Source organism: Aotus nancymaae, unplaced genomic scaffold (genome assembly GCF_030222135.1).
Source record: "Aotus nancymaae isolate 86718 unplaced genomic scaffold, 86718_ANA_hifiasm-v0.15.2.pri h1tg000057l, whole genome shotgun sequence".
Taxonomy (NCBI): Eukaryota; Metazoa; Chordata; class Mammalia; order Primates; family Aotidae; genus Aotus; species Aotus nancymaae.
Window position 1 is genome coordinate 39,905,148 of NW_026988471.1, and position 72,089 is coordinate 39,977,236.

General features: G+C 35.4%; 1 pseudogene; it reads left to right on the forward strand.

Moving 5' to 3' along the window:
- The first annotated feature begins 39,529 nt into the window (after positions 1–39,529).
- LOC110568260 (heterogeneous nuclear ribonucleoprotein A1-like) lies at positions 39,530–41,565 on the forward strand (annotated as a pseudogene).
- The last annotated feature ends 30,524 nt before the right edge of the window (positions 41,566–72,089 follow it).

Sequence of the window (72,089 nt, forward strand, 5' to 3'; positions counted from 1 at the left end):
AGGCTGAGGCAGGAGAATCACTTGAACCTGGGAGGCTGAGGTTGCAATGAGCCAAGATCACACCATTGCACTACAGCCTGGGTAACAACATTGAAACTCTGTCTCAAAAATACTACTACTACTACTACTACTACTAATACGAAAATTATCCATGCATGGTGGCAGGAGCCTGTAATCCCAGCTATTGAGGGTGCTGAGGCAGGAGAATCACTGGAACCTGGGAGGTGGAGGTTGCAGTGAGCCGAGATTATGGTACACACTGCATTCCAGCCTGGGCAACAGAATGAGACTAAAAAAGAAAAAAAAGCGATCTTAGAGGAATACCAGGCTATTTTGTGGTGTCTGATGAAAATACCTAAGAAGTGGTATTTATCTAACCCATGTTGAATCCCAAATTTAGGAAGCTTAAAAACTCTTATCCCCCTTATTAATGGATGACAGTTTAAAAAAATTATGGTTTATGTGTATGCCTTGAGCATCAGGAACAAAAGAGGTAGACCTAGAATAAAAATCAGGAAAAATATCCACCAATTGCCCCCTCATATTATTATCTCAGTATATATGATAGTCTGAGGACTAGGAAGTGGGAGATAGCCAGAGGTTCATTAATGGACACAAAATTACAGATAGGAGGAATAAGTGCTACTGTTCTATAGCACTGTAGGGTGACTATAAGGAACAACAATTTATTGTATAAAATAACCAAAGGAGCAGATTTTTAATACTCTCAACACAAGAAATAATAAGTGTTTGTAATAATGGGTATGATAATTATCCTGATTTGATCATTGCACATTCATACATGTATCAAAATATGACACTGTATCCCATAAATATGTAGTTATTTTGCGACCGTTTAAAAAAATAAACCAAGTAAGAAAAAGGAAGTTAGATTTCTTTTGCCTTTTTAAAAAATATAGGTTGATGTTGGAATGTGGAAAATATTTTTAAAAAGAAAGTATGATTAGAATTGAGCAAGACAGTTCAACATTAGAGAAGTCTTAAAACGGTAGTACTACCTGAGAGGTAATATAAAGCATGGCTATATTAGAGCTGTTTTTTTGTGAGAGGCTACCAACAGGCAAGAGCTTGGCTCCCAAAGGTCACTGAACTGTCTCTAATTAACCAAAGCAACCTTTAAGTATTCTATTCTGGAGCATGCTTTTTAAAAAACACCTATATGTTCTGCTTAAGCCATCAAGATTTTGGCTGAGTTTATTTTGTGACCATTTTGCCAGAATTTCCTCCCACACACCATGCTTCTTCTCAGAGGGAAATAGTATTTTCTTGATATTTATGGTTCCTCTTTGGCGTAAGCCTCCCTATCCTGAATACAGATAAAATATTTGAAATGAAAGTAAGTGTAGCTAATTCTCTCTTATTAGGAAAGGACTTAACTCTCTTCCTCATTATCTCTTCTCTGAAAATACTCACTGTGGTAAATGCATCCCATTTTATAAATTGTTACATAAGATCAAAGAGGCCTCACACCCAGAAGCTATTCTATGGCAATTGATTTCTTTAAAGTTAGCTACAATTTTCACCACTACTTTTAGAGGTGCTATAAAATATAACATTTAAATTCAGCAAACATTTAAGTGGATACTTTTTTTTTCCAGGTACTGCAGAACTGCAAGGCTTACAAAACAAACAAAAAAAGCATGTGTGTGTGAGAGAGAGAGAGAGAGGCAGAGAAAGATGGAGATCCCACACAAGAGATCCTAGCCTTAAGAACTCACTGTCTAGTAATGTATTCAAACTACCCACTGGAACTCTGGAATCAGATTCGGTGTCCTTAAACCCATTCCTTTGACAAATACTTATTAAGGGCTTAAGAATGTTCTACACGTATGCTCACTGAGGCACTGTTTACAATAGCAAAGACCTGGAACCAATCCAAATGCCCATCGATGATATAGTGGACAAGGAAAATGTGGCACATATACACCATGGAATACTATGCAGCAATAAAAATCAGTGAGTTTGTGTCCTCTGTAGGGACAGGGATGAATCTGGAAACCATCATTCTCAGCAAACTGACACAAGAACAGAAAATCAAACAGCACATGTTCTCACTCATAGGTGGGTGTTGAACAATGAGAACACATGGACACAGGGAGGGGAGCATCACACACTGGGGTCTGTCGAAGGGGAACAGGGGAGGGACAGCAGCGGGTAGGGAGGTTGGGGAGGGATAACATGGAGAGAAATGCCAGATATAGGTGAACGGGGGGAAGGAGGCAGCAAACCACATTGCCATGTATGTACATATGCAACAATCCTGCATGTTCTGCTTAGGTACCCCAGGACCTAAAGTGTGATTTTATATATATATATATATATATATATATATATATATATGAATGTTCTACAACCTGGAGGTACAGCCCTGGACAAAATAACTGAATTTCCTCTGTCTCAGGAGCTTAAGTTCTGGCACACAAGACAGATGATAAAGATAATAAATTAATAAATAATATTAGAGAGAAAAAGTATGAAAAAGGAAAAGGAGACAGACTTTGAGGTAGAGCGGGGTTTGAAATCTCATGAAGTGTGGCCAGAATAGAACTTCTTGAGGAGGTAGCACATAACTCATGTTCTGAAAGAGCTGGGGAGGCTCACAGGTAGAAATAACTACAGAAAAAAAAAGAAGAGGAAGTGAAAAGACGCTATTGTGTTTAAAAGACAGCGAGCGAAGAAGCCGATCTGGTTGGAATGAAATGGGAAGGCAGACGTAGTAGCAGATGAAGTCAGAAAGGAAACAGGAGCTCCGCACCATTAGAATATGATTTCCAAATTGTTACTTTGATGTCCTCTCTTGGAAAGATGTACCATATCATAAATGGCATTTCTTAGCATTTTCTTTTCTTTTCCTTGTGTCCTCAAATAAGTGGACTGAGACATGTACCTTGGCTTATGACCAGAAAAAAAATGATGTTTAGAGAAAAATTTTCTGATTGAATAGATCAGTCATTGTCATCGACTTGGCAAATATTCTTTTCAACTTGGTGGAAATGTTATTTACAAATTACTTGTTATGATTCTCCCACTCAAAGGAATTTTTAAACCAGTGGGGCGAATTGGCTAGTTCTCTTGCTTTCTCTGAATGTGGAAAAAAGTATGATAAAATTCAGTGGGGGAGTGTGATGGTTAATTTTAGGTGTCAACTTGACTAGATTAAGGGAGACTCAAATAGCTGGTAGAGCATTATTTCTGGGTATGTCTGTGAGGCTGTTTCAGAAGAGGTTGGCATTTGAATCAGTGGACTGAGTAAGGAAGATCCGCCCTCACCCAATGTGGGTGGGCATGAGCCAATTGGCTGAGGGCTGGGATAGAACAAAAAGGCAGAGGAAAAGGCAAATTAGCTTTCTTTCTCCTAGAGCTAAGACACCCTTCTTCTAATATTTGACATTAGAACCTCAGGTTCTCTGGCCTTTGGATGCCAGGACTTTCACCAAAAGCCACTCAGGGTTTTAGATCTTTGACTCTTTGACCTTGGACTGTTATGCCATTGGCTTCCCTGGTCCTGAAGCTTTGGGATTTGAACTGAGCCACTCTGCCAGATTCTCTGGTTCTCCAGCTTGCAGACAGCCCACCATGGGACTTCTCAGCCTCCATAATTACATGAGCCAATTCCTCTAATGAAGGCCACCTCATAACTTTATATCTCTATATTATCTCCTACAGGTTCTGTCTCCTTGGAAAATTCTGACTAATACAGTGGGGGCATTCTTAAAAACTCTTTAGAGGTCACATTAAAGTGAATTTGTACTGATTCTCTCCCTCTGCTCCCTGCCCCGTGTATCCCACTTAACATGATGTCTAGTTCGTAGAGAGCCATTGTTAAATATTTGTGGGCTAATGGCTAATAGGACCACATTAAATTAGGTGCCTATTAATGATTCTTATCATTATTAAAGGAAGTAATGACCAGGAAATTGTTTACTCTGGTGAAAAAGTAGAGCTAGGTCACTATTATTTATATTATTAAAAAAAAAACACATGGTAAAAGTGTTTCTAGCCCATAAACTTTTCCCTATTTACCTCAATGTAACTATAAACCTGTACCTCCACCTAGGTGATGATGGAGATGTTAAAATAGATATCCACATGTCAGACTGACTGTTCGATCATTGGTTTCTTCCTCCTGTTTCATAGGTAACAGTGCCATAAAGCAGGACCACTGGATCATGCTCAGTGCAGAGAAGACACTCTCACCTCACTTGGCTTCTACAACTCTACACCATCGTCAGTCTTTGCATTTCTTTGCCTTCTTTCAGTGTCAGCATGGAGCAGAGGAAAAGTTTGGTGATGCTGTTCTTTCTAAGTGCTGCGGAGAACAGCAGTGAACACCAACTGCAGCAATGAAATATCTGCCTCATGGACTTATTAACTAGTGGGACAAAAATAGAACCCAGACAAAAATAAATAATCTTATATATGACATCACAAAGTGTAGGAGAAGAATAGAAACAAGGCCAAAAATTAGCAGTAAGAATTAGAATCCCCAAATGTAATTTATTATACAAATTAATTAAAGATCTGAAGATAGCTTTTGCCAATCTGCATGTTGAATGATAATATATTCCTCATGGGAAGTATGCAAATTAAGCTCCCTCCACACCATCAAATCAAAGACGTCACTAGCACCTGTGAACATGGCAAAATAGAATGAGTTAAAGATGCAATTACGTTTGCTAATCAGCTGACGTTGAGATGGAGCAATTATCTTGGATTATACAGGTAGACCCAATATAATCACATGGGTCCTTAAGAGCAAGAACAATTCCAGCTGTATCCAGAGAGACTGACACTGGAGAAAGGATCAGAAATATGGTTACTAGTTGGTGAAGAAACAGACCCACCATCCAAAAAAAGGCATGTGGCCTCTAGAAGCTAGAAAAAGTAAGGAAACTGATTTTTCTTATGTAGCCTCTACAGGGACCAGTCTTGCTGACATCATCCCAGTGAGACCTGTGTCAGACTTCCTACCTTATAAAATTGTAAAATAATAGGTTTGTGGCATCGGGATGGAGGATGGTTGTTTTGGACTTTTTTTTTTTTTTTTTGAGATGGAGTCTGGCTCTGTTGCCCAGGCTAGAGTACGCTGGCATGATTTTGGCTCACTGCAACCTCTGCCTTCCAGGTTTAAGCAATCCTCATGCCTCAGCTTCCCAATTAACTGGGATTACAAGCATACAGCACCATACCTGGCTAAGTTTTGTATTTTCAGTAGAGACAGGGTTCACCATGGTGGCCAGGCTGGTCTCAAACTCCTGACGTCAAGTGATCTGCCAAGCTTGGCCTCCCATAGTGCTGGGATTATAGTTTTAAGCCACCATGCCCGGCCAAGTTTGCATTATTTTTAATCCACAAATTACTGCAAAGTTTGTGGTGATTTGTTATATCAACAATATAGAAAACAAATATACCATTATTTATGACCTTCCAAAATTACTTACAGCAAGTTTCATGAACATTGATGTCGATGATGATACAATATTTAAATTTTTGGCTGGATAGAAAGAAGCTCAGAAGCAAAACAATTTGGCAGCAAAAACCATATCCCTTTGCAAAAGGAAAAAATGAGATGAAACCTATTACTTTGAAAAAGGTAGAAATATGAACAAAATTATTCTCAAGACCTCTGTCTCAAATAGATTTACTTGTTTTCATGGTTCATAAACATTCTGTATAATTTAACTTCTTTTTAGTTAAGAGAAAGGATTTTTACCTTATTGCATAGTATCCGAACATTTAAAAAAGTATTTCTAGGCTCAAGTGATTTGAATCATTGTTTCATTTTAACTAAATATGATTTCTTTTTAAAATGAGACTCTTTTTTCTGATTTTATATTTCTGTTTCTCTGGGAAGAAGCTTATATTACTATTTTTATAGTTCATAAAATATTTCACATTGTATGTGGTTCATCTAAGATATAAAATATAGAGTATTTGCCTTTTCTTTTTTTAACTCTAGTTCTTGTATTTGGGTGTTTCTTAAGACTGGTCTTTGGCTTTTTATCTATTTTCTTTATATACTCTCTCTGTGATCCTATTGACTATTGAAAAATATTAACTCTATACAAATGATTTAATCAGCATATTTTCAATATTTTGTTTCTCATATAATAAAACAACAAACCACAATTACCCAGTATATCCCATGTGCAAAATACTGATAATAACATTAAAAACATCTGCTTGGATTTTCTGCAATCATCTTAAATCATTAGACCACCTTTCTTTCTAAGTCAAGCTTTCCTCTTTGTTCCTAATTTCTGTGAAAGCCAGAATCATTTTCCCAGAAATGTTTCAGAAATATAATACAATCTTAAAATCATCTTTTATAAACTTCATTTAAAAATCAGTCACTATGTGTTCTTTACTTTGTAATGACTTTTCAATATTTCCTTTCTAATGAAATTTCTTTCCTGATGCATTTCATTCCCACTGCTTTAATTCAATACAGACTCCCATCACCTCATCCCTGAATGATTCCAAATGCCTTTAATTCACCCTTGAATTTATTCTGTTGTAATTCCAACCATGATTGTACCAGTTATTTGGCCTTTTGCTCACAGCTCTGTTTGCAGTGCCCTGTCCAGATCTTCTTGAATGGGCAGTGCACCCATGCCCCACTTACTGTGAGTGTGGTTGATGATCCACTACTTATCCCTTTTCTGGAAACTCCCCTCAGTCAAATGGAAGCTGCTCCAACACTCACACACCTTCAGTGAGCGCTGGACTGGCAGGGATAAAAGGTGTGCCCCTGGCCTTGAGATGGGCCCAACTGCACTTCCAGAACTTTCCTATGGAGTCACAGGAAAGCCAGCATCCAGTTGTTGCCATAGTGTTGCTTAGGTGACACTGCCCTTTGCTCGATCCTATTTTTATCAATCTTCTTTTAAAAGCACTCTTCACATAATCACGTGGACAAGAATTCCCATGCCAGGCCTTATTTCTACAGTACCAGACAAAGATTCTCACTATTCCTCTATTCTTTTCCACAAGAGAAGTTGTGTGATTCCTCCAAGCTGAATTTCTCAAGCTCTTCTGTCATCTGGATTATAGGTGAGTTTGACATGGGACAAATTATAGGAGTTGAAAGGGTGGAAAGAGAGTAGTGATCAATGTGTCCACTTTCTCTATCTTTGGAAGCACTTCCTGCAGTATCTACATCACCTCCCTTGGGCTCTCCTGAGAGAATAATAAACATTCTCATCTCCAGACTGTCTCTTCCTCTACCATACGTTTTGCTCTTATAGGTCACGTCATTTTTTAGGTGTGTGGTTCTATACTTGCCACGAGATGGTGAGATTTTTCGTTTTTCCAAAGCCGTATTTCTGATGCTTTGTAGAAAGAAACAGGCTGGGCCTGAATGATCCATTCTCTGCTGGACTATCCTAGCTGCTAGGCTCAGATACCATCAACTCTTCCCTTTTACCCCCAGCTTTAGGGTGCTAGTGACTTTGTGACATTATTAATTGCCATTTATCTTTCTAGCCCACACTTGGCTTCTTAGCTCTTCAATCCCATGTAACCAATCATCAGCATTAAATTCCCTCACTTAAAAACACTTGAAGTATTTTCTGTCACTTTCAGGGCAGTAAAAGATTAGGGTGGAGCAAAAGAGTGAAGCAGTCTTCCCCATGAATTTTCCCATTGATCTTTTCTACAATTCAGTCTTTAAATGTTCACTCACAAATGCCTCATTTTCACAAAATGGAAATACATTTTCCTTTTTCTCATTATAAAACTAATTATACTCACAAAATTTCCACATAAAACATAATGTAGAAAGTAAAAATAGAGATACTCTTTGATCTAAATCGCAAACACCCTATGGGATAGACAATAACTCAAAAAGTGGTGACTAGAAATTGAAGGGCTAAACCTGCCAGAATAGACATGGGAATGATGAACTGGAGAAGTGCGGTAAAGGATAGAGATTACAAGGGATAAAGATAGGCGTCAGCAACAGATGAAGGAGGACCTCCAAGGAAGTTCTCTTATTTCATACTTGTCTTCAGAATGTGTGAATGTGTGTCCTCTTTGGGCTGCTGAAAAGAATGTCCTATGATCACATGTTTGGTCACTCTTCCCTGTTCCTTTTATTGTACTTGGAACAAAAGTGCCAACACCAAGCAGGAAAGATAGTCAGGACAGAAACTATGTTGTCTATAAAATGAGATGTCTGACAGGCAGTAAGACATGCAGAATTTAATTGAATTTTTACCCACCCGCCCACAATGTCTTTTTAATATTTTACTTGATAATTTAGTTTTGGTAATATAGACCCCTGGTCATCATTTCCATTGAACACACATGACAAATAAACACCATCATGAAGCATTATTTATATTTAAAATTATCCTGCTTAGTGAGTGGTATTTCTTAGTATAATTTGTATGCTATGCTGCCAATGACTGAAAACTTGAAAATTTCAAAATTAAACTTTCACTATTGTGATGGTCTCTTCTTTTTTTTGGTCAAGAAAGGACCTTTTTTTTTTTTTTTAATATCCTCCTCTAACAGGACATAGACATACATAATATACCATGCCTCAGTTTACAAAAGCTAATGATTTTTAAATGCAATTTTAAGTTCTTCTTCCATGAGAAGACCCAAAGCCATGGGAGAGGGACTGAGACAGACACATGAATGGTATGACGTGGGAAATGATCTTTAGACATGGAATCTTAGAGACATGGTTGGTTTCCAATATCCAATTAGTCATTGGTCTATTAATATGCAGAAGTCATTTAATGGTCTTAGTCTCACTTCCCCTTCTCCTAAATGATTCTGCTAACATTATCTATCTGACACAACTAATAGGAAATGCCATTTGAGTTAACGAGGACTACTTATTAAAAGCTCACAGTAAAAATATAGGCTAGTCCTATAAAAAGGAATGAAGACATTTCTAAATATCAAACAACTATATCAATGTGAGTTATTATGAGGATGCAGCAGAACTGTGGCAGCACATTTGCCAGAGATGACTGAGGTATCATAAGGATGATGTACAGTTATCCAGATTCTGAAAATGCTACTACTTTAAATTCATGTTTGCCATTGACCGCACCAAGAATATATACCTCCTAGTGAACTATAATGTTACTTGTTTTCTGAAAGATCTGAGAAGTTCATTGCTAGTCTGGCTCAGACATGAAGTGGAGAATTTTCTTCTCTCAATGATAAATAACACAAGGCCCTTTGGGATCTTCTCCTTCTTTTCCTTTCTAGTCTCTGTCTTACGTCTTTCTTCTTCACTCAGCACAACCATACTGAACTTTACTCTCTCCATTCTAGACATCTTTTGCTTCAGGGCTTCCATACATAGTTATTTCTCTTTTGGGAGCTCTCTCTTTACTTTTCATTTTCCTGGCTGTTACCCAAACTTCACATTCCCTGTTTGGACAATATTTCTCCCAGGAAGTCATGCACTAGATGCTGAGTGAGATAATTGCAACGTGCTACTGAAAATCTTCTGCTTTTACTATATTATAAAATTGATATAAAACCTATGACAATTATAATTACTAGATTAGTGTTCTCTTATATCCTCCAAGATAATTTTAGTTATTGGAAGGTATATTTATTAGTTCTTACATTGCTATAAAGAAATATCTGAGACTGGGTAATTTATAAAGAAAAGAGGCTTAATCGATTCACAGTTCCACAGGCTGTATAGGAAGCATGGCTAGGAAGGCCTCAGGAAACTTACAATCATGGCAGAAGGCAAAGAGGCACCTGGCACATATTACATGACTGGAAAAGGAGGAAGAGAAAGAGAGAAGTCAGAGGTGCTACACATTTTTAAACATCCAGATCTTGTGAGAACTCACTATCATAAGAACAGCAAGGGAGAAGTCCACCCCATGATCCAATCACCTCCCACGAGACCCCTTCTTCAACATTGGGGATTACAATTTAACATGAGATTTAGGTGGGGACAAAAACCATTTTTTCTTTCTATGCCTCTGGGCCTGTGATAGGAGGGGCTTCCACGAATGTCTCTGACATGCCCTGGAGACCTTTTCCCCATTGTTTTGGTGATTAACATTCAGTCCCTCATTACTCAGGCAAATTTTTGCAGCAGGCATGGGCTTGAATTTCTCCCCTCCAATGGGTTTTACTTCTCTATCACATTGTTAGCCTACAAATTTTCCAAACTTTTGTGCTCTGCTTGTCTTGAACACTTTGCTTCTTAGAAATTTCTTTTGACAGATACCCTACATTATCTCTCCCAAGTTCAATGTTCCATAGATCTTTAGGGCAGGAGCAAAGCGCTACCAGTTTCTTTGCTAAAACATAGTTAGAATCAACTTTGTTCCAGTTCACAACAAGTTCCTCATCTCCATCTGACACCATATCAGCCTGGACTTTGTTGTCCATATCACTATCAGCATTTCGGTCAAAGCCATTCAATAAGTCTCTAGGAAGTTACAAACTTTCCTACAATTCCCTGTGTTTTTCTGAGCCCTTCAAACTGTTCCAACTTCTGCCTGTTCCCCAGTTCCAAATTTGTTTCGACATTTTTGGGTATCCTTACAGCAGTGCCCCACTACCTTGGTATCAATTTACTGTATTAGTCCATTCTCACACTGCTATGAAGAAGTATTTGAAACTGGGTAATTTATAAAGGAAAGAGGTTTAAGTTCCACATTGCTGGGGATGCCTCAGGAAATTTACAATCATGGTGAAAGGCCAAAGACAAGCAGGCTTCTTCTTCACAGGGTGGCAGGACAGAGTGAGTGCCAGCATGGGAAATGCCAGATGCTTATAAAACATTCAGATCTCATGAGACTCACTCTCATGAGAACAGCAGGGGGAGGCCACCCCCATGATCCAATTACCTTCACCTGGTGCTGCCCTTGATACATGGGGATTATAGGGATTATAACTTAAGATGAGATTTGCGTGGGGCACAGAGCCTAACCATATCAGGAGGCTCCCCCAAAAAATTAAAAATAGAATTACCAGATGATTCCACCAATTCCATCCACTACTAGGTATATATCCAGACCAAAGTCAGAAAATATGAGTGTGTTGTATATATAAGATACTTTTATATACATATTACATAAATAATTTGTAAAATCATAAGACATTTAATATAAAACAGGTAGGTAGTAAATGTATATCACTTATAAATTATTTTCTATATCTCATATTTCATATAGTCTTTATTTCCTATAGACTCTAAGATGAAATCAATTATAACATTTACTCTTTTGTATATCATTATGAAAGAAAAAATGCTACTGGAAAAAAAAAATCCTATGACAACATGCTTTTTAAAAAAGAGTCCAGAATGACTCATATATAGGTCACAAGAGACTCTTGTTTTAGAATTCCCTTCATTTACTCTATGATATTCACATTGTTTGTCATCAGTTGCATTACTTGGTGTTTGATAATACATTTTAAAAATGGTAATGGAATTTTACTTACTTGTGGGTATCTTATTTTTTTAGGATATGTGATGTATTCCGTTGCTTTTCAAAAAAACTACAAAATGGAAGCCAATCTTTCAAAGACAAAGGTTTGATGCACTTAGATTGAATTTATGCTCTGCCACCCTGCTTTTATGCCAGGCTGATTATACAAGGTCATTTTCTTTCAGTTTCCAATTATTCACAGTAATAATTTTGAAGACTTTTAAATGACAATCTCAAAATGTACAGAACCAGCAACGTACATAACTTGAAATCATTACACTATCCATAGCTGTCTGACTAAAACTGTGAAATGTATACTTATTTCAGAAATATTAAAATGTGAAAAATGTGCATTTTAGAACAGGTGAAATGTATGTTAAGCTTGTATGTTAAATTTTTATTAACGAGTGGATATGCACAATAAAAAAATATTTGGAGAATTTTTTATATTTATATTACTAGCAGATTATTTTATGAAAATAATAAATGGATTCATTTAATAGTATATTTCTCTAGTTCATGTTAAAGATTACTTATAAGAACCCACACTTTCTTTGGGAGGCCAAGGCAGGTGGATAGCTTGAGCCTCAGGAGCATGTTAAAGATTACTTATAAGAACTCACACTTATTTGGGGAGGCCAAGGCAGGTGGATACCTTGAGCCTCAGGAGTTTGAGACCATCCTGGGCAACATGGTGAAACCTGGTGTCTCTATAACAAATTTTAAAAAATAGCTGAAAGTGGAGGTGTGCACCTGCAGTCTCAACTACTAAGGAGGTTGAAACAGGAGGATCACCTAAGCCCAAGGAGGTTGAGGCTGCAGTGAGCTGTGACTGTACCTCTGCTCTCCAGGCTGGGTGACAGAGGGAGACTGTCTCAGAAAAAGAAAAAAAGAGGTAAAATAAGGCAGACCTAACTAACAAGGAGCCCAGATGTTATTAATGCCATTTGTGAAAGAATTCCACATATTTTGGTGAATCTGAATAATTCTTACAGACCATTATGACTTAGTCTCATAATCTACCCAATCTTTAACAAAACATTCACCACAAAATATTCATGACTTACTTGCCTACGTGTTCTGTTTACTGTTTTTTCTGCCTTTGGTGTAGTCTTCATATCAAATTATATATGAATAAGAAATTCTATTGCCACTTTAAAGTACCACAATTATGTAAGATGCAAAACCTAATGGTCAAACCTTCTTTGTGTCAATTGGTTAACATATATTTCATTTTTAACTAGAGTTATGTTTTTCTTTTTTCACTGGCCTAAGTTTTAAATAAATACAAAAAATGTAGGTAAGAAAAATATGTAAAGAAGAAGAAATGATTATGCTTTAATATTTTTATACTCATTAAGCAAAAAATAACTTTTTCGATTTAAAACAAAAGTGGCCTGCAGAACGACTTTCCTACTTTGCTTATCATCAAATATGTTAAATAAAATATAAATAGCTCTATTAGTGATAGAAATTTCTTAGAGAGGATCTACATTTTTCTTGAACTCAAAATTTACTCAAAAATATTTTCCCTAAAACCTACTCAGCAAAGATTTTTGTTTTTTGTTTTTCGTTTTTTTCCTCAGGATATTTAAGTGAATTCTAATGTGAGTTAGGAACTCTTTTCTATCATACTCTTACCCTGACAATGAGATAAACAAACCTGCATGCTTTTCATCTCAACTGGCACCTTCAAGTACTGTGCTCAGAAATTGCAATTAAAAATCATTTAAAATACTCATTTCACAGTTTACTCGTGGGAAGTAGCACATATTGTTCCAATTCCATTCCTAAAAAAAGCCTCCCACACTATCACTGAGAAATTTTCAAAGGTCATGGTTGAAGTAAGCACCTACCTTGTTTTGTACATGGCTTATGTCACCATCATACTTCTAAATTATATCATCAGACTCATTTCTGTTTCCCAGAGACAGGTTCATGTCACTTTCTGAACTCCAGTGCAGATTTTCAACCTTATCTCTTTGAAAGTTCTCCCCAGATTAAACAGTAAAAAATAAAGACTCTCAACTTGAGTATAAGGCTTGGCAATCCCTTCTTCCCTCTGCATGGTTATTAATCTCATCCAAAGATATGTCACTAATTGTTTCGATATTTTCAATATGAATATAATGATTGCCAATTATGGTAAGCAGTAGAAGTATACTCCCTGTTAGACTGCAAAATTCTAAGGAAATAAACTAGGTGGAGCTACATTGATTATTTTTTTACAAGAAGAATAAAACCATGCCAAAATCAAAAGGCCAAAGTAGCAGGATTAATACATACATTACTATAATTCTAAGAATCAGAAAACAAAAGTTGCAAATGTCACACAGGTAACAGTGCATAGACTTGATAATACAAAAATCTTCAAGTCTTAAGGTTTTCTCTGTTTGCTTGTATTCCCTCTATAAAAGGAGCAGCTATTTCATAGTCCTGATGAAGGATTAGCTCTACCAGCCAATCATCACCTTTCTTACTGATGCTGATGATTTATGTATATTAACCAAACTCAGTGGATTGATTGGAACTGTAATTCCTTTATGATCATCTCTAAGAGATTGAAAAATTAAAGTGTTATAAACAAGATTATAGGAGGCTCTCTCTTTGTGGCTAACAGTGAGAAAACTGTTAGTAGATTCATCTTATATAATCAACTACACAGATCCAGAAGACACATTTAAAGGCCCATTTCTCCTTTCAACCTATTATGTTGTTAGTAGTATCTTGCAATACTTCTTTGTAAACGGTATCTTAGTGACTAAAAAGGTTTATGTTGAAGGAGACCCAGGCATCTGGGATCACCTCCCCCTTGACTTCCACACTGTATTTCAATAGAAAAGGCTGGCCGACTGGCGCCTCCTAAATCACCTTCCTATAAGATAGCAGGTGTAGTATGGGAGAATCTCTCTGGAAGACGCTGCTTTTACTTAAACAAGATCAAACCCCCACCCCACTCCTTTACCCCCATCCTCCATTACCTTTCACATGTAATTCCTAAAACTGAAAACCCAAGACCCTTTCATATGTGATTTCTAAAGCTGTAAACCCAAGACCCTTTCACTTGTAATTTCTAAGGCTGTAAACCTAAGATCCTGTCACGTGTAATATCTAGAGTGTACCCTATATAAAGGCACATCTTCTCTTTGTTAGGGGAGCTTGGCCGTTTGGCCAAAACATAAAACCTTGCTCCCAGACCATAATAATAAAACCCCTTCCTTTTCTAGTTCGGTGTCCGAGAGGTCTGTTTCTCACAGCCACTCCTTCTTCAATGTATTTAATTTATTTACCCAAAGTAATCTGTGTAGGAGAAACAAAAAGTCTATGCTGAAATGCTACAATATAACTATTACCATCAATATGAAACTTAAGCCTGATAACAAATGCTACCATTTATTTCTTTGGCATTTGATTTTTGCCAACTGTTTTGTTAAATATTTTATATAGTTAACTTATTTATTATATTAACAGCATGTATTTCTATTTTACAGATGAGGAAATAGAGCTTCTGGTGAACAAAGAAACTTGCCTAGCGTCATACAGCCAGTAAGTGGCCAGGCCATTTCTATGTTTCCAAAACACGTGGTGTTAACCATAATGCTATAGTTTTCTATCTCACATCATATTAAATTGAGCATTATATGATAGGCCTACAGAAATAAACCAGAGTTCAGATCTAAAATTGCTATCTTTGAGACTAGTTTTTAAATTTCTTAGCAGCTAGATTAAATGTGATACTGTGCGTCATCAGAATATGTACACCGTTATGGAAATAAAGGAGAAACTGTGGCAGAATTCACTAACCTCATACCCAGCCACTTCAAAGGACTTTCCAAATGTATTCAAATAGTTCCTAGTCTTTCAATTCTCAAGCAAATACAAATGGAATATTGTTATCAACTCTCTATAGCCATGTAAATGTCTTTATGTGAATTTATTGTTTCAGATTAGCTCTGGCATTTAGAGCACGATGTAGTCTGGTTCGATCTGATGCCCGTCAGGTTGAACCTCTTTCACGGGGTATTTCTCCAATTCTGGGGGAAAGAAAAAGGTGGCTGGGGCAATAAGCAATATGATTCAAGGTTTTTTCCATTTAATTTATCTATATTAAAGTATCCCTGAGCAGATTAATGTCTATTCTGGACAGAAAATATAAATGTGCATTTCATTATAGATGTCAGAAGCAATACATGTCAGAGTATCAATTAATTTGACTGCAGAATTAGCTCTATTTCTGAAAGTCCTCAAATCCATGGAGTATCTTCTAAGCCTGAAGCACATGAGGGGATTTTTAAGGACCAATAGAATTTCTTCTGATTTTTATTTTACTCTGTTCCTAGTTGTTAGTAATATGTTATAATATTTCTTTGTAAGTGATATCTTAGTGACATCAAGAAACAATAGTGAAATAGGCTTATATAGTCTTCTCATCTCAAATTCAGCAGACCCCAGATAGCCTTGATTGATTTAATCAGATACTGGCTTTGAAAAGACAAATGGATGTTTAAATGACACTTTTTAAAAGAGAAAACCCACATATGCTATTTTGTCGAAGTTTAAAATGTTTGTCAGAGCAGGTTGCTTCATCACTAATGAGGTATACAAAGACATAATTGGGAAAAAGAAAATAGCTAGCAGGAAATGAAACTCAATGGGATATAGATTAGTCTCCAAATAAAGAGACTATAGCATATTTAATTCCATTTCTTAAATTACCCCATACATTTGGACAAACCACTTCACTTTAGTTTCTCCTCTATGAGAGAATAGAAGTGCTTAAGAAGAATGAAGGGAGGTATGAGTCATGATAACAATCACAAAGTCTTTGGATGCCTAAAAATTGCTAACGTGAAAATAGACAATGGCAAATCATTGACCAAGAAGCTTTATAATAACTTGCTTTGAATTAGAATAATGTATAGATTCAGTCAATACAAAGAGATTGTCTTGGCAGTGATGTTCACATTAGAAATGACTCTATTCTCAGATGGCCAAAATGAGTGAGAATTGTTAATTAAAATACATATTTTCATGGAACTATAGCCATACCAAATAACTTGCATTTATTAAACTGAAAATACTCCCTTTCTTTTGAGGATATACTCCTTCATTTTCTGCTTTGTTGTCTTCTGCTTATTCTTCTGACTATAATTCTGGTATAATCTCAACCAAGCATCACGTGATACCCTCAACAGAGTCAGGTGTTTCAGAGAGCTTTGGTTTTCATAGCTCTTTCTGTGCCTATCTCTTATAAGTTATTCTATAATGAACTTTTAATTTGCCTTTCTGTCTATTTCACTAGACTGAAAGTTTTTGGGGTCCAAAATTTTGTTTTGATTGTCTTCATTCCCAGTACCTACTGTAATTCTCAATCTGTGACAGGTAGTGAAATACATATGGAGGGAGGGGTGAGGTGGTAGGTGAAAAGCAGGAATTGAAATAAAAGAAAAAAGATCTTAAAATATATCTGAGGAGTGAAAAACAAAAACCCTAATCTCAGATTTTTTTTTTTAACAGATATAGTCTTTCTGAAATAGGAGAACTGTCCTATGGAAACCTCTCTCCTTAGGCTTTTATGTAATGTAATGTGTGTGTGTGTGTGTGTGTGTGTGTGTGTGTGTATGCATATATATCTATATATATATGTTATATGTGCTATATGACATACAATGACATATCATAAAATACAGTAATCTTATTACAAAATTACCTGCTCTACATGTAAAAATACTTAGTCGTCCTGTAAGCATGCAGTAGATCAATTTATTATTTGTGTCATACAGAAAGTGTACTGATAGGCTAATACTGTTTGTAGTACTTTTCATTTAAAACATCTAGATTAAACATCTAAGGTTGAGAAATAAAAATATGATGGAGATCAGTATAGCATATCTTCAAATGAAAATCTTTGTCATTAGTATGAGTCAAGATAGCTAAGTACAAGGTTTGCATGTGTGTGTGTGTGTCTGTGTGGGTATAAATTATATAATAGTATATTTTATATTTGAGGGAGTGCATGTATTTTTGTTGAAGTGGAAAATGTGAAACGATAGTACTATAATACACTATATTCCAACTTTTATATTTAGAGAACTTAAGAAAAAAGTTTTTTACCCTCCTGTAGTAGAGATAATTTCATGTCCAAATAACTTTTCTCTTTTTCTTAACTCAAAAAAAGAGAAAATAATTAGAACCAGTAGTGCTTAACAGAAACTAAAATCCAACTCAGTCTTGCTGTTGGAAAGAAGTTCTGTTTAATTACACCTGAAGATTTTTAAGCTGAACTATAAGTTTTCTGTGGATACCACTGAAACATTCGTTCCAACAATTTTATGCTCCTTTTGGAAGGATCCAGTGGTTAGATGGATAGTTTTTGCAATTTAAACTGTTCTTTCAGATAACTCCATTACCTTCTGTTGCATCATAGAGTAGAAAATGTTGAAAAATATGAATCAATAGAAAATGTTGTATGTATCCTCTGTGTATGGATCCAGATTCACATCAAAATATCAGCTATTTTTTAGGATATAGTAAATTGCATCATGTTAATTCCTAAAGTTTTTTCATTTCATCTTTGCATTTGTGTGTTATGTTGACTAATCAGAGACCATTCTCTGGGGATATTTTTCACCCTCTGATTTTCAGTTACATAGCAAACTGACTTACCTGATCCTGTTAGAGCATAATTCAGGTTCTAAATGGTGGACCTTTCTCTGGAAGAATGCCTTATAATCACTTGCCAGGATTTCAATATTTATCCCTGGTGTACTGACAAAAATCTACCAGAGAAGTGCTATCAAGCTCTGGGGGAGATAGGCCCATCTATAGTTTAGCCAAAAAGTTCTTAAATGTATTAGCAAAGCAGCCATGGTTACCTTAGGGAGAAAATTGCAAACATATGCAAATCTTGAAAAATACGTCCCTGGGTACCTATACCCTTATATTCTACCACTGACTGATTGTCTAAAACTGCTCATCACCCTATTTTATCCTTCTAGCTTCCAATTAGTTTCTCTGCCCCTTTTGCCTGGTTGGCTTGTTTGTATCTGATGGGCTAGCAGAATAACTTTGAGGTTTAGCTTAAGACTGCATGTTTTATAGCCCTGACAGCTATGGCTCTAAATTCCAAGGTTTATCCCTCCCTGCTTAGTTCTGTTATGATACAGAAAAGGTGGAAAAAATGTGTAAATGCTGGCCAAAGAGTATAAAATTTCAGTTTTATGGGATGAATGAATTCTGGAGATCTAATATATAGGATGATGACTATAATTAATAATACTCTATTGCATACTTAAAATGTGCTAAGAGAATAGATCTTAAATGTTCTCACCATATGCAGAAAAAATGGTTAACTATGTGAGATGATGAATACATTTGTTAACTTAATAGTGGTAATCATTTTGCAATGTATACATACCATCATGCATTGCTTAACTATGGGGATACACTCTGAGAAATGCATAATTAGGCAATTTCATTGTTGTGCAAACATCACAGGGTATACTTACATGTATCTAAATGGTATAGCCTACTACATTCCTAGGCTATATGGTATAGAGGCTAGATAAAGATAGATATATGTAGATAAATAGATCTATGAAAAAGTATTAAAAGCAGTCTTTCTTGCTTTTCAAGAGTTATTGAAGCTGATTTAGATATCTCTCAACAAGGACAATGGGCAGAAAAATCCACCTGGAAACAACATACATTCTCGAAAACATTTCTGAATTTCAGCAATATCTTTCTGATCCTGACCAACCATCTGGCATTGCCAAGGCGGTAACAGGGAAACCATTTAGTAATTCTGATGAATGTTAAAAATCTTTTGAAAGTAAATTGGATGAGGTTGTGCCTTATCACATGTCTAAGAGACATGTGATTCTCCCTGCTCCCAATTGGTATAGTTTCCTACTTTTTCTAGCTCCATCTCCATCTCTTCTGTCAGGGCTCCCAGGTTTTCACCACTAGACTCAACACCTCAAGTCCCTGATCTTTACATGCTTTGATACTGTATGAACCAACTATGTTCTTGCGAGCAGTCTCTGTTCAATTCATACTTTTACTTTTGAAAAATGGCCCCCATTCAATTGATGTTTTAAAAAGCAACACTCCTCAAAGCTGGACCTTACAGTTTGTTTGTTATTAACTGCTGTTCATAATTTTAATGTCATAAAATTTCAAAAATTCTCACTCACATGCCAATATGTATATAGTTCCTGATAGGATCTCAAAATGTCATCTTCATAAATGCAGTATGACAATTTGAAAACAAATATATTTCTGAATCTTCAGACATCTTTTAATTCTAGTTTGAATTCTCAGGATGTCTGATCCATCCTGGTGATAGTTCTATCTTATCCCTATATTATGTTTCTTTGGTTTGGATCAAACATAAATTGGCTAATAAGTAAGTTGGCTAATATATAGTATTTGCTCACAGTTGTGAACTCATTATTCACATGTAGTTATTTTCCTCATCTCTGGTAAGTACATCTGTTTTATTAAAGGGATTCATTTATGTCAGTAGTTATTCTTAATTATTCTCAAAATTAGCCTTGTCAAATGACTAAAATTTTGGTTGAACTGCTAATCTGATCTCATCTAGCCTCTATACTTTCTTACATAAAATTTCTATAGCGATTATGAAAACAAAAGGTATGTTTTAGTGGTCTATTTTAGATCCTGAAGTAAAACATTTGCTTTGAAAATAATTCTTCCAATTATTATATAAACAGAGAAGCTCACTGTCTAACAATAACATTTAAACCTAAGAAAGCACGGTCAAAATAATCAAAGTAGGGCTCTCATAAGAGGAGGAGGCCAGGCACAGTGGCTCATGCCTATAATCTCAGCACTTTGGGAGGCCAAGGCCAGAGGATTGCTTGAGTCCCAGGGGCTTGAGACCAGTCTGAACAACAGAGCAAGACGTAATCTCTACTAAAACAAACAAACAACAAAATAGCCAGGCATGGTGACATGTGCCTTCAGTCTCAGTTATTTGGGAGGCTAAGAAGGGAGGATCAGTTGAGCCCAGGAGTTGGAGGCTGAAGTGAGGGTGAGTGATATGACATGATACCACTGCACTCCAGCCTAGGCAACAGAGCAAGACCCTGTCTCAAAATAAAATAAAATAATAAAAAAGGAAAGGATAGGTGTTTTGAAGGCAGATTGCTATTTGTATTAAAAAAAAAATAGCTTCAAGACCAATATCCTAATGGTCATACTGAATGTCAAGTAAACATGAATTGTTCCCCACAGAAGAATCAGTGGCAAAACTGCTTTCAGAACAAACAGTTCTTAACAATTTAATTTGTTGACTCATTCCAGGAGGAGTTAATTCCATAAAAGCAGTAAACAATTCAGTATGAACAAAATACAGTTTTTAACTCCTGAAAAAAAAATATTATTTTTCTAAACCAGAAAGTAAATGCATCTGCCAACTAACAGAAATATAGTCATAATCAAAGCTTTGACCCTCTAGCAAAGAATATCTTGCCTCAAAATATGTAAACAACTTGTGTAATTTCTCCTGATAATAAAATTACAACACTGCACAGATTTTTGTCAGCAATTGTCATGGTTTCTTTAAATGTGAAGGTCATAACACAAAAATACAAGGTGACAAATTAACTAAAACTCCTTTGATAAACATTTCTCACAGTACTTCTCCAAGATATGAATACTCATCCAAATATTGCTATATTCACATTAGGACCAATCATTAAAATTTAAATATATTTTCTAGAAAGAATACCTTGAACCATTCATTATGAACACAATTTAATTTGTGTGAATTAAATAGTACGTATTTTTCTTTCCAATATTTTAAATTCTTCAGCTGTAGTTGACATCAAAATGAAACGGAATTTCTAATCTTAATCAGAGAAACAAGAAAGTAAATTTAAGTCCTCTCTGGAATAATTATGGTTTATGAGTAAATATGTGTTTGTTATCATCACTGGTGAGTAATCAAGACTGACTTAGGCTGGACATGGTGGCTAATGCCTATAATCCCAGCACTTTGGGAGGCTGGGGAGGGTGGATCACCTGAGGTCAGGAGTTTGAGACCAACCTGACCAATATGGTGAAACATCATCTCTACTAAAAATACAAAATAAGCTGGGTATGGTGGCACATGCCTATAATCCCAGCTACTTGGAAGGCTGAGGCAAGAGAATCACCTGAAGCTAGGAGGCAGAGGTTGGAGTGAACAGAGATTGTGCCATTGTACTCCAGTCTGGGCAACAGGAGTGAAACTTCATCTCAAAAAAAAAAAAAATGACTGATTTATGCTCTTCATTCAGTATGCATCTTAATTAGTAAGGCAAACTCATTCCTATATGGTCCAAACACATACACAAATGCAGTATAATTCACCTACTGTAAAAAGACATACACCAAAGGTATAGGTATTTAATTTTGTCTTCAGAATGTGATTCTTTCAACATTTACTAAAGAGAATAGAGAATTGTTTCCATTTGTGTGTGTGTTTATATTTATGTATTCATGTGCCAAAAAAAGGCTCACTAACAAGTAACTAAATTGCTATTTCTAATGGGAAAGTCAAATATTTACGAAGAAAACTTAATCAGACTCAAAGATAATGCATATCACTTAGGCATAACATGGGCACACTTATTAACTTAAATACTTCTAATCAGCATTAATAAATGAATTCAGTGAACACCCACAGAAAAGAATATCTCTGCTTGATTTTTTTGGATGAAGTAACCACTTCATTAATCTTAATACCAATGCTCTTCCATTATATATGCAATACCGGTAGTTAATAACTCAAGAATAGCAACCGTGCCACCAAAATGTCTCCTCAAGTTAATCTGGCAACACTAATTGCTGCCTAGATTCTAAGGTAGTTTGAAGAGTAAATCATCATTTCTTCTTCTGAGTCTTTTTTTTTTTTTTTTTTTTTTTTCAGAAAATGTATCTAATGGCACAGATATCAGAGCTGGGCAAGGCAAAATCAAATGGTTACTCAATTATTAAGAAGTCTGCAGTTTTGAAATATTCTTTCAGTACTTTTAAGAGGAAAATGTAATTTGTTTTGTTCTAAATCCTAAGTGATCCCTTCATACTTACTGAACCTTGCTATAAGCCTATGGTTTCTCATGTGTGTATCAACGACTCTTAAAAATGAGTTTCAGTTCTACCTCTTCACTTGATCTTCTTCATTTCATTCCAGAGATTAAAGTTTAAAAGCAAAGAAAATTTAGATAAGGTTAGTATGGAAGTGAAACTGGGTGGTGGATTATGATAGCCAGCTTAATCCATACTGGAATTTCTTACAGGTAGAGGTGGCCATATGATCATGGTAAGACAATGAAATACAAAAAACCATCTCCTACTCATTATCCCGAGTGGGCCTCCTGGGAAAGCTTTACAAATGGGATGTCACATAACTTTGGATTTTTCTCCTTCCCACTTACTTTACCTATTTGCACCAGGGAAGTAGACACGAGGCCTGCAGGAGCAGCAGCCATCTACTGATGATGAGAACAAAGCCTACATGCCTAAAAAATGATAGAACATGTGTTTGCCACTCTGGGCTGAAACACATGAAAGTCAGAAGTCTCTAATATAACATTTATCTTTTTTCCAGTAAGGTAAAATAAGGCATAAATGCAGATAATTATTGCCAGCTTACCTAAAGTCAATAAAACTTTCTACTTAAATGTTTTTCTTATGTTTTTTTTCAATGAGTTAATCAACAAGTATTTATTATGTGCTGATATCTTTGTTTTAGATGCTTTAAAGGAGATAGAAATATAGTGAGTATAGAAGCATCAGAAATTATTAAAATTAAGGCTAAGTGGCTTTCAGGGTAAATAGTTCCAGATTACTATTAGTGGCTTTTAAGAAAAAAGCAACTTCAAAATTTGTCATTTTGAGTATCAACAGCTAAGTGGCCTGGTTTTTACTCCTGTTTCACTTTTTTTGCAATAAAATTATTTCCAAAAAACATTTTTAAAAAATGATAGAACAGAAAACTAGAAGACATGAGGTCCTTGGGTAGTTGTGGCCACCTTGGAAGCCAGCTCCAAACATCTTATTACTTGAGAAAATAAGCCTCTATCCGCTTAAGCCATCAAGTTAAGCTATCAATTTAAACTTTTTTCTTTCTAAATATGAATATATGTTTAAATTATATAAAAATGTGTGTCTGTCCCCAATATATTGAAAGAATTATTGCAAAGCTTTGTAGAGTAACTTCTACCATCATCCTTGTTCTGATTTTGAAGTCAAATTTGCTTTATCTGTTGTTCTTGCCCAGTTGAGACATCAGAAATTCTTGTTATGTATACTTGTCAAAAAAGGCCCCAACTCAGAAAACCAAATGATTATGAAGTTAACAACAGCAAAGTCAGTCAGAACCCAGGCATTGAGGAGGACCAAGAAGGCATGTGTGAACCGATATGCTAAAGCCCCTCAAGATCGCAGCATAAAGTTTGAAGGCTTGTGGGTGTGTTTTTGTATGTGTGTGAAACATAAATGGAAACTGTGAAATAGACATTGGGTAATTTGCTTTTCTGTAACTGTATAAACAACATAAGTACTTCATCAAGGTAAAAATTATAAGCAAACTCATAAGCAAAATTATAGAATTACAGACATAAAATTATGAATAGAATTATAGAAAGTATAACTGTAAGCCTATGATTTGTGATTACATGTACATTATAAAATTATAAATAAGTAATAGTAGTACTTCCGTTTCATGGAAAGATCTATCACTTCCATAGCAGATTGTTCCTTTAGAATTGGGGAGAGGGCATTTTGGTACCACTCCTCTAAGATCATATTATTAACAGAATTATGACAAAATTAAGATGAAAAAGATTTAAAATTTCAAGTGTCTTTAACTTCCATCTCTTTTCATCCCCCTTTACTTTCACTTTTAAGCCCTAGAGTACTTATATTTTCTCTCTCACTTTTTCCTTCCCTCTCCTATCTCCAAAATCGCATCAAAGATCAATGGAATATTTGGATACAGCTTGCCTGGTACTACTAAAGAGTCTTTATCAAGAAGTGAGAAGATTGCTTGAGGCCAGGAGTTAGAGATGAGCCTGGGAAACACAGCAAGACCAAGTCTCTACTAAAAAATTTAAAAATTAGGCAGGCATGATGCCACGTGACCATAATCCTAGAAACTCAGAAGGTTGAGATGAGAGGATCACTTGAGCCCAGGAGTTCAAGGCTGCAGTGAGCCATGATTGCACCACTGCACTCCAGCCTGGGTGACCCTGTCTCAAAACAAAACAAAACGAAAAGAGAGAGACTTTCTAAGTTAATGAAGGGTGGAACATCACTAACTTGCCTCAAATCAGCACCTGAGTGAGTTACAAACTCAGATTATTTCTTCCTATGTCACAGTATAACTCTAGCTCCCCAAATTAGCTATCCATTTGTGGCCTCACATCTGCTTTTCTGATGCCAAGTTCTTCCAGATCATAAAAGGAAGAAAATGGAATCATGATTTGCAAACATGACTGGATATTAGAATCAACTGGAGGTACTCTTTTTTAAAAAATGATGCATTAGCCTCCAATCCATACCAAAAAATCAGAATAAATTTGTGGCCTAGAAATGTCAGTATTTTTTATGTGCTCTGCAGATGATTTTCCTAAGTAGATAAGGTTGAAAACCACTGGGATAGAAGTTGGAAAAGCAGTTAAACAGGCCAGGATTCTCAGCCCTGGGCTAGAATTATGGGTACATATAATGATAACTTTTGAAGTATTGATTGCTTATCTTTTTATAAGTGTTTCCCTTTTAAAATTCATAATTTTATGTCTGTAATTCTATAATTTTGCTTATAAGTGTTTAAGAGTGATCTAAGATATACCCATTGCTTTCAAGATAATCAAAAATCTAGGCATACTTTTCTAGTCTTTTCATTGTCTCATAGGCAATATATGATGCAGTCATTCCACACTGTTTCTTGTCTTACCCACTTTCCCCACTAGACTGTTAACTCCTGGATGGCATGGACTGTGGCTTTTCATGCCTATAGAACTGGATATAGACCAATGTCAAGCACCAATAGGGGACACAAAATAATTCCAGAATTGTTTGAGTTTTTGTGGTTGTCTCAGTTGGTCAGGATGCAAGTCCAGTCTGAAAGGAGATATATATATATATTTTATTCATGGACAAGTGTCAACTTTAATGTTTAGGTAGATATATGAATTTACTCATTCAACACTGATTGTGAAACTGTCATAGAGCAGACACTGCGCTAAGACCTGAAGACACAAAGCGAAGAGGATGTGTGCCTTTAGGGAGCTCAGATTTTAGTGACTGTTATTTACAAAAACAGGAAAAGACACAAAAAGGTGAGAAAAACGTGCTTTGGTTCAGCATAAGAAATACTAAATATAGACATTAGATTAACTTTTTCATTTATACTTAATTATTATGCAACACAATAATGTAGACATTGTTAAACATGCATCAGATTGACTTTACTGTGAGACTTATGTAATTACCACCCAGACCCCTGATAACATGCGTTTAGTGTTTTATTCCCCACATAGCATGGTTGTTTTGCTGACAAATTGATCCAACTACTTACTCATGGGGACTCTTTCACGATCCATACAAAGAGTTTTATCACTGGTTTAAGAAAGGTTATTTCAGAGGGGTGAAGTAAATAAAGAAGATAAATTAAATGTAGTATTCTAGGAAGAAAGATGTAGGAATTAATGATAATTAAATACAGGTATAAAGAACATAGATTGGAACAGATTAGAAATGGAGGGTAGGATTTATGTGAATATATATAGTAAACTTCAGTTATACATAAAGGCATCCCATGCACTATTTAAAAAGGAATATTAAAGAAAATTATTTTTCTCTATTCATTTATTTCTCCTTTTCTCCTCCTTCTACCCAGTATCCTATAAAGTTTACAGTGAAGATGACTCTGAGTTATGAGGAAAGAGAAGGGATGGTTACATGTAATACTAAAATGTTAAAGCAGGTGTAAGAGATGCAGCTAAATGTCAGAATGTCTCCAGCAATGAAATAGTTTACAGCTACTCAGAGCCATACCATGTTTAATAGTATGATAAATGTGAGGCAGAGTCCCCTGAGCAAAAACGATCTTCTAATTCTGTGATTAGAAATGAATCTCTTTTGGTCTAGAATGTATTTTATTTTTCAAAGTTATGTAAAATCACACCAGGCCTCAGGGTTTACATCTCACCAAATTACAGTTCAGGATTAATGGGGAGACTGTAGGACAGAAGAGACCCTGGGCACCAGAGGCAGTAAAGGACAATCTAAGGACAAATGTCCTCTCTGTTTGGACAAGGATCAGACCCTCCCTGGAGGGAGAACTGACCTGTCCATGACAGAGGGGCAGCTCCAGGAGCTGTTTGCTGCATTTTTACAGATTAAAATCATTAACCAAACATTCTGTAATGAATCACTCTAAACTAGCACTCTGTGCCCTCCAAGGGCAGCTTTTGACAAAAATAAATTGTATTTAAGGAAAAATGGTAATGTACAATGCAAACGTTTTTGTCATTGGTGTTGACAGGGTGGCACTAAAATTTGGGCTTGATCTGGGTCTGGCATCCTTTGAAACATATACAAAAGAATGAGCATGTGAACAAAGAAGGCCCCATTTCACTTTGTGCAATATAATTTACTCTGTGGGAATCGTGAAAGTAAAATTAGAAAGACATGAAGGCTTTGGTTAGCCTGCAAAGCCTGCCTATCCTCCTGTTTGATTGGCTTGCTTTTCATTTTCTGTAATATAACCTGGGGCCTTATCCCCAACTTGCTGCTTCAGTTGAAATATGCTCTTGTCATTAGAAAATGTATTTTCTATTCCCAAACAGAACCTACTAGACAGTAGTACAATTACATTCCAAAGCAACATACATATTTGACATGTTACAAGTTGAAAGAGATATGGATTTTACCCTTTTTGTGTTAAAATAGAATTGAAGAAAAATATGACCAAAGGCTTGTATATAGCTACAAGGAAGTACGTTTTAAAACTCTTGTTCTTCCCACATTTATCTGAGAGAGAAAAGAATTCATAAATTACTTCTTTTTATGAGAGAACTGAGTTGTTTTATGAAATTGATGCATTTCAGCACAGAGTACAAAACAGATTCCTGCAATATACATTTAATGGATGTAGATTTCCTTGCCCAGGAGGTGGATTCAACAAACATGATCAAGTGACATGGGGCCAGATTTTAGTTTTAGTTCTCTATAAAACCCACTGTTAAGTGCGAAGCTTTTGGAGAAACCTGACAAACACTACCTCAGTCAGCTGATCAAGATGAACATCAACAGCTTGTAAGTCATGTTAATAGTATGTGCCCTGGATATGATGTGATGAGCCTGGCACTTTACCTCAGTCATCTTCTTCCCCAAAACTCGTAAGTTTGGTTGGATCATGAGAAAAAGATAAAATGATTCCCAGTTGAGGGATATTCTACAAAATACCTGACCATTACTCCTCAAAACCGTCAAAGTCAAGAAAAATAAGGAATGTCTGAAAAACTTTCACAGCCAAGAGGAGTCCCAGAGAACATGAACTAAATGTCATATTATGGTATCCTGGATGTAATAACCTGTACGGAAGATTAGGTAAGAACTAAGGATATTTGAAAAAAATCTTGACTTTGCTTAACATTAATGAATCAATATCTGTTAGCTAATAAAGTGTGGCAAATATATGATTTTAAGATGTTAATAACAGGGGAAACTGGGTGTAGGATATACAGGCATTTTCTGTATTATCTTCCTAAGTTTTCTGTAAATCTAAATCAATTCTAAATTTTAAAATTTTATTAAATATAAAGTCTTTTTTATGTTTCCTGTACCATGAGATTAATAATACTGTACTTATTTTACAAATGAGGAAATTGAGAGTCAATAGAATTTCAATGATTTGAGCAGCATAACTATATATGTAAGTAGAGGAATCCTGTCTTCTCATTTCCTGGGCCAAATCTCCTTTACCGTATATCACAAGGGTTCAGAAATGTATTCTGACTGGCAATCCAACAACAGCTTGGCTGTCCACCTCACTTAGTTTAAGTCTTTGCTCAAACTTCATTTCCCCAATGAAGCTACCCTGATCAATACATTAATACAGCACAGAACTCAACATATACTTTCACTTTCTAATACACCATAATACTTTCACTTTCTAATACACCATATCATTTACTTATTTAATATCATGCTCCTTGCTTATTATCTGTTTTCTCTAATTACAATATAAGCTCCAGGAGGTCAGAGATCTTTGTTTATGGCATTCACTAGTCTATCTTGAGCACATAAAATAACCTAGCACACAGAAGAGTAAATAAATGTCTGTTGAATGACTGAATCAACCAACCTCAGTCCAGTCCTAATTTCTGGAGAAATATTTTCTGTTCTTCCAGTAAGAACTTTAATTAATCTCAATTCTCTTGATTCATTCTACAGAAATAGTAAATTACTTTCTTTTCACAGCCTCTGAATTTTCACTCATCTGTTTTGGATTATGGCATGTGCCCCTGACCATCTTTCTTATATCTTAGTTGAGAAACTACTATACAGAAGACTGTGAAAAACACTGATACGCAGCTAAAAACAAGAACATTGTTCTCAGGTAGCATACATTCCACATCGCTGCAGATCAAGCAAGATACAAAGTACTGTCTCACAAGAAGGACACAAAAACCACAAATATAGGATACCTCAGGAGGGAGGGAAAGAAGCAAGGGACATACACTGGAGAATTTTGAGCAAGACTCTGAAAGACAGATAGCATCAAATCAGGCAGGTTGTGGTATGGAAAGGCAATGGAGAAGAACTTTCATGAGAAAATAGTGGTTAGAGCTATGAATGTTTAGATGTAAGGGAAATTCATGAGAGTATAGACAACATACGTAGCATATGTAACTAAGAGGAGAAGCATATATAAATTAAGAGGCAAATGGGTAGTTAGAGCTCCGTGAAAAATATCAACATTTTAGGAAATGATGATGGAACAGGTGTAAGTAATCAGGTCAAAAGATAGAAAGGAAACCAGAAAAAAATGAGTTTCCTATCAATCCAAGGAAGAAAAAGTCCAAATAATGACATCAGCAATGTTAAATCCTAGAGAGAGGTCCATCTAGTGAGCAGTAAAATGGGACATTGGATTAATAATTTTTAGCCACTGGTGATCTTATCAAGGTCAATTTGCAAATTAATAAAACTAAATTGAAGCTAGTTGAAGAGTAAAAGGAGCTGAATAAGTGGAAAATAATTACAGGCTTGGCTTAAGTAATGTATCAGCAAAGGAACGGAATAAGTGTGGTTTCAGTGCAACGTAAGGTTGAAGCAAGTTTTTCAAAAGATGAAGGCAGCTTGAACAATTTCACAGAGAGAAGGAACGGGATCGTAGAAAGGGAAGGTATGAAGACAAAATATGAAAAGGAACTTGTGAATCATGGACCTCAGGAAATTAAGGGGGATGAGCTGGAGTGCCTATATGGAGTTAGCATTTTGGAGGGAAGACATATGGTTTCCTCTGAAGTAAGAATGTAATCCATGTATGTTTAGAGGAGGGCAGGGATGAGCACGTTGCAAGGTCTCCTGCAGATTGCTTCCGTTTACTTTTGTGTGAAGAAAACAATAAAGGCCTTTCCCCAAGTTTTTGAAAATGAGAAATTTAAATGAAGAAAAAGAGCCATAAAATATAATAAGTTTTACAGCAACCCCGGAAAAGACAAAGAAGGCAGGCTATGGTAGGTCTGAACTTCTATAACCACCGAGTACTAATAAAAGTGACAGACTTAGAACTGTTCTTCTGGAAGAGTGTCTCTCGGTATGATGGGCTGTGCATTAAATAGAGTTAAGCTGAAGGGTAGTGGACAAGTTGGAAACTACTTAAATAGTTCACACAAAAAGCAACAAGTGTTTTATTTGTAAGTATTAGTAAAGTAATACTAAAAAAAGGAGCAAAAGCAAAACATAGAGCACTTAGCTAGTATTCTCTTATGCAAAGTTTGACACCTAAAATTTCATCAATTTTTATCAATTTGAGAAGTTGACAGAATAAGGTTGGTATTACCCCATCACACAAATAAAAATAAGTAAGAGAAGTTAAATAACTATCTAAGAAAATACAGAACTGACTTAAACCAGAGCTGGGACAAGTTGCTTTTACTTTTGTCTATACATTTTGGTATTAAGCCACATTAAAGTCAGTATCTGTTCTATAAAATCAGTTCCACAAGACCAAGATAGAAGGTTTTGATTCTGTATAGCATTCATTTTATAGCAACTAGCTGCAAATAGCTCAAAATTAATTTTAACCTGATCCAATTTTATATATTGTGCCAACTGTCTGAATATTTAAAGTATAAATTTGGGCAATTTTACTCACAGTTTTTTCACACTTGTCAGTAGTTCCAAATATTCTTTAGTAAGCATTGCTTTTTTAATCAGTGAATAAAAGCCTCATCGGTGAAATCCTACTTTCCCCTTTAATTTCTGAGTTGAAATTCATTGACCTAAAAGCACTTTTGAATGGGATAATAAATTGTATCCTCAGCTTACACTCCTGTTATCAGTTTCTGCTTGAAAAACATGTTATCAGTAAATGTACTTTGGTTACAGTTAAAAGCATCTGCAGGTATTGATTGCATTTTTCTTTGTCAAACACTTGCAGTCAGTAGGAATCTTATAACTGTTCCTAAATACTTTTATTCAATCATCAGTCTTTCAGGAGATTGCTAACGTTAGAAAAATTGCCAAATGAACCTTTGCATTAGAATTGACTGATTAGGAAAAGCAGTGGTAAATCTGCTAAAATTTGAAAGGAAATTTACTATAACTTATTACTATACTGCACAGTGCTTCAGAGCACGTTGTCCAGGGGCATGCTGGCAATTTGAATCTAAGACCATCTCCCATTAGTGCTTAGGTTTTGGAAAAATTATTTAACTTGTTTAGTCCCAATGTCTTCTTCTGTAAAAAAGGAGAAATAATAATAATTCCAATCTTACATGCTTATTAATTGCATGAAATAATTTAGAATTCTGATTAGATTTTTCTGTATTTAATAGATATTCAATAAAATGTGTCAATTATTTTCAACTAACATTTATGGAGGTTGTCACCAGTTTTATTAATAAGTGGAAAACTAATCATTCAAGAACTCACATTACCATTGCTACAACAGAGATGGTGCAGCTTTTTTAAGGAATTGTGCTAAAGAGCAACCTTTGCATCACTAACGTTTTGCAGCAAAGACGTTTTATTGAACATTTCACCTTGTACCTCCTTAAAATAATCTGAAATATCAGTATAAGTAGAAAAGAAATCTAGCCAGCTGAACTTCCACATATCTTTTTAAGAAAAATGATGTGTGTATTCAATAATTTTGTCCATTTAAAAATATTATCTTTTTAAAATTGATTTTTATGAGTTCCCTCTATATATTTAATATGAGCATGTTTTCAAAAATTTGTATAGCAAATATCTTTTCCATTCTATATTTTTTCTGTCTTAATGCTGTCTTTTGATGAAGGAAAGCTCACAATTTTATTGAGTACACTTCATCAATTTCTCCCTTTATTGCTATTGTCTACAAAGTCTTTACCCACCACAAAAACATGAAGAATTACACTTTTTACCTTATGGAAGCTTTGTTTATCTTTTTAATTTTTCACCTTTTTTCTACCATCCAACTAAACTGATTTTCATGTGAAGTGAAAGGTAGGGTTCAAAGTTTATCTTGTTTTCTATACTGATACTGAGTAAACTCCTCACTATTTACTGAGAAGATATTATTTTCTCAATGTTTTACGATGGAACTTTGGCTGCAAATTGTAAATCAGGTGATTGTGTAAATATGAGACTATTTTGAAGGCTCTATTCAGTTGATGTATTCTGTTTGCCTTTCTTCGTGCTAATAAAATTCTATACTGTCTTATTAATATAAATGTACAACAAGTTCTGTTTTCTGACACTTTCTGTCACTTAGCCTTGTTCTTGAAAACAGTGCCTCCAGTCTAGAAGCCTAGTAGTTATCTGCGACTCTTATTTCTCTCATTTTCTATATTAAACCACTAAAATCTATAGATTTTAGGATAAAGTTACTTATCCTAAATCTAATTATTCTGTTGTAGTCAGCAATAACTACACATAACTCAAAATTATCCCTTCCACCTTTTCCCCACACTCCTGCTTTATTTACTTTAGATTCTCATCATCTCTTGCCAGGACACTTACAAGAGGTTTCAAATTAATATTTTCTCCTTCCTCATGAAATCTTGTCATGACTTTCTCCTGTTGGTAGAAAATATATTAAAATTTGGCTTTTATTTTAAGTTAAGTGTATAAATCTGAATGCATATTCCTAGACAATAACTTGTTCCCTTACTTAGTAAACCCTTTCTTTGTTGAGGGGCTACTGACCCATGCTATATCCACATGAAGCAGTTGCTACTTTATTCATTTTCTCTGCTTTATACAGCAAAGTGTCGAATATAAGCACTGACATAAGCAAAAGTTCCAGTGGTTTTGATTAAATTGGACTTTTGGTCACAATCAAGTTTGAATAATGTAGTTGATCTGTTCAGGCTATTTTTTTTAAAGTTGAAGTTTGCATTCTTTTTCTTCTTTTTGTTGTTTTTTGTTTTGTGATATAATTGGTCTTCACAACCTCTGTAGTGTCCAGAGAGAGGATAAAGTTATCAATAACAAACTTTTTTTTTTTTTTTGAGGTAGAGTGTCTGTCACACAGGCTGGAGTACAATGGTGTTGTCTCAGCTCACTGCAACCTCAGCCTTCCGGCTTCAAGCAATTCTCCTGCTTCAGCCTCCAGAGTATCTGAGACTTACAGGCATTTGCCACCACACCTGGCTAAGTTTTGTCTTTTTAGTAGAGATGGGTTTTTACCATGTTGACCAGGCTGGTCTCGAGCTCCTGACCTCAAGTGATCTGCCTGCCTTGGCCTCCCAAAGTGCTGGGATTACAGGCATGAGCCACCATGCCCAGCCAATAATAAACTTCTAATTATTCTGTTGTAGTTAGCAATAAATTCCTGAGTCAGTAAATTGAGCAATGTAAAGATTTTCCATCAGTACATCAATTGACCTGCTTAAAAGCTTTGCATTAAACTTATCCTAGAGTACAGATGCTTGATATTCTAGTCTCAGAAGTATAAATGACACAAGAATGCTAAACTGATAAACATAAATCTCTTTCCTGCATTGACAATAATATTATTAATGTCCTTGGTATTTATGTGGAGGAAGGATATTGAAGAGAGGTAATTTGTTTTAAGGGAGGGTTTCTCCTCAGTGAACACATTGCTAATTTATAGATTCTAGTGTCACTCGCGACAATTTTACCTGAAGGAGATTTGAAATATGATCGTTAGCAGTGCTGACTAACAGCTAAATTAAAAATACTTTATGGTCATTAGCTCAAAGCATTAATGTGACCCAAATAAAATAATTTTGATGGTCTTTGCTGTATTTGTGGAAATAGTTATGACTTTTCCCTTTATGACCTTTGCTAGAGTAACTGAGTAACAAAATTGACATCGATTAAAATCTTTTTTCCAGTTGGCAGAGTTTCTGAATTTATCTGATGGAAAGAAAATCAGCATATTTATGGGAACATCAGTTTTCATTGCTTCACTCCCTCTTAATTGAGGAAAATTCCCAAAATGACACAGAGCACGCTCTTTGTATTCCAGCTCCAGGTATTTGTGTTAAATTAGTCTTACCTTACTCTTCCTCAAAGAACAATAAATGCACCAGATCATAGCTGAAGGCACTCAAGAAAACCAGTGTTGCAAATAAATAAAAAATATCATTCACTATGTCTTTGATCCGAGTCTTTAAAGGGAAAGCAGATGTCTCTTTTGCTCCTGTCAAATCAGTTGGAACTGGTTTGAAAGCCCAAATTGAAGTTAATATACCCAAACAGTCAAATAGTAAATGAACTGTCTGAAAGTCTAACAGAATGTAATGATCAGCAGTGTCATTTTTCACGTAAGTCAGTCAAGTTGCCTCTGCATGATATGCTGCAATGTCTGTAGTGCTTTATACTATCTTCCCACTCTTACTTGGTGACTATAAAATGTGTTCTGGGCCAAGCGCGGTAGCTCACGCCTGTAATCCCAGTACTTTGGGAGGCAGAGGCGGTGGATCATGAGGTCAGGAGTTCAAGACCAGCCTGGCCAACATGGTGAAACCACGTCTTTACTAAAAGTACAAAAATTAGCTGGACGTGTTGGCAGGTGCCTGTAATCCCAGCTACTCAGGAGGCTAAGGAAGAGAATTGCTTAAACCAGGGAGGTGGAGGTTGCAGTGAGCTAAGATAGTGCCACTGCATTTCCAGCCTAGGTGACAGAGTAAGACTCCATCTCCAAAAAAAAAGGTGTTGTGGCAACACAACAAAAAGTAATGGTGGGACTTACAGAAAAAGTACACCCTTTATTTGCATAAATACACATGCTTATAAATATATCCTATAATGTTTATAGATAGAAACCCTAATTATGCTTTCCTCTATTAAAGCTTTTATTGGAGCTACATTTTCTCAATGTGATAATCCTAAGTGGTTTGTTTGTATTGTTATTTTGTTTTATCCAGAAGTACTTCATGTTGCTTTGTAGAGTCATTCAGAGATCTGGTCTACCCAGTAAGCTTTCATGAGTTCAAATCTTGTATATCCCCCCTAACTGTCTGGACTTAGAAATATTCATTTGTAGGATTAGGTCATCTGTTGTTAACATGTATCTTCCAAACGGAAATTTAGGACATTTTCTGTAAGAACTCACTTTAAAAATAAATAAAGAATGTGAAAGGTCCTGTGGTTGTAATTACTCATGCTCCATAACAGTCTCCATAGTTAGTCCATATCCTTCCTTTAGGAACCACAGGACACACAGTAGTCTAGATATAATCCGGCTAAACAAGAACAGAATGGAACAACTATCCTTTTGGTCTAAAACTTTCCATGCAGCCTAAGATTTAAGATTATGTTAGCTTTATTAGCAGCTGAATAAAATTCTTAACTCTTCTAAAACAAAAAACTTCTGTTAGAAAATAAGTATTTTAAATTCAAGTTGCCCCTTTCCATACTTAGAAAAATGACTCTGTATCTAAATTTAGGGGTTTGTATTTATCCCTGTTAAATTTCCTACTCATAAATTTTATAAACTTTAGCATAGGAATGGTATAGCATGAGCTTTTGAGTAAGACAGAGCTGAGATAATTTTTTTTTCAATCACTGAGTATGTGATTTAATTTGTTTATTTCTTATTTATAAGTGAGGATAACATCTACTTTGCTGGGTAGTTACAATAATCAAATGAGACGCAGTGTATAAAAGTGCCTATTCAGCACATAATAGCTACTCTAAAATGTGCTGATTAAAGTTATGATTATTATTTTTGCTCAATGCCATTGAAACCTTGATTCTGTCATCTTATATTTAAATAGCCATATTATATAGCCTCAGCCTCAATTTCATAACTGTGCTTTATTTTAATCTACATTCAGGTCATTGACACAAATGTTAAAAAGGAAAAAAAAATTGAGACAAGGTAGATAACTTGCTGCAATAAAGACTATTCTAGGTTGAAACCTATTCATTAATCAATAATTGGTGCATAAATGTTTAGCCAGCTATGAACCAGCCAAAGCTGTGCTTATTTAACTCCATACTGCCTACAACAAATGAAACTTTGTCAAATACCTTTCTCAAATTTATACAAATGTGCATGCACATACACAGAACATATACAAATACAAATAACAAATATGGGCACTGACATACTAACTCTTTTTTGTTTTTTTTGAGACAGAGTTTCCCTCTTGTCGCCCAGGCTGGAGTGCAAATGGTGCAATCTCTGCTCACTGCAACCTCTGGCTTCAAGCAATTCTCCTGCCTCAGCTTCCTGAGTTCCCGAGTAGCTGGGATTACAGGTGCCCACCATCACGCCGGGCTAATTTTTGTGTTTTAGTAGAGACGGGGTTTCACCATGTTGGCCAGGCTTGTCTCAAACTCCTGATCTCAGGTGATCCACCCACCTTGGCCATACTAACTTTAAAATGAAATATCAAACAATTATAGCAAGTCTTGTTGTCATTAAGCCCATACTAACTCCTTATAATTGCAAATTCTGCCACTAATTGCTAATGAAGGATTTGCTTAGCTAGTTTATTCAGTATTTTTATTTCTGTCATCCACTATTTTTATCTTATTGAAAATTGAAAGAACATTTTCTTACCTGATTTCCATGACTATGTCTTGAGTTCATCTGTGATCACACCTTGAATGTGTAATCTCTGGCAGGATTTCAATTAACTAAAGCCTAAAGACTTAAATTAATTCAAGGGAGCTTCTCTTCTTTATCCTCTTCCCAAACTGTATCTACTCTACTTCCACACCTTTGGTTACATAATACCTTATTTCATTGTTTTTCATTTACTCAACTTTCAGCTCATTGAATTATGCCATAATAATTCTAGAGCACAGAGATTTCTAACTACTCCAGAATTTTGTTGTTTATTGTTATTGTTGTTTCTGCTCTAAAGAGATGAAGTCTTGCTATGTTACTCAGATTGAATGTGAATGCGTGCTCAGGAGATCCTCCCATCTCACTTCTAGAGTAGTTGGCACTACAGGCATGTATCACCACACCCAGCTCCATTATTTGTTTATGCCACTTATTCAGCAGCATAAACAATATAATGTATAATATTATACATTGGCTTTTCCCCTATATGTCTTATATTTAATTTTTATAGCACCTGTTGTACTTTGATTACAAACTAGGATAAAAGGTAATTGTTAAGCCTAGTATGTAGTAAAAACGGCTGCATTATGAATCAGACAATTGAACTCCCAAATCTCTAGGATTACTGAAGAGACCCATAACATAACTGGGTCTCAGTTTCGTGATCTATAAAATGTTGAAGTTGAATCAAATGCACTTTAAATATCTCTTCAAATTTTAAACACTACAACTAGTGCAATAGCCTGTAAACTCCATTAAGCAGGAGGTATGTGTCCTGTTCACTATCGGCTTCCTGAGTACTCATTATAGTGAATAGCACACATTCATTCATTCACTCAAGAAATTTTCATGGTGTATAAGGAACACCTCAAGGTACTTGGGCTAAAGAAATAAACAACTTCCTTCCCTCATGGATTTCCTAGTGAGGGGAAATAGGTAAACCGTATAATAGGTTAGAAGTTTATTAGTGTTACAGAGAAAAATCAAGCAGGGAAGGGGAACAAGAATGCAAGTTTGGTTTTCAAGCTTCAATATGGTGGTAAGTGTATGCTTCTCTGTGAAGGTTACACTTGAGCAATGATTGGAAAGATAGGAGAGATGAGCCAGCAGACATAAGGAGAAAGAATATTCCTGGAATCAGGAAGAGCCAATACAATTTCTGATGTTATAATTCACCAAGAAGAAGCCAGAGTGGCTGGAGCTAAAGAACAGGTCGGAGACGTAGCAGGTAGCCAGTGTGATGGGCCTTACAGCCATTGTGAAAGGCTGGTCTTGACTCTGTGTAAGATGGGAGCCCTTGGACATGTAAACTAAGAGATGGCATGATCTATTCTTAGGGGGATAACACTGGGTGCTAGGTTGAGATTAGACTGTAAGGGGAACAAGGGTAGCAGCAAGGATAGGAGTTAGAGATGACGATGGCTTGACAAGCAGCAGAGGTGGTGGGAAGTGGCAGGATTCTGGAAATATTTGAAGGTAACAGGATTTTTTGAGAGACAGAGAGAAATCAAGGGTGACACCAAGATTCTAGGACTAATTGAAAGGATAGAATTACTACTATTTGCAATGTGGTAGAACAAGTTTGTAGGGGAAGACCAGGAATTTAGTTATAAAATATTTGGTTTGAGATGTCTATTAGGCATCAATAATTGTTCAGTAAATGTATGTAGACTGATTATATCTAATGTGCATTACATGCTTTTTACACATATCATATACAGTAATACAACTTTTAAGAACTGGTCCTCTAAAAAACTTCTTCTCCTAGTGTATCAGTCTTGGAACTTTCACAGTACAAAAGGTAGAAAAAAGAATTTCAGAATCTAGAAGTGAAGAGAATTTCATATGTAGTGATTGTCTATTATCACCCCAATATGCAAAGTTAAGGCAAATTTCCATTATATTTTCACAGTATAGATTGGCATCCATTTGAGACAAATAGTCATTAGAATGTACAATCTGCATATATTACTTTGTTTAGAATTGTAATGGGTAAAAAAGCTGTTGTTTGTGAGAAATTTCAATAAATTTTCAAAGTTTGAAAACATATAGTTTCCAAAAGTACAAATAGTAAAAACAAATGTTGTTTTTTATTATTAAATTAAGCATAATAATTTTTAGTAAAGAAATGTTTCATAGACTGAGGTCTTCAGTTATTAGACGATTATGTTTATACATGATCTGAAACAATCTCAGTATTGGTAATGACAGTTAATATGTTTACATATAAGTTAGCACAAATATATACATAAAGTAACAGAATGTAGAATTATACACATGTGCATGTATGTGTGTATATGAAATCAGTGCATTACAGAAGCTTTTTAAAGTAGGTTTTAGGTTTTATTTATTTTTTATATGTGTGTACTAAATACTTCCTTGAAAGAAAACATGATAGAAGTTCAGGCTGTTTTCGTCTAGAAAGTGTGTGGGAAAAGAGGGTATTATAAAAATTGTAAAAAAAATCAAACTTTTATAGTGTATAGTGTATCTCAATAGAAATTACCCAAAATAAATTATCCCAAAGTTACCAAGAAAAAACGTTTTATCATTCAACCTTAGTAAGTTTTGAAAGTATTTTTGTTTCTTCAACTTTTTCTTGGGATAATTCATTGAGCTTTATTCAAATAAAATGATAATATTATGTCTATTTAATATATTTTTCACATGCTCTGATAATAGTAAGAATTCTTGTGTTCTGTAAATATTTATAATACATTTATTTGCTTAAAATATTTTCACAGCCTTTCTGCCTGTGGACTCTAACTAAGGAGTATTGTTAAACTCTCTTCTCCCTGCAGTCATGTCTAAGTCAGAGTCTCCTAAAGAGCCTGAACAGCCGAGGAAGCTCTTCACTGGAGAGTTGAGCTTTGAAACAACCACCGAGAGACTGAGAAGCCATTTTGGGCATGGGGAACACTCCCAGACTGTGTAGTAATGAGAGATCGAAACACCAGGTGCTCCAGGGGCTTTGGGTGTGTCACCCATGCCACTGTGGAGGAGGTGGATGAAGCCATGAAAGCAAGGCCACATGAGGTGGATGGAAGAGTTGTGAAACCAAAGAGAGCTGTTTTGAGAGGAGATTCTCAAAGACCAAGTGCCCACTTAATTGTAAAAAAAGGTATTTGTTGGTGGCATTAAAGAAGAACATTTATATACCAATTAAGGAAGACAGTGAAGAACATCACCTAAGAGATTATTCTGAACATTATGGAAAAACCAAAGTGATTGAAATCATGATTGACCAAGGCAGTAGCAAGAAAAGTAGCTTTGTCTTTGTGACCTTTGACAACCATGATTCCATGGATAAGACTGTCATTGCGAAGGATATGAACAGACACTTTTCAAGAGAAGGCACTGATGCAGCCAACAAACATGAAAAAAAGCTCATCATCACTGGTCATTAGAGAAATGCAAATCAAAACCACATTGAGATACCACCTCACGCCAGTTAGAATGGCAATCATTAAAAAATCTGGCAACAACAGGTGCCAGAGAGGATGTGGAGAAGTAGGAATGCTTTTACACTGTTGGTGGGAGTATAAATTAGTTCAACTATTGTGGAAGACAGTGTGGCGATTCCTCAAGGATTTAGAAATAGAAATACCATTTGACCCAGCAATCCCATTATTGGTGATATACCCAAAGGATTATAAATCATTTTATCATAAAGAAACATGCACACATATATTCACTGTGGCACTGTTTACAATAGCAAAGACTTGGAACCAACCCAAATGCCCATCAATGATAGATGATTTACAAGGACTATAAATCATTTTATTATAAAGACACATGCACACATATGTTCACTGTGGCACTGTTTACAATAGCAAAGACATGGAACCAACACAAATGCCCATCAATGATAAAGAAAATGTGGCACATATGCACCATGGAATACTATGCAGCCATAAAAAAGGATGAGTCCATGTTCTTTGCAGGGACATGGATGACGCTGGAAACCATCATTCTCAGCAAACTGACACAAGAACAGAAAACGAAACACTGCATGTTCTCACTCCTAAGTGGGTGTTGAAAAATGAGAACACATGGACACTGGGAGGGGAACATCACACACTGGGGCCTGTTGGGGGATGGGGGGACCGGGGAGGGATAGCAGCGGGTGGGGGATTGGGAGGGATAGAATTAGGAGAAATATGTAATGTAGATGACGAGGGAATGTATGCAGCAAACCACCATGGCATGTGTATGCCTATGTAACAATCCTGCATGATCTGTACATGTACCCCAGAACTTAAAAAAAAAAAAAAAAAGAATGCCATAGTTGGAATGGTCACAACTATGAAGTTAGGAAAGCCCTGTAAAGCAAGAGATGGCTAGTGCTTCATCCAATCAAGGAGGTCGAAGTGGTTCTGGAAGCTTTGGTGGTGGTCATGGAGGGGGTTTTGGTGGGAATGACAACTTTGGTGGTGGAAGAAACATTAGTGGTCATGGTGGCTTTGGTGACAGCCATGGTGGTGGTGGATATGGTGGCAGTGGGGACGGCTATAATGGATTTGGTAATGATGGAAGCAATTTTGGATGTGGTGAAAGCTACAATGATTTGGGCAGTTACAACAATTAGTCTTCAAATTTTGGACCCAGGAAGGGAGGAAACTTTGGAGGCAGAAGCTCTGGCCCCTATGGTGGCGGAGGCCAGTACTTTGCCAAACCATGAAACCAAGGTGACTATGGCGGTTCCAGTAGTAGCAGTATCCACGGAAGTGGCAGAAGATTTTAATTAGGAAACAAAGCTTAGCAGGAGAGGAGAGCCAGAGAAGTGACAGGGAAGCTACAGGTTACAACAGATTTGTGAACTCAGCCAAGCACAGTGGTGGCAGGACCCAGCTGCTACAAAGAAGCATGTTTTAGACAAATATTCATGTGTATGGGCAAAAAACTGGAGGACTGTATTTGTGACTAATTGCATAACAGGTTATTTTAGTTTCTGATCTGTGGAAAGTGTAAGGTATTCCAATAAAGGGTTTTAATGTAGATTTTTTTTTGCACCCATGCAGTTGATTGCTGAATGTAATAGTCTGATTGTGATGCTGAATAAATGTCTTTAAAAAACATTTTCATAGTATACTTGGTCTTTTGGAAATGTTTAAGAATATTAATTTTTTTATCATTAACTGTATGGTATTTCAATATTTTGCAAGACAGACACAGGATATATTTTGTTAAACTATAAGAATTTATTTCTATGGTTTTCCCCTCTTTTAAAATATGTCACTTTTCACAAGAAGGAACACTATATGAATCCTTAACTAATGCCAGCACAATGCAAATATATAGTAAACATCACACCGGTATTTACTCAAAGCAGTAAGATTCAATTTTAAATAATGAATTCAACAGACAGAAACTTTCTAGAGAAGACATTCTAGAAATAGAACAAAATTCGTTTTAAAAATATTCCGCAGGCTAATTTACCAAGTAAGCAGAAGAGAGAGCAACTGAAATGTCTTTTCAGTTATGTCCTGGAATTATTTAGTGTCTGAAGTCAGAGTCCAAGAGTAAGTGAGGTGGAGAGGATTCGAACCTACTACATTTCTTGGCTTCATACCACTTAATGTTACTAAATACTTGTCTTTACTCAACTAAAATTGAAATGTACTAAAAATACACCCTGTGGCTCTGTGCTAGACATTTTACAGAAGCCATCTCCTTTAATCCTATACGCAAATATGTTCCTTCTGTTTCTATGCACATGCTTATAGGAACTGTGCATCTCCAAATGTTGACATAGGCCAGAGGAACTATTCAAAGCTACATGGACGTGCATTTGCACAAAACACAGTGCAAGGGTTTTCAACTTCTTTTAACCCTCTCTCTTTACTTCAAATTCTATTTTACACAATTTGGTATTGCTTTGATTTAAAGTGAGTGTGAGTGAGGAGGGAATTAGTTCGCTACCCAACCTCTCCCTTCCTTCAACCTTTCCCCATTCCTCAACCAAGCTCCCCAGTAAAATCAATGGCAAAGTTTTAAAAACAGTGATATAGGGCAAATATCTTCTGTTAAGCTAGTCCTAAAAAGCATTTCCTTTCAATCTTCATGTCTATCATTGTAAATTAAGAAAATAAGCTGATTATCTTAATTATGTATCATTCTCCAATTTGAACTTCAAAACATCCTAGGTGTCAGTCTAGTTAGAGATAGCTGAGTAAGCACAGTAGTTTAGGAAATGCATGCTCTTTAAAACACACTGATTGGAGAACTCAGAGCCATCAAGTGAAAAACCAGAGTTGGAACTCCAACTATTTCACTCCATATCCTGTGCTTTTGTTGTCAGTATATAGAAAGCTACAGTAAGGTAAGTCATCAGTAAGTTGGTCTTCATTATGGTCAACTCACACTGGATGAAATTCTTAGTGGTAAAAATCCCCTTAAAACACAAGATATTTCCTAAAACAAAAGTAAAGCAACGGGACATAATAATGTGCCTGTGCTATTGGCTGCTGTAACAAGTGACCACAAGTTGGGCAGCTTAAAACAACACAAATTTGTCATCTCACAGTTCTCAGTGCCAAAAGTCTGAAATAGATCTCACTGGACTAAAACTGAGGTGTTAGCAGGGCTGTATTTCTTTCTGGAGGCTGGAGGGATGAATTCATTTACTCACCTTTTTCAGCTTCCTGAAGCTGCTAGCATTTCTAGGCTCCTGGTCCCCTATTATCTCCAAAGCCAGCAATGGCCAATCTAGTCACCTCATACTGCCTCATTCTGAGACTAACTCTTCTGCCTCCTGTTTCCACATTTAAGAACGCTTGTGATCACATTCATCCTACCTGGATAATGGAGAATAGTCCTTATCTTAAAGTTGGTTAATTAATCTTAAAGTTGGTACCTAGGGTACCAAAGATTGGTACTTAGGTTAGGTACCAAACATAGCATATTTTCAGGTTCCGGGAGTGAGGATGTGGTCATCTTTAGGGGCCATTTTCTTCTGCCTACCACAGTGCCTGAAGGAAAAATGAGTGAATAGAATGAAGGTGCTTGGTCTAAGTGGAGTCCAGAAACGTGAAGCAAAGGCAGTGGAAGAATCATCAGTGGTCATCTAAGTTTATAGGTAGAGACACCAGATTAGGGTATTGTAAGCTTTACTGCACAGCCCTCTAATCACTACACAGCCACATCCTGTGATGACAGAGATCACCAGGATTTTCCATGGCCACATACCCTTTAGCCCAGTTTCCTGTGCTCTGAGTTCATACAGTAAATCATCTTAAAGGCTCTGAATTCAGGTTCTCAGAAATCACGATTCCAGGAAAGGCATGTGCCATATCAAAGAGTGAAATATGATCAGGTGGAAAAAAATCTGCCATCTCTATGTTTTAATATTCTGCTTTCTGTATACATATCCCATAAAATTGAGAGCCTGATTAATTTTGAGTCTGCTTAACAAAGGCAATTTTCTGGAACTTCAATCCTCAGACCAGACTCTGAATTAAATCCACTGTCCAAGAAATTAGCATGGTGCAAAAGCCAAGTAGCTATTTTACTATGCTCTGCGATATAATTTGTTACTTTTTGTCTGCCATTTTCTTTTAGTAAACTTCTAAGATTTTTCAAGCGACATTACCCTAACCTAGATGTCGGTGATTATTTAGGATTAATCAGAACAGAAAGTAAAATATTACTAAAATAAAAATATAAATCAAAGAAAAAATAATTCTGTCTGTACATATTTTATTTATGCTGAGCTTTAGAGACATATAGTGTGAATATGAGGCAAAATACACTTTGTATTGACTGTGCAGCTAACTGTTAAATGAGAAAAGTATCAAATTTTGAAAATTAACTATTTTTGAAGACTAGTGACTCTCTTTTAAAGTAGTCAAATTGAATTTTTCACTAAAACCACATGGCCTAAAAGATTATTAAATCAAGAAAAATGTTTACACTTAATTTTTTTCTGCAAATAAAGGCCCCTTTAAATGTGACCTTTAATTAATTTTATTAGTTTTGCTATTTATAATATTTTCTTTGAAAATTTATCTCCATTATTAAAAGAGGGGGGAAAACAACAAAAAAAAAGCACAGGTTTCCTTATATCCATTATTAAAGTTGTATCATAGCTGCTCTTCTAGCTTAGATATCTTCACCCCTTTAGCTTGGAATCAGGAGGATCCAATGCAAGAAGGATGCTTGAAGCTTGTGAAGTAGTGTATTTTGTGGGCTTTTTGTTTTTGTGATTTTGGAGTTTTATTTGTATCTCTCTCCAAGTAACATGTAGTTTCTTATCCTTGTACCCAGTCAAATTCCTATAAAGTCAATATCCCATGTCTTGGCTCTCCTTCTCTGGATTCCAGATCAAAGCAATCTGTCCTGTATGCTTACAAATCCATTCCGTACACAAAAGGACTATAAGAGCATAGTGGATATCTCTTCTCAGATATCATATTTATCTTATCAGCATCAGTATCAAATGGGAGTTTGTTACAAATATACCATCTTGAGTCTTACTCTAGAACTCTGAATAAGAATCTGCATTTTAACAAGAACCCCAAAGTGATTTTTGAGCTCATTAATGTTTCAGAAGCATTAGAGATAAAGCCTTGGCCCTGAGATATGTTTTCAAATACTTTGTCTATTTTATCCAAATTTTCTAATTTTTGGCACTAAGTGGTTTATACTCCTTATAACTTTTTTAATATAAGAAAGCTCGGTAATATCCATTTTTTTCATCATATAGATATTGTTATTTTGTATTTTCTTGCTAGTTTTTTTCTCTCTTTAACTTTGATCAATTTCTCTAGAGGTTTATCAATCTTTTTCAGGAATCAATATTCCATTAAAAAAATGTTTCTTCATCATTGGCCTATAGCATTGATTTTGTTCTTTTTTTAGGTTTATTTTATTTTTCTTTGACATATACTAACTATGCATACAGTGTGATGATATCTTACCTTTATTTATTTTTTCTAACTACTTAAAAATATCACTCTCATCTACTTTCTTATGGTAGTCATTTAGATCACCGATTTTCTAGCCAGGCATTTTCCTTTCTACTACAGGCATTTAATCTAAAAATTTTATCCTAAACACCACTTTAGCAGAATACTAAAAAGATCTTCTAATGCTTCTTTAGATTTCTTTATTGAGCCATGGATTATGACATATACTTGGAATATATGTCTTTTCTACTGATTTCTAAATTAATGTTGTTGTACTCAGATAATATACTCTGTATTATTTTGATTATTTGATCATATGCTTTATGACAAAGCATTTTGTGTATCTTGGTGAATGTTTAATGTACACTTGAAAATAATATATGTTCTTCAACTGTTAGATGTAGTGTTCTATCAATGTCAATTAAGATTTATAGTTGTTCAAACATATCATGTCTGTATTGATTTTTATGAGTCCTATCCATTTCTGAGAGGGTAGTGTTAACATTTCCAATTGTTTGTGTATATTTTATTTTTCTTTTAAATTTATTAATTTTGCTTTTGTATTTTGAAATTTGATTATTGTGAACATACAGATTTATTTTTGATAAGATTTTTGGTCGTAAAGTATACTAGACTTTGATGTTAATGTACTTACCTCTGTTTCCTTATGCTTAGGGTTCTCAAAGTGAAAAGTTTTCTCAAATTTTTATTTTAATGCAGTCTGTCTCTTTTTTATTTAATATTCCTTGTAGATGGCATATACGCAGATCTAGGTTTCTTTAATTCAGTCTCATAATCAAAGTCTTTTAATTGGAGTGTTTCTTTTCTAATTATTGTAAGTATTGATATTTGTTCCAAATACTAATATACATTTTGTTCCACAGATCTTTATCTGCCCTTTTTTGATGAGCAATATGTTTTTCTAATATTTGATTTGTATTTCCTCCACAAATTCTTGAGTTATCCTCTTTATACAATTTCTCTCTTTGACTGCCCTAGAGATTACTATATGCATGTTTTGCTTATCTACAGTCACTGTATAAAATTTGCAACAGTATAGTCCCATTTAACATTTTCCTGTGCTTTGTGCTCTTCTTATATATCTTCTAAATATTGCTTTTAATGCTACAATACAATATTGTTCCTCTTTTTGCTTTAAATGATAACCCTTTAGAGAAATTTAAAGATATTTTTTAAAAATTTCATAGTGTGTGTGTGTATATTTGTGTGAACTTCCCTTTGGCCTAGTATTCTTTCAGAAATTTTATGTCCATTCATAAATAGGGGCTTTTGAAAACACATTTACATACTATCCAAAGTGTACTATGCCTTGATACTTTCAATTTTATATGTGTCAGAAACTTTGCATATATTGTATTAGTCTGTTCTCACGCTGCTAATAAAGACATACTCAGGACTAGGTAATTTATATAGGAAAGAGGTTTAATGGACTCACAGTTCAGCATGGCTGGGTAGGCCTCATAATCATGGCAGAAGACAAAGGAGACACATCAGCGCTGTATCAGTTTTTAATTCAAGAAAGACCTGTAATTCAAAGTTAAGAAAATATGTTATATTTTGATTAGCCTATAGAAGGCAGAAATCTCTTCATAGAACAAGATTGGGAATTAGAGCACATTGTTAAAAAATAGTTATGAAAAAGAAGATAAAGTGTACCTATATGTTTATTTTGCTCAACGTATATCCTCTCTTAAATGGGTTTTTTATTTATTTATTTATTTTTTTAGTCCAGTATGGGGTGCAGCATCAAGATTATAGCTCACTGCAACCTTAAACTCCTTAGCTCAATTGATCTTCCTGCCTTGGCCTCCAGAAGTGCTGGGATTACAGGTGTGAGCCACCATGCCTGACTTGGTGGTTTTGTTTGTTGATTTATTGTTTTTTTGAGACAGAGTCCTGCTCTGTTACCAGGCTGGAGTGCAATCTTGGCTTACCGCAACCTCCACCTCCTGTGTTCAAGCGATTCTCCTGCCTCAGCCTCCGAGCAGCTGGGACTTCAGAAGTGTGCCACCATGCCCAGTTAATTTTTGTATTTTTAGTAGAGACAGGGTTTCACCATGTTGGCCAGGATGGCCTCAATCTCCTGACCTCATGATCTACCACCTTGGCCTCCCAAAGTGCTGGGATTACAGGCTTGAGCCACCATGCCCGGCTGAACTGGTGTTCTTTAAGTTGGTAAGCCTCGATATTTTAATAAAGATTACTATTCTGATTTTAAAAAGTGTAATTAAATGGAACTATACCAATTTCTCTACCTAACAATTAAATTTAGTTATTTGGATCATGAAGTTCAAGATACATAGAAATATTAACTGTTGATTAATTTTAAATAAATGCATGGCCATTGATGGGTTATAAAGCATGAATTTTAGCCCACTGTAGAGTGGGAAGAACATTCTAACGATATGCCTTTACAACATGTGGCATATGATATCTAGCAAACACCCTCCTCGAATTATGCCTGTAGCATGCAAAAAGACCAATTTTGTTAAGAAAACAAACAGATACTTAGTGTGAAACAGAGTCCCTACCACTACAGTTGTGTAGTCCTTTGCCAGAGATATTATTGAAAAGTTTCCTAAGGGAGCAGAAAATTGGTGATGACCTTTAAAGTCCATTTAACCTCTAAAATTATTTGATTCTATATCTTCAATATATTGGCACTTGTATGATACAATACCTTGCTGATTTTCACTTGGGTAGGAAAATGATGCAGTTTTAACAGAATAGCATTCTGACCCAATTATTCTGTCTTTCTGAATAATTCTTATTTTATTAGTAGTTGTAAGTAGTATAGGTAGATGTGTATGGAAACATACAGGCTTTGAAAACTGAATTGATGATACCTGAAAGTGAAGTCAACTTCATTGTAAAAATACAGTTGAAATAGAGGTTACTAAATTAGAACACTATCCCAAACAAGTCTCAGACAATGAAATTTTAGTTGCTGAAAATGACATGTATTATAATTTTGTGAAACCAGACCTCTTCTTCCTCACTATTAAAGTTGTGTGAGTTGGAGTCACCTGTTGCCTGTTGCCTCAAAACTATTTTTATTATCTATCACCCCATTAAATGAGAGTCCAGTTAAATTTGATATTACTCTAATAATTTTTTATCATGCTGGCAACTTGATTTATTACTTTATCCTTTGTTACTGCATTTTCCACACTTTATTGTAAAAATAATAAAACCACATTCTGGACAAGTGTTATTAAATTTTACAATGACATCTTTGCTTTCACAGACATGATTTAAATGGTAACATTTATTTTTTGATAGCTTATGAAAAAGCATTTTTTCCTTTTGTTCATAACTAAAGGATAATTTGTGGATCCTAAATAAGTTTTTCCTATTTTACCTCTTTCCTACTACCCACCTTCCTTCTTTTCAACTAATTGTTCTACTTCCTCCCTCAAGGCACTTTCAATCCACTAAGTTCTAAGGCAGTATTTTCTACTTATGATAAATTTAATGTTGCTTTGCCTTCAAGCACTTGATACACAGAATTTGCTTTATATCATAAGGTTTGAATAAGAGAGTTTATATATTCAGTATTTATTAAGTATCCACCATATTTCATATGGTAATGGTGGATGACTAAACAAGGTGAATAGAAAATAGATTAAATCGATGGTTGGCATCTAAGGGAAAACATATACTATGCTTCTTTCTGTTAAGGGCTACACGAAATATCAAAATAAGAATTGAAAGTCAGTGTTTGAAAGCTTGGTTATCTATTATTAATGGTTTTACAAGAGTATCCACTTTAGCTATATATAATATCCCCCCCAACACACACATATATATATATGTTATGTATGTGTGTGTGTGTGTGTGTGTGTGTGTGTGTGTGGTGTGTGCGTGGATATATGTATATATGCATGGATATATATATATATGCACATATATATATGGATAGAGGCAGCTCACTGAGTCTCTGCAAGGGCCCAAGACTTTTTAGGACTAGAGATTCCAGCACCTAGATTAGACTGCAGGCTACTCCAGTGGAGACTTTGCAGTAGCCACCTCCAAGTTCAAACCCTGTGACTCCCAAAGCCAACTCCACCCATAGGATGCTCTGACCACCAGGTATCTCTTCAACATAACTTGTATCTTCCCAAATAAATTCTGCCCAGCATCCTCTTTCTCACATCACTGTCTCCTGAATCAGACTCTCATGTATGTTTGTCTAATTGAAAGAGCCCTGGATATTCTTCTAATTTCTGTTTTTAAGGATATTATGAAAAGAAGGGCTTCTGACTTGGGTAGGCAGGATCTCTAATGTACTAAATTCCTCTAATGCTGGATGACTATTCAAAAGATGCCAAGCCAAGCACAAATATTTAAATAGACACTGGAAATCCAAAAACAGACTTTTGAGAGCATGCTTAAAGAACTTATTGGCCAGACGCAGTGGTTTATAACCGTAATCCCAACACTTTGGGACACTGAGATAGGAGGATGACTTGAGGCTAGGAGTTCAAGATCAGCCTGGGCATCATAGTGAGATATCATTTCTACTAAAATATTTCATTTTATTTTTTAAAATTTTTTATTTTTATTGCATTTTAGGTTTTGGGGTACATGTGAAGAACATGCAAGATTGTTGCATAGGTACACACATGGCAGTGTGATTTGCTGCCTTCCTCCCCTTCACCTATATCTGGCATTTCTCCCCATGCTCTCTCTCCCCAACTCCCCACCCCCCGCTGTCCTTCTACTAAAATAAAATAAATTTAAAAACTAATTTAATATCAATATTGTGATTAAATAATATCACAGTCCTGTCACCTAGCAATCTCATAGGAAACAAATAGTGATGAGAGAGAATTTTTAATCAAGGAAGAAAGCAATACTATCTAAGGAAAAATAATTCTTCAGGAAAGGGAGTGGGAGCCAAGAGAAGATAGAGCCAGTACAGAATACTTTGTGAAAACTATTTTTTTTCTGCCACAGAAATATCAAGGATATTGTTTGGTCATAATGCCTCAACCTCTTCTTGGTGAAATGCATTCAACTGAAACTTTAGATTATATATCAGAAAACTCGACTCTACTTCTGTAATGAAATTCTGTGGGAAGAAATCATTAACCTGATTGGCATTTGCTTTATAGTTCACGTATTCTGGAATTTGAGGTGCGTCTGAAAACACAAGCCATTTTCAACACCTAAGCAAGTGTGCCACAGAGCTCTTTACTACCTGTCAACAGCTTTACACAAAGGAAACAAGGCTAAGGGTTTTTTTTTTAATTGCCGCTGCAAACTGCCTAGGCATTGAATATACTCTATCCAGCAGCAGGAACTGAAAACCTTGTCAAAATCATGCTGTTTTGGAGACAAGCTGAATGACTTCCATAGTATCAACAAAAGTCATAGCATCAGGGCAGCTGATCTATTGTGCTTAAGAAAGCCCAATCCATCTGACCTGGGAGATGTCATAAAGACCTATCATCTCCTGCTAGTCATTGGGTATATTGGTATGGCATGCTGATCCCCTCCATGTCTGTTATCAAAGGGGGTCCAAGTAGGCATTCTGCTGGGGTAGTTTTTAAATACTGTAGGAAGCAGAGTACAAAATAAAAAACAAATAAAAACAACAAAACAGTGCTCAGCATGGAGAGGAGCAAGGAAACAAAGGAAAAACCACATTTGAGAAATTTGCAGTTTCAACCACCACCATTACAGCTACAGTTTGACTTTGCTATCAATTAATGTTTGCCCATAAGCTTTTATCTTTTCTTCTAGTGCCGATATTCTACTATTTTCTTTTTTGATGGTTGATATTTGTCATGAAAAGTTCTCAGAAAGCACTATAAAGGACTTTGTCTTAATTATTATTATTTTTTAAACCAGGATTTCACCAGTCTTATTATCAGTATAGATGTCAGCAAACCAGGTCAGAATCAGCATGGATTTAGCTTGGTGAGATTTTCGTCCTTATTCTGTTTAGACATCTAAAGCCAGGAGAAAGGTTTGAAACCTGGCTGCTGCCTTTTTATTTTATTTTTGGTGTATTTTTTGTGTTTCTGAGTTTCAGTTTTTTCAATTACCCAATGCAAAGAAACAAAATAAAATAACAAGAAGTTAGTGTACAAGGCTGTTTTCAGTATTAAATAAGGAAATACTTCTGAAGGCACCAATGGTAACACTTGAAACAGTGTAATGAGTCAGCATACATCAGTGAGATCTAGGTGCAGTTCATTATGGAATCTGTATAAATAGCAAACATAATACGTACTGAAATTAGAAAACTCCATCAAACTGTAGTTTTCATGTAAGCCAAAAGTATATTTAACATTTTGTAATTCCCATCTTGCATTTTCTCTTTGAAAATCAATTTTCTATTTGAAACTCAGTGGCCATTATCTTTTTACTCCATTCTCTTGGCCTTCACCATAATGTACATACTAGAGTTGAATTTAAATGAATTCTGATTTCAATCACATTCCAAAGGACTTTCATGAAGAAATCATTTTGAATATGTATGACAAAAACATTCTAAGAAGAACATATATCCCTTTTTTAGGTGAGAATTCTCATTATGCTTTAAATTATTTTTAAAATATATATGATACATAGTTATATAATGTGTTTTGCTATTCTTGAGCTGGTAATATAATGAAGATCTGTATAAAATTTTATTCGTCATATGGCAAAACAATTTCAACTTTTATTGGAGAAGGAAGGAATAATGATTTCTGAGAGGTTTTTGTTTGACTTCTGACAGTTCTAAAGCTCCTTGTAATAATGAATGATTGTTAGTTGAAATATTGAATTAATGCTTAAGGATAATGTTTGCCAAATGAAAACTTAAGTGACTGAAAAGATCGTTTCTTCTGACTAATTTTTGTCCACTGTCAGATAAGATGTGAAACTGTAGACCTGAACACCTGTTGAGATTAAATGAGCATGGGCACTCACACTAAGACAGAGATAAGCTGCATGCCCCAAGCCGAAATCCATTATGTAATTACATTTTTTAACATAACATATTCATGTTACTTCAATTAAATATTATATTTGTCGTTTTCATTTTCCTGCACTATTTTTGCTTTGTGTTTCCATTTTCCTTTTAGGTTTGACATGAAAATTAAATAGCTACTGATTTATTCAGTAAGATTGGCATCATTTTAGCTGTAGAAAATAATATCTATAGTGTTTCATATGAAACTTACAAGTAGACGGGAAAGCTGAAATATTAATTGATTGTTCAAAAGGTAAATCAAAAATGGAATCAGGAGCTCTGAGCAAGATGGTAAGAGCTGGGCTTTAAAAGATATTTTAATAAAAATGTTTAAAGCTAAAGAAAGCCTGTGTTACATTTAGTACAGCAGTCAGCTAACCTTTTTTGTTAAGGGCTGCGTAGTAAAAATGTTGGCCTTGTAGGCCATATGGTCTCTGTCCCAACTACTCAACTCTGCCAGTATAGAGGGAAAACAGCCATAAACAATACTTCAGTGACTGAATGTGGCTGTGTTCTAATAAAAGGGTATTTACAAAAACAAGTGATAGACCAGATCTGGCCTGTGAGCTACAGTTTATGGATTCTTGCTCTAATCTTCTCTATTTTAGGAGAGGAAAATCAGGTTCAGAGGAATTCAATAACATAATTAACCAAAATCCCTAAAAACACTATCACAGCTCAAACTACAGCCAATCTTCCATGTATCATCACCTATTTTTTTCTCTTACGTCATTGTTACATAAATGAGCCAAAAATTGCATCTGTGTATTGGCCCCCAAGGTTGTTTATTCCTTCATTGCAGGCTGAGAGCTGTTAGCTCAAAAGCCTACTGGCATGAGATTCAAATTTTTGCACATTTAATTATTTTAAAAATATCCTAAACAAGCAAATGTTTTGCCATACAGAGACTGCTTTGTATACCTCAGGAACCTTACCAAACAATTATTGCCTGTTGATAAAATAAGTATTTTCAGTGGTAAGGCTCCAGGCCACTGCTACCTTTCAGAGTCCTCTGACCCATAGACTTCCTGCTTTCTTAAATATCACCTTAATATGAATCACCTTATCACTTAATATCACCTTAAATATCACCAGGACATTTAAGCTGCTTCTCAGATTCCCTTCTCCTATGGGAGTTCTCTTCCCTCTCTGAGCCCCCTCCATTTCTGAGTAGCAGACCCCTACACCTTAGCCTCTGGACAAATTCCTTCAGAGAGCAACTCCCACTACTTGCCAACCTGACAAGGCATTGCCCAGTAGAGCTTAGTATGCTACAGCCTGTCATTGTCATATTTTCACCTTGGCCAGTCCCCAACTCCATCAAACCCCTATAATCATAATTCATAAAAAGCAAACAAAACAGAAAACAAAAACATTTTAATTATCTTTAGATTTTTTAAAAATTTCTCCAATATACTTTGTTTTTTACTAAGGGAAATTATTTCTATAAAGTATTGGAAATCATTTTGCTATAAAATAAAAATAAATACTAGTTGGGTAGATTAGGATTAGCGTTGAGAAAATATTCACTCTTCATGACCACCATTACATGGAATGACTACACTTCCTATCACATTTACTTTGGGCTTAGTCACGTGGCTTGCTTTGACCAATAGAATGTTAGTACAGGTAACGTAAACAGAGGCTTGAAACATGCTTGCACAATTTAGACAGATCTTTTGATTCCTGCCTTTCACCATGAAAGGAAAATGCCTTGGCAGTCACTGGGTAAGAAATCTGAGACTAATAGACAGAACTGGACATCTAACAGAACACAACCTAGATCACCTGAATCCAAGCTAACCCACCAATGGTTGGATAATAAACAGATATTTATGGTTGAATGCCACTCATCTTTTGTAGTTATATATTGCAAAACATTATTGTATCAGTAACTAACTGCAGAAAAATTGCTACCAAGAAGTAACATGCTGCTATAACAAAAACCTAAAATACATGGTATTCACTTGAGAACATAGAGAGGTAAAGAAACAGAAGGCTGAACAACAGTGACTCGTGTTACATGGTAGTGAGATATTTGGCAAAAGTGCTGCCTAAAGTAACCTGAAAACAGGAAATGTTCCCAATAATTTTGTAAAATTGGATGGTGAGGATTTGAAAGTATGTTGAAAGTGTGAAGTTTGAGTGACTACAGCTTGTTGCATTTGTTAAAGTAATCCAAAAAAGTGATGAAGATCAGAATAATATTGACTGACAAGATAATTTAGAAAGAAAACAAAGAGCTTATATATTTTAGTGTCAGAATATGAAAGCAATTTCCACAAAAGCCAAGGTATGTCATTTAAACATAGCCTCAAAAGACCAAACCCAGGATACAAGCAGTATAAAATGGGCTCAAGATAAAGACCAAATCAAGAGCGTGGCTGCAACTCCATCTGTTAACCCTCTTTAAAATATTTAGTTGGTGTCAAGTAGACCTTTCTCCTAGATGTAAATGCACTCAGAAAGATTAAATGCCTGTTACTGAGAAACTTGCATCCAAATTACCTGAAATTAAACATATAGAGAGTGATATCTAAAAAAGACTCATGGAGGTAGCTTTTGCCAAATAAATTGATCAATTTTTGAACAAGAGATGTACTAGCAAAAGTGCTGCAAATCAGGTCTAAAAAACCAAAATATTTGAGATCCAAAAATACATCTGGTTCTCAATGTTGTAAAGGAAGGGGACAGATTGGAAGGTCTTTGGCTGCCAGAAAGGTCATACTTTTCCATGTTAACTCTGAAAATGTGGCCAAGGAAGATAATGGAAAAGGAAGTACATCCCAAAAGTGGGGTCAAGAGCTGGAGAGAGCAATGGCCTTGGGTACCATCCTTAGGTAGCAAAACGAGGGCTAGTGAAGGCCTATCCTTGGGGTAGGAGGACCTGGCAGCATCTTCACAGTAGAATTTCAGAATTTCTATGGTCATCTGACTCCTATGTATGTCCCACTTTTCATCTTTTTTTTTTTCAATGAAGCATTAAAAAAAGAATAACTGGAATTAACAAATATGTGGACTTGAACATAAACATAAGCCCTACATGTCAAAAATTCTAGAATGCAGATGCAGCCACAGAAGTGAGAACTGAAATCATACTCTTAAATATATTTAACAAAACAAGTGAGATTAAAAATAAATGATTTTAGCATTCAGCCTACAAAGTTATCCTTAGAACAAAAGGTTTGTTTTACTTAGCTTGCCTATGAGATCAATTCAGGTTGTAGTTCCTTTTTTTATATTTTGTACTGAATTCCATTGAAGGATAAACCACAATTAGTTTACCAATTCTCCTGTCGATAGGAACATGAATTGCTTCTAATTTTTAGTTGCTATAAATAAAGCTGCTATGAAAATCCAAACACAATTATTTTTGTAGACATTTTTTACCACTTGTATTAATATATAAAAATTGTATTACTGAGTCAAATGATAGGTGGAGTTTTAACATTATAAGAAATCGTCAACCCTTTTGCCAAAAGTACCATTTAGATTCTAAGCAGCTTCAAGTTTCTGAAAGGAGAAACAACTTCAACAATTTTTGGTGAGGGATATGATTCTATACCAATAAAATAATCAGAAAATTATTTAAAACCAGTACAAGTTTACAGTTTTAAGCCCAACATCTTAAAATGCAGCTTTTCTATATACTAGGATCTATGAATTTTAAAAATATAATGAAAGCATTCCATTACAAAAAATAATTAAACCATATATTTTAAATTGTAATAAGAAAAGCATTCAAAGAAGAGATATGTAAGTATCATGAGTGCAATCATGAACTTTAGTGAAGAACATAAAAAGATATAATTAGTGGTAAAATGTGCTATATTTCTAGTTAGTGAAAATGAAGCTCTCCTCAATTAAATCTGTGAATTCAGTAAAATTGTAATCAGAAGTGCAATAGATACATAACAGAAAATTATAAACATATTAAAATGTATATGGAATATTACAAATTAATTTGAATTATATCTATTACATATACATACAAGGAATAAACTATTTCAGACAGAAAAGTACAAGAAATGTAAAGTTAATTAATTCAATAAGGATATTTGTATGAAGGCATGTAATGAGATGGTATTAGTGCAATAATTCACAAATATCTGAGAATAATACATTTATTTAAATAATTGCATTGATTACCCACTTACAAGCAAATACAGTTATAATTTAATTCAAACCAGTCACTAAAATGTACATATTTCAGAGGGAGGGGGAGAGGGAGAGAGATATTAATCTTAAATTTATATTTATTTTAAGAGTTTATTCTTTCTCATTAATCACTGAGTGTAAGAGTGTAAGGAAAACCGAGAAATTATCTAGTCCAGTTTTTTTCAAATTGTTTTGTAATATAATAATATTGTAAAAATATGACTTGAGAAGGAAAAAAGAGCCTAAAAGAAGGAAAGGGATTCTGATAGCTCTTTGAAAACAAAAAAGAGAGAAGATGAGCTTGTGAGGTGAACTCCTAGCTTCAACAAGAAAAACTCAGTTTCATTTGTTTTACAATTAGTGATTCCATGTGAGCTTTCATTATGAAAATGGTTCCATGTTGACAGACTAGTATAGAGTATGCAGTTGATATTAGAGAGAGAGAGAGAGATAGACAAACAGACTACATGTTTCTGATCTGATATAACGTTCTGATTTTTCCATTTGCAGAAACAGGGATCCAAAGGCTTAAATTCCTTTCTTATAGACATCCAGCTAGAAATCAGCAGCATCTTAATTTTAACATATAACTTTTTATCCTAAGGAAAACAATCAGAGGCTATGGCTTGCCTTGAGTCACCCTCAGTTTCTCAGCTTCCCTTCCATTTTCTTTTTGATCAACATATATATTTACACATGGCTTACGCTTACTGTATGGATGAATACATCTGTGTGCCTGTCTAAATACAAAATTACCTGATCTGCAGTACACACACACACACACTCACTCACAAGTGTGCATGTAGTTAGATAAATAAATATACTGTCACAAGATAATAATCTCCTCCATGCCAGATCTATCACTTTCTACTTCTTTCTGTATTATTTTAGTTCGGATTCAAATGAATCTTTAGCCGCAATAAATTGATTTTTATAGTATAACTGGACATTAGAAATGCATGGATGTTTCTAAGTGAATTGGTATATCATCTGCAAAACAAAACCAGAGAGAATGAATGCAGTTAGCCGGGTGTGGTAGCTCATGCCTGTAACCCCATAACTTTGGGAGGTGGCGGATTGCTTGAGCTCAGGAGGTCAAGACCAGCCCGGGCAACACAATGAGAGCCCATCTCTACTAAAAATACAAAAAAATAGCCAGGCATGGTGACGCATGCCTGAAAGCTAATTCTAATTAGCAACTAGTATTTATTTTATACAGCATGCCTGTAATCCCAGCTACTCAGGTAGCTGAGGCACGAGAACGGTTTGAACCTGGGAGGTGAAGGTTGCAGTGAGCACCACTGCACTACAGCCTGGGCAACAGAATGAGACTGTCTCAAAACAAAAAACGAAAAAAAGGATTAATGCAATTATACTCTTATCTGTCTGGAAATGTGGAAACCAATGAAACATGATTTAATATCTGCATATATTCCATAATAATTTAACATGACCACAAAATGAATGTATTTGAAATTATTACAAATATGATGCTAGCACTGATCCTGAGATAATAATACCAAATCCATCAGTGTGTCATAATTAGTTTGCCTGCTCACTGAGTACTTTTTCTGTAACCTTGGTCATTTAAAAAGAACTTTGAACTTTATGGAACAAAGTTTTACCACCCACTTGCATTTTCATTTGAGAAAAAAGCAGCAGGTCTCGCTACAGAACACCAATCAATAGTACATTCACTATGAAAATACACTCTGACTTCCTCAGCGGTCCTGTAATATAAAGTGTTGTTTTTATGTTTGCCAAAAGAAAACCTGGGATCAAATCCCTGCTTGAGAACTGAATAGTAGCATGCCTTCAGGGAAGTCACTTTTTCTCTGATTATATTTGCCCTCTATAAAAGAAGGGACTTTTAAATGGGAAACTGTACAAAAATGTACTATGTAAATCAGAAAACATACCACAGATTTTGTTTGTTGGTGTTGCAATCACTTGGCAAAATAAGAAGATATATAGACATATTCCTAATGGTAGCTTGTGATTTGCTCTTGACCTGTAACCCAGAAAAGGATTTGAACGGCAATCTCAAAGAACAGTTTCACTGACAATCATATTTTGAAATCAAACTATGATTGAGCAGCTAAAAATATATTTGAGTAGCTGGTGTTGTAGGGAAAATTATGATGCTAAAAGTGATTTGATAATAAGATACAGTGATAGTATGATAATTGTGCACATTCAGACATTGCCCATGAAAGTAAGCGAAAAATAAAAGTTTAGACTTTTGCCCCTTAGGGACAAAGCATGTAGAGTTCCTGAAGAAATAGGATTGAAAGCACATGCGCTTTCCATGAGGGTACATATGTGTGATGGAAGACAATTTTACAAAAGATAGTTATTTTTCCTACCTACAGTGTATTAATAATAATAATAGCACTGAGTCTGTCCAGCATGGAAACACAAAAGCATTGAACTACTGAGAAAAACTACATAGTAGGCTGGGCATGGTGGCTCACACCTGTAATCCTAGCATTTTGGGAGGCTGAGGTGTGTGGATCACCTGAGGTCAGGAGTTCAAGACCAGCCTGGCCAACATGGCGAAACCCCATCTCTACTAAAAATACAAAAAAATTAGCTGGGCGTGGTGGTGTGCACCTGTAATCCCAGCTACTCAGGAGGCTGAGGCAGGAGAATCGCTTGAACCTGGGAGGTGGAGGTTGCAGTGAGCCATAAGATTCCCTTCACTTTAAAAAAAATGATGGTGGGGATGGGGTGAGGAACAAAGCAGTAAACTATGCCAAGAGTTATTCTACATGTCTCTAAGAATCACTTTATACAATTACATAGAGATCTTGATTGACGGTAAATGTAGTTTACCCATGATTTTCAAGTCTTGTGCATATCGTCACTAACTGGAAAGCTTTTATAATTTGTATTGATGGACCTCACTAGTCAGAATTTCTCATTTAATATGTTTTTCTGTCTTTTCCCTCATTGGATGGTGAATTCACTGGCGTTCACTTGTATCCCCAGGACCTAGCATATTTAGGCTCACCAAAGATTTGAAGAACAAGTAAATAATGAGTTCTAAGTTTTATGGGGCAACAACATGCAACATTTGTCGGGGAGAAAGCAAGCGTATGTATGTAAAATGAATGTCTAACACACAATGCCTTCCAGGAGTACAGGGACTAGACCCAGGGAGAGGCAGAAGGATGAACTAGTACCTTAACCTAAAGGTGGACTATTTAGGTCTCTAAGCCATCAAATTTAGGACATGAAAGTTGTTTTTTAGTGCATGCAAGTACAGTTCAGATAGCATGATGAATTAATGCTGGACAGGAAAACACGCTAAGTTAATCAAAGGTCTTGAATGTCACTCCAGAGACTAACATGTTTGCTTAGGGCTTTCAGTTTTAAAAAACAATTTTGGTTATAAAATGCTATTTTTCTAACAAAATGTTGCAAAGAAGTTTAGTGTATAAATCATATTTTTAAATAACTATAGTAATACTGAAGTAAGGCTTAGGTCCCCAGAGCTCCACAGACGTGGGACCTAGCCCAGCCTTTAAGATCCTTCCGTGAAGTAAACACAGGGCCCCACCAAAAGCACCGTGAAGCAGCCAAACGTCGTGGTAAAACATACTGATAAGAGGTTCTGCTTATTGTCTACTTAGTATCAGTCATAAATCCAAAAGGAACTGGGACCATGAACCTAAGAAAGGCTAAAATCTTGCCACCTAAGAAAGGCTAAAATCTTGCCATCTAAGAATTTAGATCACAGTAATATGGGGATACTAACTCCAAAGCATGAGTTTTCCCAAGTTTCATCTTCTGAATAGTAACACATCTATGAATTAGCTATCACATGTACAGTACACAAAATGTATGTTAAAAAACTGGATCTTATTTCAGCAAACTTCAAGTCTGTTTAGTGTATAGTGATTTTTATTAGGGTATGCCATAGTTTTTAGTGTATAGTGAAGACCAAAGTGGCTTTTAGGTAACATATGCCTGCTTCATTAAAGGATGATGCACAGAACAGAGTAACATACAGTTTTTTCTAGCTACTGAAGAGAAGCCAAACAAAATGTGCATTTATGGCCATATACAGTAGGTGAAGCCAGGGTCAAGTTATGTAGCACATGGTTATTATTCTCAGGCAGATAAGGAGGCTTTTATAAAATCCAATCCATATTAAAACCTAATGCGGCCGGGCGCGGTGGCTCAAGCCTGTAATCCCAGCACTTTGGGAGGCCGAGGCGGGTGGATCACGAGGTCAAGAGATCGAGACCATCCTGGTCAACATGGTGAAACCCCGTCTCTACTAATACAAAAAATTAGCTGGGCACGGTGGCGCGTGCCTGTAATCCCAGCTACTCAGGAGGCTGAGGCAGGAGAATTGCCTGAACCCAGGAGGCGGAGATTGCGGTGAGCCGAGATCGCGCCATTGCGCTCCAGCCTGGGTATCAAGAGCGAAACTCCGTCTCAAAAAAAAAAAAAAAAAAAAAAAAAAAAAAAAAAAAAAAAAAAACCTAATGCAAAAGTAGGTATTACTGATACTCTTCCCATATTGTCTAGGGACAAATTTGGTCCCAAAGAAAAAAAATCATTTAACTTATGCCCTAATCCCAAAGTGGTACTGCAGAAAATGCCTGATACAACAGCTTAACAAAGTCATCAGAATAAAATTCCTTCTATCTTTTTCACCTTGCTTATTAGAACTTACTATTCTTTCATGCACAACAATCCCCTTCCAAGAAGAAAGGAAGAGAAAGGGGAGGTGGCACTGGCCAAGCACTCTTTACATTCCATTATGTCCATAGCAACTCCTAGTTTTGAAAGAGAATGGAAAACTGGTATTTTAGCTTTAGAAAACTGAAAGAGTTGAATTTGGAAATGATCATTCAATTTAGAATGTCTACCACTGATTCTTTTTATAAAGTATTAAATATTTGGCTTAGAGAGGCCCAATGGAAGAATAATGTATTTAGGAGTTCTTATAGTATATCTGAGTGTATCCCTATATTATATGTGTATCTAAAGCGTTTGATGTCATTACTTTTTAAAAATCTAACCAGAAGGCATCAATGGAAGCTTTCACATCACTATGTCACAACAGCCATATAACTGCTCCAGTTTGAGAGGTAAAAATGTCAAAATAACGTACATTTACTTATCTTCTACAGTTGGCTGCTTCTATATCATTATTTGGTAACATTTTCATTTGTTTGTTTGTTGTGTCTTTTTTCCTTCAACTTTTATTTCAAGTTCAGGGATACACATGCAGGATGTGCAGGTTTGTTACATAGGTAAATCTGTCACAGTGGTGTGCTGCAAAGATAATCCCATCACCTAGCTATTAAGCGAAGTATCTCTTATTTATTCTAACTGATACTCTCCCTACCCCTACCCCCAACACAGACCCCAGTGCGTGCTGTCCCCCCACCATGTGTTCTCATCATTTAGCTCCTACTTAGAAGCAAGAACATATGGTGTTTGTTTTTCTGTTCCTGTGTTAGTTTGCTGAGGATAATGGCTTCCAACTTCATTCAAGTCCCTGCAAAGGACATGATTTCATTCCTTTTTATGGCTGCATAGTATTCCATGGTATATATGTACCACATTTTCTTTATCTAGTCTATCATTGATGGCCATTTAAGTTGATTCCATGTTTTTGCTATTGTAAATAGCAGTGTAATGAACATACAAATGCACATATCTTTATAATACAATGATTTATATTCCTTTGGGTATATACCCAGTAATGGAATTCTTGGATCAAATGATATTTCTACTTCTGGGTTATTGAGGGACTTCCACACTGTCTTCTACAATAGTTGAACTAATTTACACTCCCACCAACAGTATAAAAGCGTTCCATTTTCTCCATAACCTCACCAGTATCTTATGTTTTTTCACTTTTTAATAATAGCCATTCTGACTTGCATGATATGGTATCTAATTGTGATTTTGATTTGCATTTCTCTCATGATTAGTGATGCTGTTTTTTTTTTTTTCCATATGTTTCTTGGCTGCATGTATGTCTTCTTTTAAGAAGTGCCTGTTCCTGTCCTTTGCCCACTTTTTAATGGGGTTGTTTGTTTCTTGTACATTTCTTTAAGTTCCTTATACATTCTGCATACTAGATCTTTGTCAGATAGATAGATTGCAAAAATTTTCTTCCATTATGTAGACTGTCTATTAACTCTGATGATAGTTTCTTTTGCTGTGCAGAAGCTCTTTGGTTTAATTAGATCCCATTTGTCAATTTTTCTTTTGCTGCAATTGTTTTTGGCACTTTCATGATGAAATCTTTGTCTGTGCCTATGTCCTGCATAGTATCGTTTAGATTTTCTTCTAGAGTTTTTATGGTTACATTTAAGTCTTTAATCCATCTTGAGTTGATTTTGTATATGGTATAAGGAAGGGGTGCAGTTTCAATTTTCTGCATATGGCTAGCGAGTTTTTCCAGCACCATTTATTAAACAGGGAATCCTTTCCCCATTTCTTGTTTTTGTCAGGTTTGTCGAAGCTCAGATGGTTATAAGTGAGTGGTTTTCTTGGTCTATGTGTCTGTTCTTGTACGAGTGCCATGCTGTTTTGGTTACTGTAGCCTTATAGTGTAATTTGAAGTCAGGTAGTATGATGCCTTCAGCTTTATTCTTTTTGCTTGGGATTCTCTTGGCTATTCTGACTCTTTTGGGTTCCATATGCATTTAAAATAGTTTTTTCTAATTCTGTGAAGAATGCCAATGTTAGTTTGATGGGAATAGCATTGAATCTATAAATTACTTTGGGAAGTATGGCCATTTTCACAATATTGATTCTTCCTATCCTTAACTATGGAATGTTTCTCCATTTATTTGTGTCATCTCTGATTTCTTTGAGCAGTGGTTTGTAGTTATCCTTGAAGAGGTCCTTCATTTCCCTTGTTAGCTATATTCCTAGGTATTTTATTCCTTTTGCAACAATTATGAATGGGAGTTCATTCATGATTTGGGTCTCTCTGCCTGACTGTCGTTAGGAAGGCTAGTAATTTTTGGACCTTGATTTTGTATCCGTAGAGTTTACTGAAGTTGCTTATCAGTTTAAGAAGCTTTTGGGCTGAGATGATGATGTTTTCAAGATATAGAATCATATTGTCTACAAAGATAACTTGAATTCCTGTCTTCCTATTTGAATAGACTTTATTTCTTTCTCCTGCCTGATTTCCCTGGCCAGAACTTCCAATACCATGTTGAGTAGGAGAGTTGAGAGAAGGCATTCTTGTTTTGCGCTGGTTTTCAAAGGGAATGCTTCCAGCTTTTTCCCATTCAGTATGACATTGGTTGTGGGTTTGTCATACATGGCTCTTATTTTGAGGTATGTGCCTTCAATACCTAGTTTATGGAGAGTTTTTAACATGAGGGGATGTTGAATTTTATCAAAATCCTTTTCTGCATCTATTGAGATAATCATGTCATTTTTGTCTTTAGTTCTGTTTATGTGATGAATCACATTTATTGATTTACATATGTTGAACCAACCTTGCATACTGGGGATAGAGCCAACTTCATCATAGTGAATAAGAAAAGCATAATTTTTAAAACAACATCTTGTGGACACAAAAATATGATATGTTCATTTTAATATTTTCTAACAGCATGGAAAATCACCAAAAAAATGCCTATAATCCCAGGGTTTACACTTATATGTAAAATTTCTGTGTATTAAGTTGATATATTTTCAATCATGTATTCAATAGGAATTTTATAAAACCAATGCATTAGATTTAACAATTAAATATCTGTTTTAAGCCTATACTTTTGAAAACTACTTATGTAAATATATTAAATCAAATTGATTATGAATTCATATATAATGGTATGAGACTAATTAAGCTTACAGGTACTATTCATGTGACTTCACACAGAAGAATTTACTATAAAACATATGTATTATCATCTGTTGGTCTCCAGTCATCACCTTAGGCGCTGCAGTTATGCTTTCTCTGGCAAAGATGAAACAATAGACAATTTTTATAAACCAGGAATTTTCAACTTCCATGGGTTTTTGGATCACCTGTGGATTGTGTAAATGTAAATTTTATTTCACTAAGTCTGGGAGGAGAATTCTTCATTTCTTACATGCTCCCAGGTGATTCAGAAACTCTGACTTGCAGACCACAGTTGGAATAGGAAGTATCTAAACAATATATGAGATGACATTCAAGATGACAGCCTCCCAGTCTGTTCCTCATTTAAAAAAATACTTCTACTTTGTTTCTCCACAGTTTGCCCTTATAATCCTAAATGAAATCCTAATATGAAAAAAATCATTAAAGTGATTCAAAGGCAGATATGAGCAAGTAGAAAGAAAAATCAACAAACTTAAAGATAGGACAATTGAAATTATCAAGTCCAAGGAACAGAAATTTAAAAGATATAATAATAATGAATGATGTCTAAAGAACCTATGGAAAAACTACAGACCAATATCCCTAATTAATATTTGATATGGTTTGGATCTGTGTCACCATTCAAATCTCAGGTCAAATTGTAATCCCCATGTGTTGAAGGAGGGACCTGGTGGGAGACGATTAGATCATGAGGATGATCTAATTCCCTCCATGCTGTTTTCATGATTGTGAGTGAGTCCTCACAAGATCTGATGGTTTAAAACTGTGGCACTTCCCTGTTTGCTCACTCTCTTTTTTTCCTGCTCCACCATGGTAAGATGTGTTTGCTTCCCCTTTGCCTTCCGTCATGACTGGAAGTTTTCTGAGGCCTCATAGTCACACTTCCTGTATGACTGGTGGAACTATAAGCTCCTCTTTTTTGTTCACAAATTACTCAGTCTCAGGTAGTTCTTTATAGCAGTGTGAGAATAGATGAATAAAATATTGATGAAAAAATTCTCAGTAAAATACTAGCAAAACAAATTCAACATCATATTAAAAGAATTATATACCAGGACCAAGTGGAATCTATTCTTGGTATGCAAAGATGGTTCAACATACAAAAAGCAATCAATGTAATGCAACATATTAACAGAATAATAGAAATAAAACAAGCAGTCATCTCCATTGGTGCAGAAAAAGTATTGAACAACATTCAATGCCCTTCCATGGTAAAAAAAAAAAAAAAAAATGGAAAAGAAAAGCTTTTCATGAGTGTTTACTCAACATACTAGGACTAGAATGAAATTACCACAATTTAATAAAAAGAAAATATAAAAATCCCACAGAAAAATCATACTCGATTTCAGACTAAATGGTGAAAGACTGAAAAATTAGGAACAAGGCCAGGATGCTTGCTTTTGCCAGGTATATTCATCATAGCACTGGAAGTTCTAGACAGAGCAAGAAGGCCAGCAAAAGAAATAAAAGTCTTAATACTGGAAAGGAAGAAATGACATTACATCTGTTCACACATAAGATCTTACATATAATTCATTCTTGGGACCTCTGAACCTCTATAGAGGGGTAATTAGTGTCATATGACAGCTATGGGTGCTGTTCAATTTGTGTGCTGAATATATGTTAATCTGCTTTTAATTAAACCAAACTTTGGTTCTATTTCTTGTAAATGTAAATACTATCTGTTTAGTTTACATAGGTGAAAAGTTCTGATTAAAATAAGTAGGAATATAATATTAGCAGGAAGTATCCACAACTGAAGGGAAAGGACCAAAAAATAAAATTTTATAGAAGTAATTACTTAAAATATTCAATTAAGAAATATTAAGAATTTTTTAAATCATAAATGGTGTTACCTTGGGAATAAGATTTTTTAAATCCAAATTCCAACATTAGGATAATTTGAAACGATTTAAAGCATTGGCATTATAGTTAATCATATACAAGTAAATATAATGCTGCTTTAGAGTAAAACAAGTTATATCCAAAAATGAAGTGAGAGGATTTCTATCACTGGTAACTTTGATAGGTAGGAGAGCCAAGTAACTTCTTCCAAATAACTTTTTTTTCATTTTTTAAAAATAATTTCAACTTTTATTTTTGATTCAAGGGGTACATGTGCAGATTTGCTACCCAGCTAGACATGTTGTGTGATGCTGAGGTTTGGGATACAATTGATCCTATCACCCAGGCACTGAGCACAGTAGCAAATAGCTAATTTTTCATTCCTTGTCCTCTTCCCTTCCTCCTCTAATCTTCCCTTCCTCCTCTAATGAGTACCCAATGTTTAGGTACTCATGGACATAAAGATGGGACCATTTAGTCCCCACTGTCTACTGTTGCCATCTTTACGTCCATGAGTACCCAATAAACATTAGGCGCTCACTTATAAGTGGGAACATGTATATTTAGTTTTCTGTTTTGTGGTACTTCACTTAGGATAATGGTCTCCAGCTGCATCCATGTTGCTGCAAAAAAACATGATTTCATTCTTTTTTTTTGTCTGCATAGTATTCCATTGTGTACATGTGTTGATGGGTATAAAGGTTGATTTCATGTCTTTGTTATTGTGAATAGTGCTGTGATGAACTACATGCGTCTATGTAGAATATGACTACATGCATCTTTTTGGTGGGATGATTTATTTTCTTTTGGATATAGACCCCATAATGGGATTGCTGGGTTGAGTTGTAGTTCTAAGTTTTATGAGAAATCTCCAAACTGCTTTCCACAGTGGCTCAACTAATTTACATTCCCACCAACAGTGTGTAAGCATTCCTTTTTCACCACAGCTGGCATCCATTGTTTTTTGACTTTTTGATAATAGCCAAATAACATTTGTATTATATCCTTTTTCACTTTCTTTACCTTTATTTTATTCTCCATGTATATAAATACTTATAAAAAGTGTCCAGATGAAGTAGAATAAAGATTTCACCTAATAAGAAACAAGAGATCCAGTAATTTGGTTTAAAACAAAAAGCCTAAGGTTTAGACTGAAAGAGCTGAGTTTGTTCCAGAAGTTGCTAGCTGCACAAACCTGGCCAATACTCAATCTCTCCAAGCCTACAACCCATCACTTATAAAACAGGATACTGTACCTAATTCTAAAGTCACAGGGTTAAATAAACCATGAGGATTAAGTAATATAAAATGTGAAAGCATATAGAGACTAGCTCAGTGTCTTATTTGGGGTGCTCCCAGAGTGGGTCAGGTACAAGGATTCTAGGGCAATAATTTATGCGGCAGATTATTTCAGGAAGCACTAGCAGAAGAAATGAGATAGGCAAATGAAGAAAGCCAATTAAAATGCATTATAAAGCAGGTTACCACTGTGGAAAACTAGAGTTTAATCCTTCTGGTAAACTCTAAGAGACAGTGTAGAATACATCCATCTGATGTTTAAAAATCTCAAGTATTTATCGTTGCCTGGTATTAGTTGAGAGCTGCTTCTGGGAGCATTAACTGTGTAGTGCTTCTAGTTTGCCCCATGTGTAGGCTGAGCAATCTTCCATAGACAGAAAAGAGCCCTTAGGCAGAGAGTCACAGGTGTTAGTGTAAGCAGCCTTTTGCTTATAATGATGAGAGCCTAGAAGATATGAACCGGCCAATTGTGGCATTTTCTACACTCATAATTGCTCAAAATGCAAGTCGGTTTCTTCCCACATTTCTCCCTCCACTTCATGAAGCTCTTTCAAAATGTGTTTTTCAACCATTCTACAATTTATATTAAGTGTCTACGAAGTGAAATCAGTACAAGTTTTACACAGCATAGTCTCCTTGAAAAGAATATTACAGAAAGTTTCAGGTCATTACTATACTCTTTAAAAGTAAGTCCCCACAATAATTCTCTACCTAGAATTATTGCCGTTCTTCTAGCTGGTAAAATTCTCCTCGCTTATTTATCTTTTCCACCTTAACTAACTACATTAAACTTTTGTAGCCACAACATTTCATGGTCATTAACCATCACCTTATTAAATGTAATAAATATTTGACAGTAACCACCATTGAAAAATACCATCTTCTTGAAATTGCTTCTATACTTGACTCGCAACTCTCCTTGCAGGCTTCCTATGTCCCTGGTTGCTCCTTCAGTCTGTTTCTCAAGACTCTATTCCTTTTTGAGATCCTTTAATTCTTAGGTAATTCAAGGTTTTTCTCTTGGTCCTCTTTTTCTGAAACTCTGCACTTCTTGCTCACACACACCCATGACTTCAATTGTTCTATTCATGATTCCCAAATTAGTGAAGACGGTGCAGATGGCTTCTCATAGCCATTAGAGCCATTTCCTTATCAACCAGGATTATGTGAATGTCACTCAATGCAAACAAACAAATTAAACTTCAATTTGTCAACATTGCACCCATCATGTTAGCCAAAGCCCGTTCCTATAGAGGCCATCCCACTAAAAATCACACTGTTCTTTGGGTGTTTTTTCTTGGGTTTCTGGAGGTGAAATTGTTTGGGCAAGGACCTGCTATGAGGAGAGTGCTGAGTAAGAGCCTGTCAGACTCCTATATGCTTGACCATGTCATCACAAAACTCTAGCACAATTACCTCGTATGGTTTCAAATACTGTATTTCACATGCAGTATCAGCTGAATCTAAAATCCAGGTTCTAGTCTAGCAATGCTAACGTGCTCTGTTGTGCCCAGGCTATAACATGGGAAGCATATGTAATCCCATTGCACCTAGGTAATTATAACTATTGTGCTTATGTATGCAATTGTTATGGTTTGCATCATAATGTATAGAGAAATATGACCTTGACAATAAGTTACAATATTCTACAAACTTATCAGGCACTAGGAAGTCTATTCCTTGTTCTGCAACAAACAGGAAATTACTATGGAATGGTTAAGACTGGTGTAATTCTTTCTACCGGATTGTAACAGCATTGAATTTTTAGTTTAACAACTATACAACTAAAACTGTAACAACTAAACACAGAGCCTCATTTTCAATAACTGCCAAGGACATGGAAGAAAAGAGACACACACACATACACACATACACACACACACAGAGGGGAGAGAGAGAGAGAGAGAGAGAGAGAGAGAGAGAGAAATCAGAACCAAAATTTCTCACTCAAATTGGGCAGAAAAAACAGTATTAAAAAATACCTAAAGGTATCTAAAGCTAAATAAGGAAGTCAATAACAGCCATCAGAATAGGAAATTATTACAGATAAAAATTAATATTATAGAATAATTTTAGTCAGATGTTATTTACTTAAAATATATAACTTAGAAACTCAAAAGACACATAGCAAATATATTTTATAAATGAGAAAATTTTTGAAACAAAAATAGGGATAAATGAAATACCATACACATTTAAATCAACCACTTAGCAATCAGAGAAATAAAAATATTCAAAATATTCAAAAGGTAAGATAAACTTTATGCTAACTATAGCCGTAGAAATAATTCATGAACACAGTATTGAGGAATTTAATCTAAACACAGCTTAGTAAGGCAGTGAAGGATATATACATATGTATAAACACACAGAGATGGAGAGACAAGGAAACAGTTACTTGAAGCACACTGAAAAGTCAGACTGGTTTGATGATTGGAAATTACTATTTGGAAATAGAATACAGTAAATTTGCAAAGAGAAGAGAATGGAAGATACACACAGGGATTGGTGACTGAGTCAGGTACCTCAGTTTTCTAGTTCTTGTGATAACTAACCGGTTTGCAATTCCTGACCTGTGAGTCTTTGTATCCTTCAAATAAAGCCCCACTTTTATTGCACTGGTTTGAGTGGGTGTGTTATACTTGCTACCGAAGAACATTGACTAGAACATGCAGCAAGGTTAATATTAGAAAATCTACCCTTCAATCTGTCTTATTGGCTAAGAGTACAAGCTAATTTATAGTTGACAAAGAATGACTTCTTTATAGTACAACCTCAAGAAACCTTATTAAACAGGCTTTTTATCTGTACAAATACTATACTACAGAATGTCTGAAAGTACATAGTTCTTTCCTATAGGCATTGTATTTTCTTTCTCCTTTGAATTTCAGCTAAATCTCTCTACTGTGCATGCCCTATAGGTTGGTTTCTTCTTTTATGCAGGTATTTTTCTGCCGTGAATCACTGTTTTTAGATTGCTTTCGATATTCCAAATATCCTACTTACCCAATTTTTATACTTGAGATATTGTTAAAATGTATTTTAATATATTTTAGAAAGTATATATAGACATATGTACATCACTATTTCCTATTTCCTTGTTAATTTCTCCAAAAGTGACATGAAACCCTTTAACAATAGATATTCTTTTTTTTTTTTTTTTTTTTTTGAGGCGGAGTCTCGCTCTTGTTACCCAGGCTGGAGTGCAATGGTGCGATCTCGGCTCACCGCAACCTCCGCCTCCTGGGTTCAGGCAATTCTCCTGCCTCAGCCTCCTGAGTAGCTGGGATTACAGGCACGCACCACCGTGCCCAGCTAATTTTTTTGTATTAGTAGAGACGGGGTTTCACAATGTTGACCAGGATGGTCTTGATCTCTCGACCTCGTGATCCACCCGCCTCGGCCTCCCAAAGTGCTGGGATTACAGGCTTGAGCCACCGCGCCCGGCCAACAATAGATATTCTTATGGCCTACCTAGCATTCTTCAGATTAGTTATTTCACTCTCTTTACTCCTCAGATTTCAAGTAAACACTGCCAGTGACCTGCCCAAAACATTTTTCCTTTATTTTGTGAGCTGTGCTATTCTCCTTGTTCATGAGTCTTAAAACCATAAACCAAGACCAAAAATAATGAAATGCTGACCTTCAACTATTGGCTTTTCATATTTCTTTCTCTTCTTAAAGCATGATCTTAAACTGAAAAACAAAACAGAGGAAACTCTTCTGCTCCTTGATTTAGTTTTTTTCCTGGACTTCATAATCATAAGTGAGGTATTTTTATGTTGTGATTTACTACTATGAAACTGAGGGAAAGCAGGTACTATTATTGAGGACTGGTGAGTTATAATGGACGCTACATTACTTCTCCATCCAGCAAAACAGCTTACCATTTTAATAAACATAATGTTTCTTAAACAATAAGCAATGTTGATTAAATAATAAGCAATGTCTATGCAGTCCATTCCTTGTAGAGAGTCTATATTAATACATCCCTCTTCCCTCTTAAGATACTAACAATTTTCCTTGAACTATTATTGACTGTAAACCATCCTCATCATTCTGTTAAAAAATATTAAATTGTATACCTTCATGTAACTTGAATTCTGCATCCAGAAATGTAATTTCATAACTTTTCCATAACTTCTTACCTTGATCTATTTTTCTATACCAGTTGTCATCTCCTAATGTTATTAATGCATGATTATTATATTTTCTGTATCCTCTTGCTAAAATTCAAGATCCACAAAATTGCAACTTTTACATGTTTTATCTCATTCATATATTTATTTCAAGCATCTAAGATACATCT